Source organism: Tenrec ecaudatus, chromosome 6 (genome assembly GCF_050624435.1).
Source record: "Tenrec ecaudatus isolate mTenEca1 chromosome 6, mTenEca1.hap1, whole genome shotgun sequence".
Taxonomy (NCBI): Eukaryota; Metazoa; Chordata; class Mammalia; order Afrosoricida; family Tenrecidae; genus Tenrec; species Tenrec ecaudatus.
This window is the reverse complement of record NC_134535.1, coordinates 85,020,649-85,092,737: the sequence shown is the minus strand read 5'-3', so window position 1 is coordinate 85,092,737 and position 72,089 is coordinate 85,020,649. Positions and strand designations below refer to the sequence as shown.

Here is a 72,089-nt window from a genome sequence, read left to right as displayed (position 1 = left end):
ACCCGTGATTAGTTGTGTGTGGGGGGTGGCTAACCCCACAACTGAATCCTTCTTCTGCACCGGAGGGAGCCGTATGGGGAATTTAAAAGGATGGGCCCTGTTAGGCAGTTTGCACTGAAGAATAAATGCAATATTAGAGGCCTAGACTTCCTCCACTCACTATGTGAGGAGGCATAACCAAGGCAAACTCACTGCCACTGAATTGATCAACTCATCAACCCTACAGGACAGGGTAGAACTGCCCCTGTGGGTTCCCAAGACTGGAACTCTTTACAAGATTAGAAAGTCCCCTTGTTCTCCCAGGGAGCTGGCAAGTGGTTTTGAACTGTGACCTTGTAGTTAGCAGCCCAATGCATAACCACTGTGCCCACAGGGCTCCTTGTGAAGAAGTAGGTGTGTGTGTGTGTGTGTGTGTGTGTGTGTGTGTGTGCAGAATGACACCAAAATAATGAACTGGTTAATTTTATACCCTTTGTAACTTCTTAGGGCAAGTTATTTTTATTGTTTCCCTAGTAATTTGCAGTAGCAACAAAGTAGGTATTTACACAAGTTGGTCTTCAGTGATAGTAAGTTGTGAGAAGACCTGAAGATCTGATTTCCTTCTTAGCAGTCAAGTGAGAGGTGAAGGGATTACAACAGGGAAAATGGGTACAGATAGTCTCTAAGTGGAAAGGGAGCCCTGGTGGTGTCCTGAATTGTGTGTAGGGCTGCTAGCCTCAAAGTCAAAGTCAACAGTTTGAAACTCCCAGCCCCTATGAGGCAGAGATGAGGCCTTCTCCAGTAAGCACAGTTACAGCTACACTCAACTCCATGGCCTAGAGGAAGGAAAACCTGGGAAGTAGCTTGGGTCTATTTAGTGTCTTAGAGGTGTCAGCCATCATTCCAAGAACAAATAAGGTTTTCCCTTAAAGATCTTACCACTTATTTAGGGGAGAGTGCTCCAGCTTTAAATCTTCTTAGATCTCCAGCTCAATAAAGTGCAAGACAGTTTGCTCTCATGATCTTAGTAAAAGACCAAACAAATATTGTCCTTCCTTAAAACTCCTCAAAAGCAACACATTTATATTTAACACTGTTGATCACAAAGTAGCCTTTATGACTGTTGTTGTTGGGTGCTATCTAATCAGCTCCAACCCAAAGAGACCTTATGCACAACAGGACCAAACTCTGCCCAGTCCTGAGCCGTTCTTTCCATTTGTTTCTGTGCTTGAGCCCATTGTTGGAGCCACTGTGTCAATCTTTCTCCTTGAAGGTCTCCTCCTCCTTGGCTGTCCTACTTTACAAAGCATGTTTTTTTCCTAGGACTGGTTTCTCCTGATGACATGTCCAAAACAAGGAAGACAAAGTCTTGCCATCCTTGACTCTAAGGAGCACTTTGGCTGTAATTCTCCCAAGACAGACTTGGTCCTTTTAGCAGTCTATGCTACTTTCAATATTACTCTCCAGTACCACAGTTAAACACATTAATTATTCATTATTCTTCCTGATTCAGTGCCCAACTTTCACATACATATGAGACATTTGAAAACACTGTGGCTTGGGTCAGGTGCACCTTAGTCTTCAAAGTAACTTCTTGCTTTTCAACACTAAATAGGTCTTGTGCCTCAGATGTACCCCATGCAACTTGTCTATGTTAGTCCAGGTTGACTAGAGAAACAAATTCATAGACACTCTTATGTGTGTAATAGAGAACTTTATATCAGAGAGTAATCAATCATATATTGAGAAAACAGCCCATCCCAAATCAAGTCCATATGTCCAATACCAGCCTGTAAATTCCTCTTCAGACTCACACAACACATGTAATGATGCCAAGTGCAGGGAGATCACAGGCCAGTGGGTGAAAAGTCTTGTGGATCCAATGGCGGTGGAAGCATCTCAGTGCTGGTGTGGGTCTTCATGTAGCTCCTTGAGCTCCAAGGCTCTGACTGCCATCAGGGTAGCTCCATGTGTTTTGTCATCGAGAATGAAGCAGAGAGTGTGTATCCCACCTCCAGGGAAGAAGATAGGGGTTCCCAGAATCCTCAGGAGAAGGCCATACCCACACAGAGGCCTCATTGGCTATGGCCTGATTGACAGGCTAGACTCCACCCCTTTGCCAGTTGACAGGAGATTATGTAACTGCCACATTGTCTTTTGATCTCTTGACTGTTACTTCCACAAGCATTGATTGTGGATCCAAACAATACAAAATCCTTGACACCTTCAACCTTTTCTCCTTTATTATGATGTGACTGATTGGTCCAGTTGTGAGGATTTTGGTCTTGTTGACACTGAGTTGTAATCTATACTGAGTGCTTCAATCCTTGGTCTTTGTCAGTAGGTGCTTCAAGTCCTCATTTTCAGCAAGCAAGGTTTTGTCATCTTCACATCACCGGTTGTTAATAAACCTTCCTCCAACCCTGATGCCACATTCTTCTTCTTATAAAACAGCTTCTCTAATTATATGCTCAACATGCAACTTGAATAAGTAGAGCAAGAGGACACAACCCTGAAATACACACATTTTAAACCATGAAATATTCCCTTATTCTGTTTATACAACTGCCTCTTGATCCATGTACAAGTTGCACATGAACACAATGAAGTGTTCTGGAATTCCCATTCTTCTCAAAGGAATCCATGCTTTTTATGATCCACAAAGTCAAATCTCTTGGCAGAGTCAAAAAACACACATAAAAAATCTGATGTTCTCTGCTTTCAGCCAAGAGGCATCTGACATCAGCAATGATATCCCATGTTCATGACCTTTTCTGAATCCAGCCTGAACCTCTGGGCTCCCTGTCTATGTACTGCTGCAACCATTGTTAGATGATCTTCATTCAGCAAGCGTTCACTTGCATGTGATATCAATGATACTGTTCTATAGTAGTAACAATGAGCATTCTGTTGGGTCACCTTTCTTTGGAATGGGTATAAATAAAGTCTCTTCTATTCAGTTGGCCAAGTAGCTGTCTTCCAAATTTCCTGCCTTAGATGAGTGCCTGCTTTCAGTGCTTCATTAACTTGGGGAAACATTTCACTTGGTATCCATCAATTCCTGGACCCTTGTTTTTGGTGAATGCTTTCAGTGCAACTTGAACCTCTTCCTTCTATCATGTCATCTCCAGCTTGGTTTCTATCACCAAGTCCATATTTTCCAGCTATTATTCCTTCCTCTTTGTTTCCAACGTTTGCATTCCAATTGTCAATAATTAATCATGTATCTTGATGGCATATTTGACCAATTGCTGAATGAAATCGTTGATAGAATTCGTTAGTCTACAATTGTTAATTTTTGTTTTCTTTCAGGTTTGAACCTAAGTGTTACTGGAGCAGAGGAGTCTTCCCTCCCTGCCTTACCTAAGGTGGCAAAGCATGGCTCTTGGGCTGCATTAGGCAGTGTTTTGTTTGGCTCACTGCTATTTGGACACATGTGAGCCAACATTCCAGAATCAGCACACTTTAAACATTCCGATGAAAAATTTCCATGTCTGTAAGTTAAATAATCAGAAGATTTGGTGGGGCTAGGCTCCATGGCTGGTAGACCCATAAGATACTGTGACCTCTAGTCTTTTGTCTACAGCTCCTGTTACTCAGGTAAGTAAGCACTTTAACACCCACTACTTATTCCATTTAAATCATCAGCCTAATTGGGCTTTTTGATGTATGGCCGCAGACCCAGCTCCTTTCTACTATTCCAATATGGCACTATCCTCATCCTTGCCTTCAGTGAGTTCCAAACCAAACCGAAAACCACACCCACTGCCATCAACCCTAAAAACAGAGACTATAAGTCTTTCTGGGAGCAGATTGCCTCACCTTCCTCTTTAAAAGTGACGTTGAATTTGAATTCCTGACCTTGGGATTAGCAGCCTCCAGCTTCTAGAGTCTTCCTGGTTCTTCCTGCCACAGGGCTCCAAATTTGCTTTTTCTTCCTTCCTAGTTTATTCCAACTAGTAGTGCTGTGGATTCGGTATTGGGCTGCAAGGTTGGTGGTTCTAAACCCACCTGCCACTTCTAGGAGTAAGATGAAGCTGTCTGCTCCCAGAAAGATTGACAATCTTGAAAAACCTACACAGAATCACTAGCAGTTGGGATTAACTCTCTAGCAATGAGTTTTTGTTTCTTTTCAGGTATGTACCTAAATGTTACCACTTTAGAGGAGTCTTTCCTCACTGCCTTACCTAAGGAAGCCTACTTTTTTATTTTATAGTTTTATTGGGGGCTTGTTCAGCTCTTACCACAATCCATATATCCATTCATTGTGTCAAGCACATTTGTGCATTTATTGCCATCATTTTTAAAACATTTTCTTTCTACTTGAGCCCTTGGCATCAGCTCCTCGTTTTTCCCCTCCCTTTCCCACTCTCCCTCCCTTATGAACCCTTGATAATTTATAAATTATTATTTTTCCATGTCTTACACTGACCAATGTCTCCCTTCACCCACTTTTCTGTTGTCTGTCTCCTTGGGAGGGGGTTATATGTAGACCACTGTAATCGGTTCTCCCTCTCTACCCTCCTTCCCCTTCCCCTCTTGGTATCGCTACTCTCATTATTGGTCCTGAGTGGTTTATCTGTCCTGGATTCCCTGTGTTTCTAGCTCTTATCTGTACTTGTGTAAATACTCTGGTCTAGCCAGATTGGTAAGGTAGAATTGGGGTCATAGTAGTAGGGGGAGGAAGCACTAAAGAACTAAAGGGAAATTGTATGTTTCATCGATGTTATACTGCACCCTGATTGTCTTATCTCCTCCTTGAGACCCTTCTGTAAGGGGATGTGCAATTGTGTACAGATGGATTTTGGGTCTCCACTCTGCACCCTCCCCTCATTCACATTGATAAGATTTTTTGTTCTGGGTCTTTGATGCCTGCTACCTGATCCCATGGACGCCTCATGATCACACAGGCTGGTGTGAGGAAGCCTACTTCTGTCATATTCTTTTTCTTTTCATATTATTTATCCTAAGCTATGGATTTGAGCTTACATTTTGAGCACCTGGTGTGTGAAACACTATGGTTTAGAATATTTGGAAATGTTTCAATTGTATGCAAAAAGTTTTCAGCGGCTACTTCCTCTGAAGTGGGCAGCTGAGTCCTTCATAGTCTGTTCTTAGTCTCAAAGTCCTGCTGAAGCCTGTTCACTTTGGGTGACCCCACTGGGGTTTGAAATGCTGATTCCTCACAACAGGACCATGATAAACAGAGAAAAGATTGACGTTGCAAGGATTTCATTTTGCTTGGATCCATAATCAAAACTCATGGAAGCAGCAGTCCAGAGATGAATGGCGTTTGGTAAATCTGCTGCACAAAGCCTCTTTAGATTGTTGAGAAGTAGGGACGTTAGTTTGAAGGCTAAGGTGCACCTAACACACGCCATGGTGTTTTCAAATACCTCATATGCATGTGAACATTGCACACTGAGTAAGGAAGACTGAGAAGAATCAATATATTTGAGTTGTGGTGCTGGAGAAGAATATTGAAAGTACATGGACTGCTCCAAGGACAAACAAGCATGGTTGGGGAGAAGGATGGACAGAGTGCTCATTAGAGGCGACCATGGAGAGCCTTTGACTTGCATGCAGTAGAACCCAGACCTTGATGCTAATCCATTCTAGAAGGAGCAGCGAACTGTGATGCAGGCGAGCTCTGAATCCATTTTTCTCGTAAGAAATAACCAAAAATGGATTAATCCATTCTTGACCACCAAGTTTTTACCTTAACCTTGCCTTTTAATATAAAACATTACGCAGAAATTTCGAAGTAAATAAGTTCAGAGTTAAATAATATAATTTAAATAATAAACACAACATTAAAAAAGTTTTTAACAACTACAGTATGGCCCATACCAGGGGTCCTCAAACTTTTTAAATGGGGCCAGTTCATTGTCCCCGAGAACCATTGGAGGGCTGGACGATAGTTTAAAAAAACTATGAACAAATTCCTATGCACGCTGCACATATCTTATTTTGAAATAAAAAAACAAACAGGGCAAAAACACCCAGCGGGCTGGATAAATGTCCTTGTCAGTCCACATGTGGCCCGCGGGCCATTGGTTGAAGACCCCTGCTTTAGAATGATGAGGATCTGGTTCTGGGGACACAGATGTGGAGAGGAGGTATGGAGAGAATCATCGTTTGGAAGGGGAATCCCCTTCCATAAAATCAACTGCTAGCTGCTGCTCAGGAGTTTTTTTCCCCTTTGTCTTTTTCCACTAGGACTTAGCTATCTACTCTGGTCTGCTGTTGGCGGTTCCTTAACTGTTTTCTAAAAGGGTTTACCAAACTATCATCAAGAATATCGATAACATGGTCAACCAGTTCTTTATCATGATGATTCTTTTCAAAAATCTCTTTCTTAGGACCCATGTGTTTTATCTAAAAACAGTCCAAAAAGCCACACACACAAAAAAAATTATAGCAAAACTCTTGGAACACAGCCCCCAAAGGTTTAAACAATGAGTACTAACAACACGAACTAATGCCGAGCGACTGAAACACGAAGAACTGCTTTGTTTACAAACATTACATGTGTCGGGTTGGATTCTGATGGTTGCTTGAGCTCTGATGCAAAAGTTTCTCGACATTTCGTGTGGGAATCCGATGATGTCGAGCACTGATGCGGTTGAGCGCCGGGTTCTACTGTCCTTTGGACATGTTGTCAATATTCTTGGGAAAATCGAGGGGCAGCGAGAGCACAGACTGCCCTCTACCTGATGGGGTGACCCAGGAGCTGCCACAGGGCTCAAGCACAGGAACCCCTTTGAGGGTGGAGCAGTTGGGTTTTGTTCTGTGGTACATAGGTTGGAACCAACTCAATGACACCTAACAATAACAACCAAAAAGAAAAATAATAATCGTTTATAATGGAACCCCTAAATCGACTTCTGAGTCTCTACGTACATTCATCCTCTTTTGAGCTCTTTCTGACCATGGCCTAGCAATGTGAAAAGATTTGCCCTCAGAGCAGCAGATGGGAGACTCAGGACATCTGCTCCCCGAAGCTACTCGGGTTGTAGGTTCCTGGGGAGAAGGTGGGTTAGGAAGAGTCCCTCTCTTTAAGCAATGATTTCAGATGATGCATTATTTTCATTTTCTATTTCTTAACACACACGAGCTTATTTTCCCATGAAGAAAATAGTTGAAGTGCGGGAAAATTCCTGCTTACTATACAATACCTTTAGCATGGTTTGGTTCCAGAATATTAGATCGTGGGCTTCAGTGTTCTGCCCCACCTTTTCTGGGCCCTCTGGAGTTTTGAAGAAAGACGCTGCAGGTCATTTCTAGTTTACCGCTTCTACATTCTAGTTATGAAGCCCAAGCTTAGAAAAAGTAGAAAATCACTCCACCTCCACCTTGGAGGAAACTCTCTTGTTTGTCCCTGACCTTCGTGAAACGAGGGGCCCAGAACCGCTGGGAACACTCGCTTACCTAGCCAGGAGCACCGGGGTGCAGAAGGAATGGGTCCTGTGACATCAGCTTGTTCCGGCGGATGAGTCACACGTGTGGCATGTTCCTTGCATCTATTCGGTCAGTATGAGCCAGCAGAAATACCTGCATGTCAGTATCAGGAGGGACTAGAAAAGAATCTTCAGAAACCTTCCCTTCAACTTCTATCTGGTGTTGTTCATTACAACCTATTCTTTTGCTGGGGCACCTTCTTGGAGCCTTGGCCTGAGCTACTCTGAAAGGGGAAAAGCAGGAGAGGGGTAATCATTTCTAACTTTTAAAGTCAAGTACTTGAGTGTTCGCCCTTGTCCATCGTTAATTCTTTGGATGTTTTCCTGAGTGCCATTCATGCACCAAGCAAGATAAAATGACACAGTGGTAAGTAAGCAAAGTATGCATGGAGCTTAGAATGTCTGGTAGGGGAGAAATACATCAATTAAATAATCACACAAACGTATAACTATAAGATAAACGCTATGGGGGAAAAAAGAGAAATCTGACCTATTCTGACTAAGTCTCCAAGTCCCTGAAAAGGTGACATTTGAGTTACTGTCATTGAAGGAAGAGTGTGAGTTAAGTGGACAGGGTAGTGATGGCAATTTTAGCTGGAGAAGATATTACAATTGGAGGGAAGAATGTGATTGGAAGACCACAGTCTTGTGAAAACAATAATAATTTATAACTTAAGGGGTCACGAGGGGAGGGGGTGAGGGAAGGAAGGAAAAAAAAAGGAGCTGATACCAAGGGCTCAAGTAGAAAAAAATGTTTTGAAAATGACGATGGCAACATATGTATAAATGTGCTTGACACAGTGGATGTATGGATTGTTATAAGAGCTGTAAGAGCCCCCCCAAATGATATATATGAAGAAAAAAAACTGTCAGGAATAAATTGATGAGCTTGGTTCCAACATATTTAGGTACAGTAACATACACAAGCTGTCATTTGAGAAGTAGCTGGATCATTTGGGAGATAAATGGGGTAGGACACTTATTTGCATTTATGGAAATGATGGTCAGATTATTTGGGTGGCAGGAGGAAGCTGTCCTTAGACCACAATGACACCAGTATCTTCATGATGACAGTCACATCAGCAGCTGGTTATTGACATTGTATTAATATTGAATTAATATTGAACCGGCACCGTGCTGCTTCTTACTACCTGGTAGGCCCCTCCCTGGACACTGCCATCTTACTCTGCCAGGAAGTAACTCTTGGGAGGCACAAGCTGAGGCTGAGGAGCTCTCTGGGTATCCTGTGGCTGCTTGATTCACAGTGGCCTCACACGACGCCCAGCTGTCTCCAGGAATGGACAGGACAAAAAGGGACAAATAAACACATGACAGGGTGTCAGGTCAGTCACTTCCTGTTTGTTGCACATCTTGGGCTCCTAGCCAAAGTGACAGATAGCTAGGGCAGAGTCCACCAATCTGAGCTGAGCTCTCCTGGGCAGAGAATTCCTTGTCAGTGGTGCCACCTGCAGGGCATTAAGGAATTTGCCAGGAGTCTGGTGTGTGCAGGAGAGGAAATATGGCATCTCCAGGTAAGATGCTCTGAGCTTGCTTAAGCCTTTTAGTCGGAGCATGTCTGATGCTCTGTAGGACTGAAAGACCCGAGTTCCCTCAGCTCTGTGGCAGACACTATGTACAGCAGCTGATCCGACCAAGCAGGGCACAGGGTGGGGCATCATTTTCCTTCTTCGCTGCCAATGAATCCTCCCATCTGTAGGAGGAGGCACTGGCTTCTCCCATTGTAACACGACCTCAAAGAGGTTAAGAATGTTGGGCTGTGAAGTGTTTGAGGGTTCTTTTCAATTTTCTTGAAGATGGCTGGCAGCCCTGGTGGTGCTGTGGGTGAGGCATTGGCTGCTAACCAAAGCTCAAAGCCACCTACTGCTTTGCAGGTGAAAGAAGAGGTTGCCCTTTCCCCAAATATAGTCTTGAACACTTTACACAGGATCTCTGTAAGTTGGACTCAACCCAATAGCAGTGGATTTTTAATTTAGGTGTTGAATGAAGGTGTCAAAGTTGATAAAGTTAATTGTCATTCTTCTCTTCATCATCATTCTAAGTAAACTATAGGTTTTTCTTTATTTTCTGAAGAAATTACTCACTTCCTTGGCAGTGGCTGGGGGCTCCAGCTAAGCCAAGCTGTTAACTCCTCGGGTGCCTTGCCAACCTTACACACACATTTCTAAGCTCACCGATCCCTTTGGACTGGACTTCTCTCCTTCCCACCCATCTCTGGAAAAAGGTAGGGAAGGGAAAATAGAAGGTCAGGGGCCTAACAAGTGACAGAACCAGAGGGAGTCCTGTTCTCTGCTCCCTGGGTCTCTCCAGCCTGAGTTCAGGAGGAGCCAAAAGGTTTGGGGCCTGCATGCTTTACAAAGCTCTACAGCTTAATGTTTATGTAGGAGAAAACAACATGCAATCTGGATGACGAGGCAAGTGCTATTTATTTTTAGGTCCTTTGGGAGTATTCTGCTATATATATATGCATTGCCAGGCACAGTTTTTGCAGATGAGGCTGAGAAATAGATAACGAAACCCTGATGCTCCCCTACAACAATGCTCACAGGTTTTTCCTGGCTGCCTGTGTGAGTCTGGGTTCTTTAGAGAAACAAATCCACAGAAACTTATGTATAAGAGAGTTTTATATAAAGGTAAGTGCACATCAAGAAAACATCCCAACCCAGTGCTGACCAAACCCACAAGTCCAACATTAACCCATATGTCTGACACCAATCCACAAAGTCCTCCTCCATCTCACAAAACACATGCAATGATGCTGACTGCAGGAGGAAAGCTGAGTCAGTGAATGTGTAAGCATCTCAGCAGGGGTCTCCACACGAGTGCGCCAGCACCCAGGGATGCATCCGGGTAGGTTCATGTGGCTTCTCCTCAGGGACATCTTGCAGGAAGTGAGCTGGAGCAGGGAACTGGCTAAGGCAGTTGCACCCTGCTCTGACCATCAGAAAGCAAGAGACCCGAAAACTCAAAAGGCAAGGCTTACTGAGCCATTTATCCCTCCACCCTTCAATTAACCCCACATGTGTCTATCAGCCTGGTTGGCACAACAAACTTTAACTATATCACTGCCAGAGCATCTCATTATAGTGAAATGTTGTCTTCCCCTTTCCTCTACCCCGTGCCTCCTAGGTGGCATATCACGTCCTTAAAGATTTTGATTTGTGGCCATTAGTTGTCATTTTGACATACAACCAATCAGAGCGGAACCATACAACCAAGAGCAAAATCTTGGCTATGGACACATCAAGTTGGGTTAGAAACCAAGTGAAAAGGATCAGAGTTCAGAAGAAGTGTGTATGGGAGGTGATTGTCCTTCAGAAAGGAAGTTTAAAAGGCAGATATTATCAGGATCCCTGTTAGACTTGTGACTGTATATATATTTTTGTTGTTGCTGTTTATCTATACAATACAGGCAGGATAGGCAATCTTACAGAGACAGCAACTGGACTGACGGTTCCTGGGGGGCATGGGTGGGGAGTTCAGTGGGGAGCCAACAACAGTGGGTACAAGGGAATAGTAAGTGTTCTAAAGTTGATGGCTAGGACAGTGTAGCTTTTCTGGTCATGTTTGATCAATTGACGTGTACCTGAGAGGTGAACAATGGATAAACATAATAGTGGGGTAGGAGGTGGAAAGGGGGAAAGAAGGAATAAAATGTAAGTGTATTTTCTTATATACATGTACATATATATACACAAAGGCAACAATGAAGCAGATGGACTCTACTTAAATTGTCCCTCAGTACAAGAATGGTTTGTTCACAAAAAATCATATCATTGTGAATGAAGGGGAGTGTGGCAACTCCCCCCTCTGTAGGCAACTGGAGATCCCCTTACAAAAGGGTCCTGGGGAGGAGACAAGCCAGTCATGGTGCAGTGTAACACTGATGAAACACACAGCTTTCCTCTGGTTCTTTAATGCTTCCTTTCCTTCCCCACCCCCCATCACGATCCCAATTCTATCTTACAAATCCAGCTAGACCAGAGCATGTACACTTGTACAGATAAGAGCTGGAAACACAGGGAATCCAGGACCAGATACCCCCCTCAGGTGAGAGTAGCCATACAGGAGGGGAAGGGGAAAGTAGGGGGAGAAAGGGGGAACCGATCACAATGATCTATCTATAACCCTCTCTTAGGGGGATGGACAACAGAAAAGTGCGTGAAAGGAGACATCGGTCAATGTAAGACTTGAAAAAAATTATAAATTATCAAGGGTTCATGAGGGAGGGAATGTGGAAGAGGGAAGGGAGAAAATGAGGAGCTGATTCCTAGGGCCCAACTAGAAAGAAAATTTTTTGAGAATGATGATGGCAACAAATGTACAAATGTGCTCGAGACAATGGATGTATGGATGGATTGCGATAAGAGTTGTAAGAACACCAATAAAATGACTTAAGAAAAAAAAAGAATGGTTTCTTCTAATAATGTGGCATTGTATATACTCACCTTCCTGACATAAACACTGAAGACAAAACAGGTGCATAAGCAAAGGTGGTGAAGAAAGCCAATGATGCCTGGCTATTAAAAGATATAGCATCTGGGGTCTCAAAGGCTTGTAGTTAGACAGGGGGCCATCTATCAGGGAAGCAACAAAGCCCACATGGAAGAAGCACACCAGACTGTGTGATCATAAGGTGTTGACGAGAAGAGGTACCAGAAGCTCAAAAACAAGCAACCAAATCAATGTGATGTCATGGAGACCCCAAACCCACCTGTAAGAGAATTGGACATGACCTCTCAGAAGGGCCACACAGAAGAAATGATAAATCCAGGGTGCAATATCGATCGCACTGATGGATTACATAACTATCTTCTAGTTCTTTAATATTTCCTCTCCTTACTGCTATGGTTTTTATTTGTTTTACCTCATTAATCATGTGAGATTTGTGTATGTTCATTTGTAAATTTAAGATAGTTTGGTACATGAAAGTCAATATAGATTACCCATCAGAAACAGTAACAGGAGTAATGGGTCCCTGAGGGAATGAGAAGAGAGGGAGTATGAAGGGGGTAATGAGCTGTTAGCATTGACGACGGTATAACCCCACTCAGAATCGAACAACAGAATTGTATGTGAATGCACATACTGGATTGTGTAAGATAGCAAAAAAAGAAGAAGAAGAAGCGTTTCTGGGTATGGTGGGGAGTGAGGGGATAAAGGGGCGTTCAAGAAGAAAGAAAATGTTTAAAAAAATGTTTTGAACCTGATTGTAGTCGCAATTATACAACATTGCTTGATGTGATTGAACTATGGAATGTTATGATACCTGCTAGAGCTCTCAATAAAATGATAAAAAGGAAGATATTAAAAATTAAAAGACAATAATCAAAATAAAAATTAACAAATTAAAGGCTTGAAGTGTAGAAAATGGAAAACCTCTTCTAATTCTACAGGTTTCCTTTTGATTTCTAAATGAAACATTTCACGCATATGGAAAAAAGAATGCGTAGAGCTCTAGCAAGGGGCTCAGGCATAGGAACAATTGTGGGGATGGCACACGACTGGACACCTTTTCATTCTGTTGTGCATAAGGTCACTGTGGGTCAGAACCAATTCAACAGCACCTAACAACGTCGCTGGGGCAACCGGCTAAATATGAACATGAACACTGTGTTTTATACATAACTCCCCATGATTCTCATCTCATGCCATTGTGTAGTTTCCTTGCACACTGACTACAATGGATGCTTGTAACAACTAGGATAGTGTGGTCTTTGAAGTTGTCATAAAACACAGACTTTCCACCTGTTCTCTTTTACTCATCCTGGGAGAAGCAAGCTACCGTCATGAGGACACCCAAGTAGCCCCGGGGGAGACCTACATGGCAAAGAACTCTGGCCATGCCAATAACCAGCAGGAACTGGTCATGCATGTGAGCCTGTGTGGAGCCCATTCTCCAGTCACGAGCTGACATGACTGCAGCCTCCAGCACCTGATGCGGAACTCCAAGACAACATCATCTAAGCTCATGGGAATTTGGACCCACCGAAAAGGAGGACATGCTCACGACCCTAAGTCACCAAGTCCTGCAGTGATTCGTCATGCAGCAATAAATGATGCCATAGCGAACACCAGGCAGCTACGAGTCCAAGGGTGCCATCTGGGGATTTTGCCTTGTTGACTCCAGACCAATGGTTCTCAACCTTCCTCATGCCGCGACCCTTTCATACAGCTCCTTGTGTGGTGGGGACCCCCAACCAGAACATGATTTTTGCTACTTCATAACTGCCATTTTGCTACTGTTATGAATCGCAATCTAAATATCTGATATGCAGGATGTATTTCATTGTTACAAATTGAACATAATTAAAGCATAATGACTAATCACAAAAACAATGTCATTATATATTGTGAAATATTTATTTCTAATAACAAATAAATGAAATTTTGTCTTGAAGCATGGTGTAGCATGGGTCATGGTCTTCTTTTTGTTTTTTAACATTTTATTAGGGGCTCATACAACTCTTATCACAATCCATACATATATATACATCAATTATGTAAAGCACATCTGTACATTCTTTGCCCTCATCATTTTCAAAGCATTTGCTCTCCACTTAGGCCCTTTGCATCAGGTCCTCTTTTTTTTTTTCGGGTCACAGTCTCAATATAAAACGATATTGCTACATTTAGCAAATCTGCATAAAAAGCCAACATCAGTGAGATTGAGATAGCTTCTTTCTCACCGGATCAACATACCTGCATGTGGGTGAACCTGCCCGGAGAGGGATAGAGGATCAGTGTCTTAGGCGACCTCTGTGAAAGGGTCATTTGACCTCCAAAAGAGTTGAGAACCCATGCTCTAGACCCTTTTTTGAAACCCTGACTTCGTTCTTGCCATGTGCTTCAGCAGAACTCAAGCATCAAGCCACCATGGCATTCTCCAAACCAAATGTACCTTTTTCTGAAATTCGGCTACCCGAGGCACTTTGCTGGAAAGTGAGATCTGTACATTCATTTGCTGCTACCTCCCAGGGTCTGACACGGCTGTCTTTTTGCTTGCTTTCCAGAAAAGAACAGAGGGCATCGTTTCAGAGGACCTTCGGACATCTCTCAGGGTGACTTTGCTTAGAGAACTCAGTATTAACCCCAAGCAGTGAAGGCCCACTTGGTCACTAATTCTGCTTAGGTCCCCTCGGTACAGCTGTAGCATCAGCAGGGAATCCCCTCTGGCCTGTTGTGTGTTACTTGTATTTCTGCGCTAGTATTGCAGTGCCAATCCAAAAGGCTTCTCTCTACGCTATGAGGGCACTTCAGAAACTTTGTGGAGACATGAAATTAAAAGATAAAAATACAAGCTGAAATTTTCCTTTAAAAATTTTTTATTAAAAAATTATTAATCATATTTTGGGAGCTCTTACAAATATAAAAATCTGGAATTTGGTTAGATCAGCAGTTCTCAACCTGTGGGTCACAACCTCTTTGGGGGTAGAATGACCCTTTCACAGGGGTCCCCGATTCATAACAGTGGCAAATTTAGTTAAGAAGTAGCAGTGAAAATCATGTTATGGCTGGGCGTTACCACATGAGGAACTGTATGAAAAAGCAGCAGCATTGGGAAGGTTGATAACCACTGGTTAGATCAATGGCCACCACCATCAGTTTCACAACACTTTCTTTCTTCTTGAACTCTATCATAAGCTGCATGTTTTTCAACATAAACATCAAGTTCTAACACATTTTGTTAATTGATGAAACCAGCCGTTTAGTCTAATGATAATTGTTAGTTGGTGCTCAACAGTCAACCAAGCAAAAAAAAAAAAAAAGCAAAATGCCCTGAGCATCCCAGAAAACCCTTGCTCTTGACTGGTCTGCTCTTGCTTTTCTGGACCTCTTCCACCTCTTCTTTGCCATGGCTGGCAGTCAGGTTTTACTCCTGTTAACAATTCTAACAAGAAATGCTTCAGAATCTTAATCCCACTTGTTTAAAATTTGCCATTGAAAACCGCTGCTTGAAGCTGTCTAGGTGCAGCACTTCAGTCACCCAGTGACTTGAAAATTTGCTCAACTTCATCAGTCAAAATTGTGTAAATGGTGTCAATTGAGATGCTGATGGAGTTTCTGCTAATCATTGGTTCTTTGCAATTCCTTAACAAGCAAGCCTTATTTTTCCTTGCAAATTTATGTGGATGGTTTGCTGCTGTGGACTTGTCTTTAATGTCTCAAGCTGCTTAAAACAAGTTAGCCATTTGTAAATGGAGTGTGTGTGGCATTGCCTCAGGCATTTTTGGTAAAGCACCAGTAACTTCACCATTCTACTACCCAAACTTCACTATGCAGTTACTGTTGTTCTTGCTTCAGTTTAGAATTCATGTTGCTTTGAGAGGGGCTATTTTCAAACCATTCCCATCCCTAGTGCCTCAAGTTAGAGTCTGCCCAGACAGAATTCCCATGCAAACCAAACTATGAATCCCTGCTGGCTCACTTTGCCCTTCCAGAACAGGGCAGAACTCTTTATGGGGGGTAAAAAGCAACCAAGGCTGGTGTTCAACTACTGACATTGAGGTTAGCAGTTCAACGTGTAACTACCATGCCACCAGGAACCTTTTGGATATAATCGGTTTGAATTTTGTTGTAACATTTAAAATCATGCAAAATATATTCCTAATGTGCATTTTGCATGAACATTTTGAATAGTCCTCAAATTAACACCAAGCCAGATTCTTTCAGTTGTGGAAAGCTGGTTTGCATATTCCTAAGATTTATGGGCAGGGCAAAAAACTGAGGAGTGTGTATGTAGTCTTCTCTACCTTAAGCAGACATCCCATCTACCAGATGACTGAAAATCATTCCTGTACTTTTTGAATTTGAAGTCACTTCCTCCTAGGTAGAACGATGTTTGTGTTCTACCTATATGCTGTATCTAATGTATACACTGAAAAGAACCCAGAGTGCCAGAAATGTATCAAATTTTAAAATATTGCCACATCCTTCTAACACAAAGCCTATCTTGTGGTTTCCTCCTACAGCAGGGTCTTGCTGAGAATATACACAACAAATTCAAGATATTCATGTCCAATTATGTTCAAATTGTACACTATCTCAACTTGGAGTTGCTCCCATTAAAATTCTTTCAAAGGCCCCTGTTAATTCCATACATTAATTCTTAAAAAAAAAAACAAACCCATAATGCTAAATTAGTTTAAGATACTGGGGGGACACTTTTGGTTGAAACTTTAGATTATTTCAGGGGAATAGAATCAGGGGCTCAATTTACTGATGTGACTCAAGTCCAGAATCCTTGATATTATCATCTAGCTGGCTTTAGGCAGAGGGCTAAGTTAGAGAAAAAGCACAAGAGTCAAAATCTTTCAGAATACTTTTACTTTTGAGACATGATGGAAAAATAATAGATAACACATGGAAAATTAAGACATGATCAGAGATGATAGTGAAGACAATCTAGCCAGAAAGCTTTGTCAGTTAACAGAAGTTAGAGTATTGACATACTGCAGGTTCAAAAGGAATCAGTACTCCTCTCCTTCCTCCTCACCCTCTCCTTCAACAGAATCCACCCCCACCTCCTCATAGTCCTTCTCCAGGGCAGCCATGTCCTCCCGGGCCTCAGAGAACTCTCCTTCCTCCATCCCCTCACCCACGTACCAGTGGACAAAGGCACGCTTGGCGTACATCAGGTCAAACTTGTGGTCCAGGCGAGCCCAGGCCTCAGCGATGGCTGTGGTGTTGCTCAGCATGCACACAGCTCGCTGCACCTTGGCCAGGTCTCCACCAGGGACCACAGTGGGAGGCTGGTAGTTAATGCCAACCTTGAAGCCAGTGGGACACCAATCTACAAACTGGATGCTGCGCTTGGTTTTGATGGTGGCAATGGCAGCATTGACATCTTTGGGAACCACGTCACCACGGTACAACAGGCAGCAGGCCATGTATTTCCCATGGCGGGGGTCACATTTCACCATCTGGTTAGCTGGCTCAAAGCAAGCATTGGTGATCTCTGCTACAGAAAGCTGTTCATGGTAAGCTTTCTCAGCAGAGATGACAGGGGCATATGTGGCCAGAGGGAAGTGGATGCGGGGGTAGGGCACCAGGTTGGTCTGGAATTCTGTCAGATCTACATTCAGGGCACCATCAAATCTGAGGGAAGCAGTGATGGAGGACACGATCTGGCTAATCAGGCGGTTAAGGTTGGTGTAGGTTGGGCGCTCGATATCGAGGTTCCTGCGACAGATGTCGTAGATGGCCTCATTGTCTACCATGAAGGCACAATCTGAGTGCTCCAGGGTGGTGTGGGTGGTGAGGATGGAGTTGTAGGGCTCAACTACAGCTGTGGACACCTGGGGGGCGGGGTAGATGGAGAACTCCAGCTTGGATTTCTTGCCATAATCAACTGAGAGGCGCTCCATCAGCAGGGATGTGAACCCGGAACCGGTGCCCCCACCGAAGCTGTGGAAAACCAGGAAGCCCTGGAGACCTGTGCACTGGTCAGCCTGCAAAGGGGGATAAAAAAATGGAAACATACTCCATTCAGTGACAGTTCTATTTTCTTTTTGTTCATGAGCCATATTCAATGCCTTACAATGTAAAATTATACAATCACCTGCTTGATGCTTTTTATATTGATGCAAGCATAAAGAATCAACAAAAGTCATCTGTACTCCAACTGTCCCAGACCTCAGTGCTGTGTGCTTTCAAATCCAGTCAATTCAATGAGTATTCTAAGCCTCATGTTCCTATGGAAGATTCCTGAAACAACACCCTGCACTCACCAGCTTGCGGATTCTGTCCAGTACCAGGTCGATGATCTCCTTGCCGATGGTGTAGTGCCCACGGGCATAGTTGTTGGCAGCATCCTCCTTGCCTGTGATGAGCTGCTCAGGGTGGAAGAGCTGGCGGTAGGTGCCAGTGCGAACTTCATCTACAAAAGGAAGACAGAGTGGCCGCCCATCACCAACCACCCACACAACCCTCTAGGTGGAGCCCCCAGGAACCACGCCCCTGGGACTCGACTCCACCAGGGCTGCAGAGTGCAACTCACCAATGACTGTAGGCTCCAGGTCTACAAACACTGCCCTGGGCACATGCTTGCCCGCGCCAGTCTCACTGAAGAAGGTGTTGAAGGAGTCATCTCCTCCCCCAATGGTCTTGTCACTGGGCATCTGGCCATCGGGTTGGATGCCGTGTTCCAGACAGTAGAGCTCCCAGCAGGCATTGCCGATCTGGACACCGGCCTGGCCGACGTGGATGGAGATGCACTCACGCTGTGGGGGAAAGGAGAGGAAAAAAAAACCCAAAAGGTCATCAGAATTAAACTAGGGACTGTAAAATGTGAAAAAACAGGTTTATTTTTCAACCTACAGTATTATTTTAAGTGCCATTTTCCTTAAGCTATGATAAATTATCTACACGGGCTCATCCTTCAAGCATTTCTGGTTCTTTCCCTTCCAGTTCCAACTGGGTGGTCAGGCCAGACATCCGGGCAGTTCTGGCTTGGAAAGCACGTGGCCAGAGCTGAGGAACTGGGCGGGGCTCTGCGGCACAAGATGAATGAGCATTTTGCTGTGTCAGTGCCCACTCCTCCCCTGCAGTCCTGCGCAGAGCAGCACAGCTGCAGAGGGACTTGGGGGCCATATCTGTGGAGGTGAAACCGCCGCCCATCCTCCTTCCTCAGGGTTGGGCCTAGCCCATCTCTGAGGGTGCATATCCGGAATTATCAGCAGCCCAGATCTGGACCAGATCAAATTGCAGTTCCCTTAAAATCCCTCACTGCCACCAGCTGCTCCCACAAGCATTCCTAACACAGCAGGGAGGCCAGGGAGCGGCAGATGGCCTGGACAAGCTGTTGGGGGAGTTAATTGTCCTAATTAAATCAGTAACCAGTTGCCCCGGCGTATCACTACCCCACGTGTCAGCGAAGACTTGTGCTCCAAACTTTTTTATGATTTCAAGAAGTAAATCGGCAGACTTTTTTTTTTTAAGGTTCCTGTGCGCTACCGGCGCTCATTTGCACCTAGGGCATCACACAGTAGCGGGTCCTGGAGCTTCTGCTAGCTATCAAATAGCTTAATTTGGAAAAATGCCCCCTTCCCCCTCTGGAAAACCAGGCGACACGCCCTGCAGCTAGAAACCCGCAGCGTCGCAGTGCGCACGCGCGCAGGCTGCAGTGGCGGGAAGGTAACGGTCGCGCCTGCGCTCTGGCCTCCCTGCGTCCGCTTTTCCCGCCCGCCCCCGCTTTTGGCGCCGAGGAGGAAGTGCGCGCCGCGCCCGCGTGTTAACGGGGGAGGGGTGGGCGCGCGCGGGAAAAGGCTGCCAGGCGTCTAGGCGCCGCGGGCCACCCTTACTAACTGCCCCCCCCCGGCGCCCCAGAATCCGAGCAGAAACGGGAGGCCCGCTCTCGCGGCCCCACCAACCGGGGTCCCACCTCCTCCGCCCTCTCTCCCTCCGGACTCGGGCGGCATCGGCCCCCAGCTCTCGAGGCCGGAGTCCCGGCTGGCTCTCCGTTCTTCCCCGAGCGAGCCCGGCGCGCGCTGCCCACTCACCATGCTGGCGACGCGTCGGGAGGCGAAGGGGAATGCGGCGGGAGCGGGCTGCGGGCTCCGGTTACCGTCCCCGACAAGCTAAGAGTCGAGGTAAGTAACGCACTGAGGCGGGGGCGGCGCGGCCGCCGCTTAAGTAGCGGCCCGGCCCGGAGGGCGGGCACTGGCGGCGCGGCGGCCGGCGCGCCCACTGGGCGCCGAGCCTGCTGCCGCAGAGGCGGGGTCCTCCCCGGAACCCCCTCCCCTCGCGGGCCGCAGTCTGCCGCAAGGCGGGGGGCGGAAGTGAGCCTCCGGGAAGGGGGTGCAGGCCGGCCGTTCTCCCGAGAGCCAGGCCTCCCCGCCGCTTCCCGGACGCAGCATGCGACGCTTGTCTGCCGGCCGGCCAGCTCGGCTGGGGACGTGCCTCTGGCCACAGCTCGTCCGTCGCTGCGCCCGGCCGTTTTCTCTTCTCGTCGCCTTCATTTTAGACAGTGCGGGCTGGAGTCAAAATCCTGATCTTGTGGAGGGCCCGATGCCTATTCAATTGGTGTGGAACTAAAGGTCACCAATGATACTTTAGTCATCCGAAGAGCAGTAAGGGGTTAAACACTGGAGTCGTCAAAGGGGCAGCTTAGGCCTCGTGATTAGAACCTAAGACACCACCACCCCCCGCCCCCCACCCCATCCCCGGGGGCAGGCCAACAAGGCTTGCTTTTATTGAGTGACTGATCCATAGGACTGCTAAGGCCACTATGTACAGAGAAGAGAGGGGGCAGTTTTATTTCTTGGTCTCTTCCTCCTTGCACAGTCTTGATGAGCTCTTCTTTCTTGGCCTGGAGTTGCTCCTCTCGGCGGCGCTTGCGTGCTTGCTTCCTTGGTCTTAGACCTGCGCGCCTCAGCCGGGTCAGCCAGGAGCTTCTTGGGAGCCCTGTCTGCCTTCAGCTTGTGGCTGTGCTCCGCGAGAATCCGCTTGTTCTTAAACACGCTCCCCATCACCTTCAGGTACAGGCTGTGATACATATGGCGGTCAATCTTCTTGGACTCCCAGTAGCTCCTGAGCAGCGGGCACTGAATCCCCATCCTCTCCATCCACGTGACCTTCGCGGGCAGGCGAGCATTGGCAGTACCCTTTCGCTAACCTATGCCCACACGCCTGCCCTTCTGGCGGGCTAGGGTGTTTTTGCGGCATCGGGCCCGAGGATGGACGGTCACAGGCTTGTGGATGATAAGGCCCTCTTTGGTCCGTTTCCGGATGTGCTGACGGGCGTTGGCATTGGCAGTTTCATTGGTCTCCTTGGGGTCCACACAGACTTTCTTGTCGCCACAGCGGAGGACACTGGAGGCGAGCCTCTTCTGAAGCTGAGCATGCACATGGCTGCGGCCGCAGCGCCGAAAGGAAAGCAAGACACCATATTTTATGGGACTGGTTAGTGCGGTGTCAGTGAGCCACCGGTCTCCACCCTTTAGGACAGAGTAGAACCGCCCCATAGGGCTGTCAACAAGCCCACTGCCACTTCTTTCTCCAGCTGAGCGTGTGCACATCTCCGACCTTTCAGTTAGTCTCGTTCCTGTGCCACCAGGGCTCCAGAAACAGCCTAGGGACTTTCAAAAAGGGAAACGGAAAGGCCTTTCACATTTGGAAGCTGAATTGACAAAATTCAGACAGAGTCTTGGGTAGGGAGGAAATAATCTGACAGGAAAGGATAAGGGGAGTAGGAATTCCTAGTGCAACGAAAAACTCACTGCCATTCTGACCCGCAGCGACCCCGGAGGGCCAAGGAGAACTGCTCCTTTGACTTTCTCAGGCCCCAAATCTTTATGGGAGCAGACAACCTCATCTTTCTCCTGAGAAGCAGCTGGTAGTGTTGGAACTGCTGATCTTGTGGTTAGCAACCCAACCCCAACGCACAAACCACAATCCACCAGAACTTCTTTTGTGTTAGAGTTTTGTAAATTAGACTATTTTAATTGGTTACATCAAGCTCTATGTCATTTGGGTGGAGACACCAATAGGATACCTAGGGCAAGTGGTTTTTTCTCCTCCCAAAAAAAGGATCCACCCACGTCCCCACCCCCACCCCCCAAAAAAGCTTTGAAAGGCAATGACAAAGTATTAGTTGGCCTTGGCTGCAAAGTGTGACTGTTAGCTAGCTGGACTCTTATTTTCTGTCTACTCTGGGTGGTAGCCATTGGAAAGCAGGCAAACCCATCCTCCGAGCTCTTTGCAGAAGATTGGAGCTTTCCCTGCTGAGCTTTTCTCCTGTGGGCCTGTAGGTCTCCCCAGATACCTTACTAAAACCATTAGCTTTGCTAGTGTTCTTATCTGTGTATTCCCTTGTTAGGAACGAGGACGTTTTTCACTCCCTGATGAGTAATAGTGTCAAATAGGATCTTTAAATGTAATCTAATCTTTATCTGTTTAAGATCAGAAAACCTATTAAACAATGCTAAATTAATTTTTCTGCTATCTCTATCTGAAAAGAAAGACCAGCAGTTCTTTTTGACTCATGCTAAACCTAATAGGTCTATTAGTTCATATGGTATATTCATGTATACACTTTACCCGTATTTAACAACTACATAGTTATTTGTGGTCAGACCATAAACACTGTATCAACACTTTAATTCTTAATGTAGGCTTTTCATTGGACTCTTTCAGGGTCTGTAACCATTTGCTCTCATTGTTGCAGTAGAAAATACTGTTGCCACTGGAGCTACTCCCATCTTTGCTACATCATATTGTGGCTGCTTGCTCCTATTCTGAGCAATCAGTAACATTTTTGGTAGTTCCAAAATACAGTTCTATAGTGTGGTGGGACACAAGGAGAGTTCAGGAAACAGTTTGTTCATTTAACCAGTCCTACAGAGAAAGACAAAAATAACAAGTAGTGACAACTTACTAAGCAGCCAGCTATTTACAGACATTTGACTTTCATTCTTATTTCCAGCATTACACATTTACAGAGAACCATTTTGTGTCCTGCTTTTCACACACACAGGTGATAGAGAAGAAAGGATATTGGACTATACTTTATTCTCTGTTTTAATAGTGACGTGACTTTGGTCCTTCCCAGTCTCTTGGTTGAGCATTTTTTAAAAACATTTTATTAGGGATTCATACAACTCATCGCAATCCATACATACATCAATTATGCAAAGCACATCTATATATTCTTTGCCGGTTGAGCATTTTTTAATGGAAATCAGTTTTAAGTTGGAATCATGTTTTCTTTTTCTCATACTGCCAAATTCAATTCTAGTAGTAATTAGCTTTATCTTCATATATGCTGATTACAATATCTTATATCACACTATTATTTTATAGTTCTTAATAGAATCTGAATTACTTTATGTGTACATTTATTTACTTGTTTAAAAATACTCTCTTAACCAGGATACAAGCTCCATGTTTATTTTTGGAGTCAATTTCAGTTGTCTTTCCCCAAATCTCCTTTTTACATCCTTTCTTACCAAAATCCACTGTCATTTAATCAATTCTGATACATAGTGAGCCTACATCGGGCTTCTGAGACTATAGGTATTTATAGGAGCAGACAGGTCCGTGTCACTCAGAGCAGCAGTTGGGTTTGAACTGCGGATGGCCCGTGCACCACTCGGGCTCCTTTCCTTTCCAGAGGAACATCTTCCCCATCCTCTGTTCCCTTAAAGGGTATTTTTGCGCTCAGTTCCAGGGGATGAATCAAGACAATTGTGTTTACTTTGTGGGATACTCACTTTCTCTGTCTCCTTTGCAGTTGGACCCAAATTTGGGCAATGGAACATCAAAGAGAGTCTATTGGAGTTTTAATGAATGATTTTCGTTCTCCTTAGAAAGAGACAGCTCATTTAAGGAAAACCCTTCTGTTTTTAAAAAATATCTGTAGCCTAGAGCCAATTTAAGACCTTGAGGAGAATGCAAGGAGAATCATAGATGCCAGCTAGTACTTTGGATTATGGGGTTCGTGCTCCAACCTTAAAGACCACCTAACTCCACATTTCATTTTTAAAAAAACCATAAAAGTTCATAATTTAAGCCGTTGTATGTAGGCTGTATCCCTAGTGCCGAGAACAGTGCCTGGCACTTCCAGGTAACTTCTCCCATCCCCCTTTTCTTCTCTACTAGCAGAACCTTAGTTTGTTGAGAGCAGAGCACTCAGGGATCCCCCAGCCCCCTCAGGATGACCAAGTGACTAAGTGCTGCTAAGTAGGATTCTGGTTAGTAGAGATGTTAATGAGTTGTTTGATGGGACTCCTGGGGAAACTTCTTAAATAGGAGGATTGACAGCCGTGGCACATGTCTTTGACCATTTCCTCATTTGTTTTTGTCCAGAATGGGTGTATGATAGAGTTTTACTCATCTGTGTTATGACAGTAAAGTTATCTTATGCCATAAACTAAGACTGGTGGAAGAAATGGTGTAGGTTCCTGATGACATCCTGGTTTGTCTGCCTCTGGACTTCTCATTATGGGAGGAAAATAAAACTGATCTTTATTTCCTTTTGGGGGGGGTCAAAGGGTCAGTATCATCTTTTTGCAGTTGATCATAATTCATAAATTGATGCAGTTTTGAAATTTCTCATCTGGTTCTGTATTTTTTCCCCCATAGTTAGGTTCAGCTGCTAGGAGCCCTGGTGGTGTAGTGGTTAGGAGTTGGGCTGCAATCCACATGGTCAGCAGTTTGAAACCACCAGCATCACCAAGGGAGAAAGACTGGGTTTTCTACTCCCATAAACAGTCACAGTAGTCTTGGAAACTCGCAGGGGGTCACTATGAGTCAGCACTGACTTGATGGCAGTGAGTTTGTGTTTCGGTTTGCTCAGATGAAAATTTGAAATAACGGCAGAGTAAATGTTTTGACAGAAGTCCAGGTGGCACTGTCAGGTAAGTGTTGTAATGTTAATCACAAGATCAGTGGTTCAGCTCCACCAGCCTCTCATTGGGAAAAAGATGAAGCTGTCTTTTCCTGTAAAGATCGATAGTCTTGGAAACCCTATATAGGGTTGACACTATGAATTGGAATTGACTCCATGGTGATGTGATATATATATATATATATATATATATATATATATATATATATATATATATAATCACTTCTTTTCCCCTTGACTTGCTTTCCATTTCTTCTTAGTACATTTATTATTTGTTTATTATTCTGTCTTCCTAATTTTAGAATGTAACTTCTAAAAGAGAACTAGTTTGTTTGTTTTGCTTTAGTTATATATAGTAGGCTATCAATAAATATGTATTTAATATGAATTAAATGTATAATGTATATTCCCAAATGCCTACCCCGGGGCTATTCATGTATTTGGTACTTGTTTAAGTTGGGTTCTCTTGAGAAGCAACCCAGTGAAGTTTATATGTAGAAAACTAAAACCCATCAAGCCAATTCTGATGCATAGCAACCCTACAGAAGGTTTCTGAGACTGTAGATCTCTGTGGGAGCAGGTAACCTAGTGTTTCTCCTGAGGAGTGAAAGGTGGCTTTGAACTACTGACCTTGTGGTTAGCAGCCCACAGTGTCACCAAGGTGTGTGTGTTATAGAGATGAACAGTTCAGATGAGAGGCTTTGAAGCAGCAGAGGTGGATGAGTCTAAGGTCAGCAGATATGATGGCAGACTTCTGGGGCTATAGATAGAGGCACGTGAATTCAAGGTGACAGGTAAGAAAATAGGACAGGCCCAAAGAATGAGGTCGATGAGCCAGCGTCCACTTATATTAGAAGTAGGCCTCACTCTTGAGGAGATCTCATCACGGGGCATTATTAGTAGGTCTCATCTACACAACCTTTAAGGGGAAAAAAAACTTTAAGATTCTAGTCCAGCCAAGTTGACATAAAACTGTAACTATCCCACTACTTCAAACATAGTAGATAGATGAATAACTGAATCGAGAGATATCACTAGTATGTTGCTTCCTTTTGTATGAGGAGATTACAGTTGTATATGTAAGAGCCAGTTCCACTGAAATTGAGTTTTGAAATAGCAATCCAGGTTCTCAACCTTAATCCTTTGTACCTCAATGATTTGATGGGGTTGTCATTCTTCAACTTTTGACAATAAGGGGAATAATTTCACAGAGAATCTTCTGTAATGAATGGCATTGCTTAAGGTTATTTTTTATCTTCTGAATTTATTCAAATACAATTTGGTCAAATAAACATTTTGACCTCATAGACAATGTTATGAAAGTGATTGCATCTTATGCAACATTTCTTGTTATTTTGGCAAAAGTCAAGTTCAAGAGCTACTTCCCACATGTTTTGCCAAGTAATATCCATTTCTGCATGATAGAATGAATTTATTTTAAAACAACCAAGAAAACTATCGATTTGATTTTATAACACAGTTGCATACAGATGACCCTTATTGTTGTTGGGTACCATTCAGTTCTGACTCCTATCCTTTCACCATACTTATTGAGCAAATTATAGGAGAAGCTGGACTGTCTGAGGAAGAATTTGTCATCAAGATTAGTCATTAAAAAAAAGGATTATTCATTTGTGTTAGGTGGCCTCACAATTGTTATATTGGAGGACATTGCAGCCACTGTGTTGACCCATCTTATTGAGTTATCTTCTTTCACAGATCTTCTCCTTTACCAAGTACAATGCCCTTTTCCAGGGGCTGTTCTCTCCTGATAACATATCCAAACCATCCTGGTTTCCAAGGAGTTTGGTTTCTAAGGAGCTGTACTTCCTCCAAGACAGATTTTGCTTTTTTTGTTCTGGGAGTCAATGGTACTCTCAATATTCCTCTGAATATTCTGTGGTGTTGACCACAGTTCAAAGGCATACATTCTAGAGTTTTCCTTATTCACCGCCCAACTTTCACAAGCCTGTGAGGCAATTGATAATAAGGTGGTTTGGGGCCAGGCAGTCTTTACTCCTCAGTGATAGCTTTGTTATTTAACACTTTATTTAAATAGGTCTTGTACAGCAGATCTGCCCAATGAAAGACATCATTTAATTTCTTGACTACTGCTTGATGAGCATGGTTGTGGATCCACGTACTGTGAAATCTTTTACAACTTCAAACTTTCCAAGATTTATCAGGATGTTTGTTACTTCTTGGTCCAGTTGCAGGAATTTAGGTTTATGTTGAGTGTCAGTCACACTGAAGGCTGCAGTTCTGGATTTTTATCATCAAGTACTTCAAGTGCTCCTTATTTTCAGCAAGCAGGGCTGTGTCATCTGCATATTTAAGGTTGTTAGTGAGTTTTCTTCCCATCCTGATGCCTTCTTTGTCATAGAGTCCACCTCAGATGATTTGCTCAGCACACAGGTTGAATCAGTACAGTGAACGGGTAGAACCCTGGACACACACCTTTTCTGATTTTAAACCTCAAAATATTTCCTTGTTCTTTGTGAACAACTGTCTCTTGGTCCATGTACAGGTTCCCCATGTCTTGGGTTTTTCATTTTTCTCAAAAAATAAAAATTATTTTCAGTAACATTTCACTTGAATGTTATATTAAGGGTATTGTTTAATAAGTTCCACATTCTCTTGGGTAAGTTACCTTTCTTTGGGATGGGCACAAATATGGATCTCTTTCAGTCAGTTGACCAGGGAGCTGTTGCCCAAATTTCTTAGCATAGACTAGTGAGGGCTTCTAATGAAATAAATCTACTTTGGCTATACTATTATTTTTTGTACAGTGGTACCTGACTCAAGAGCCCAAGGTACTTCATAGACAGCTTTTAGGGGTTGGTGAACTTCCTGATATGATGTACAAAAATCTGTATGAACTTTGAAGAGAGGCATTAAGTGGTAGAGCTTGTTCTTCAATCTAAGCTGGCATTGTCACTGCTTTGACTTGCAGAATGTGGCAGAAATGAAACTGTATTTGATCTAAGCCTAGCTCTTATGAAGCCTGCTGGTTTTGTTTTCATTTTTAGAAAAGTCGCCAAGCTAACAAAGGAGCATCTACATAGGAAGAGAGAGGGGCCACCCACCGGCCAACACAAAGGCCCAAAAGGTGAATGAGACTGAGGATCCTTGACATTCTAGTCCCAGCTGAGTTTCCAAGTGACTGCAACTCATTAGTGACTTTGGTAAGACTTGGAACAAGGTTACCTAGCAACCACCCCACCCTGTCTTCCCACTGGAAAAATAGGTCCTTGATCTTCCTCCGCCCAGAATGTGCAAGCTGCATGCCTGCGAATCAACATGCACTGTTGTGCTTCCGAATTTAGACCAGGAAACGGGAAGCACAGGCCACGTTTAAGGCAAATATACAGACAAGTGTCAACACTCTCGGAAATACCCTGCTGAAAGCTTACTCGATTGAAAGCAAAATATTTTGGGACCTGCTGGGACACAGAACCCTCAGAGATGGCAGAAAAGGCGCCATCTTGGAAAGACACTGACCCCTGGTATTCCCATCCGATCTATGAGAGATACTGGCAGCATTATCACCAAGGAATGGCCTGGATGCAAAACCACCGCCTTGCTTACAGGAAGGCTCTAGAATCCTACGCCAGTCTTCTGTGGTACTTCTCTGCTCTGTCTCTAAACCACAGCCATCCTGCTGAGCAGAGTGAAAGTCCTTGGCCCTCCTACAGCCCTCACTCAGGTGCCCAGAGCCCGCAGGGTGCACATCTGCCTCCTTGGGGGTCCCGGCAGCACCCATGTGACTGCGCTCGGTTCCAGGCCTGTACCAGAGAAGTGGCAGCTTGGACGTCAGAGGAGACGATGGTAAGCGAGTCAGACGGGGAGATTGAGTGTGACCTGAGCAACATGCAGATCACCCCGGAGCTTCGAGAGTACTTTGAGCAGACCGAGCGGCACAAAGAGGAGCGACGTCGGCTGCAGCATCTGGAGGATGTGCGCCTCAGCGAGTATGTGAAAGCTGACCAAGGCCTGTACTGCCCCATACACCGGTCGACGGAGCCTCCTTCTGAGAGGCCTGGTGAGAGGCGCCAGGCTGAGATGAAGCGTCTGTACGGGGATAGCACCAACAAGATCATGGCCATGGAGGCAACTGTGCAGCTGAACTTCAACAAGCTCTGTGATCGCAAGCAGCCCAAGTACTGGCCAGTGATTCCCCTGAAGTTCTAAGGCTGCTTTGGGCCCAGCCACCCTGCTGTTGGCACTCAGGGAATAGGCCATGAGGTTGTAGGGCCTGGAGTCAGACTGTGCCCTAACCCCTCCCTGTCTATCCTGGAGTCTTGTTATATTGTCAATGTGGTTTAATTCATTAAAGTTATCCACCTGCAAAAAACACAAAAACATAGAACAACAACTGTCCATGTGCCATGGAATTATGAAAAGGCATGATTTTCCCCTATTTTATTAGGAGTTAATCCAGATACCATAATATTCCATAATTCAATCGTATCGAGCGGTGTTGTATAGTTGCTACAAAAATCAGTTTCAGAACATTTTCATCCTCCTTGAACTCCTTGATATCAGCTCTCCCTATCTCACCTCTTTTGCTGTACATCCCGCTCCCCCAACCCTTATTCTAGTTGTTGTCTTTATAGATTCACCTACCCTGGGTTTCATATACCAGAGAACTTGGAAAAACACATAACAGAGAGTCAAGAAGGCTACCAACAATGATAAAGTACAACAGAGAGAAATCCCAATAAGAAAAAAATATTAAAAACCAGATCACACCCAAAGTGAACCAGAAGGGAGATCAAGTGACCAGGTTTTAGCCGTTCATGTTAGATTTATCATTTTAATCTACTATAGTCATCTTCCCGGTACTCTGATTATTCTCATCCCTCAATTGTGGTTAGAAGGAGGTTTATACCCTGTGTAGATCCTGCAAATGTATTTTGGGCTTCCACTTTGATCGCTATTTTGTACACCAGAACCTCAAAAGTTAAGCTTTGATAATATTTGTTCCTTTGGATTATATAATTTTACAATCCTTGGATCATGGAATGTTGTGCTTCTTCCATGTGGCTTAGTTAATGGCTCACTTAGATGGATGCTTGTTTGGAAACAATCCTGGAAGACCCTAGATGCTATTCTATCTACTAGTTGGGCACCATCTAATTTCTTCACCAGACTTTGCTATAGTACCTGTATCTTCTGGGCTTCCTTCTGAGAGCAAGTACTGACCAGAGCCATGTTATAACAACTGATTGCTCTTAGATTGGAGCTAGGATTAAATGTGAGCCCCCAATCCATCCCTGAATCTATGTTTTTTATCTGTTTCTGGTACACCTTCAAGATATCTTGTTAATTTATGGTAGAAAAATCTTACTGATCATCTTCCTGGAGCATAAGGACCTTCTGTTTATGATGTCATTGATTAGCCCATGGTACTAATTTTAAAATAGTATTGAGAGGGGGCTTAAACGAATGTAGGCTTACTCTCACAAAATTTAAATTATTCACTTGTATAAAATAAATCCTTATGTGTTTAGACACTATTTGCACAAACAAGTTGATGGTCAGGCAAAACTTAGAATAATATTCACTGATAATGTCAGCCACAGTTCTACCAGAGTAGTATATAACTTAATATAGCAAGTTGAGCACTGAAGTAGTAAGTTAATGATAGTCCACCTACCAAGGGTTCAATGCTCTTGGTATATAGCTGCTTTCTGCTGCTTCATACACCATGTAGTTTCAGTCTTAAGTCTTCAGGTCACAGGTGTGTTTAAGGTAAAGTCTATATTATTAATGTATTGTCAGCTTATCAAAGGAATTGTGATTTGTTAATGCTGAAAAGCTGAAATATATATAAAAATATGTTTGGTTTTAGTTTGACTCCATGTTACTTTCTTATTAACAGTGTAAAGGGGTTCCAATTTCTACACATTCTTTTTTGTTTAATCATTTATAACAATCCATACATACATCCATTGTCTCAAGCATATTTGTACATATCATCATTCTCAAAGTATTTTCTTTCTACTTGAGCCCTTGGTATCAGCCCCTCATTTTTTCTCCTCCCTCCCCTCCCTTCCTCCCTGCCTCATGAACCCTTGATAATTTATAAAGTATTTTTTTTCTTGTCTTGAACTGTCCAGTGTCTCCCTTCACCTCCTTGACTGTTGTCCATTCCCCAGGGAGGGGTTATAGGTAGGTCATTGTGATGGGTTCGCCCTTTCTCCCTCCACCTTCCCCTTCCTCTCCTGGTATGGCTACTCTCAGTATTGGTCCCAAAGAGTTTATCTGTCCTATATTCCCTGTGTTTCCAACTTAAAAAAAATCATTTTATTGGGACTCATACAACTAATATCACAATCCATACATCAATTATATAAAGTACATCTGTACATTAATTACCAAAACAATTCTCAAAACATTTACTCTCCATGACAATGCTTCTTTTTGAAAGTATCTATTCTGAAAAAAAAAAAGAAAATATCTATTCTGTCACTCTGTGTTGTTGTTTGTTTGTTTGTTTTACCACATTTGTATATTCATTGCCCTTATCATTCTCAAAACATTTGTTCTCCACTTAAGCATCTGGCATCAGCTCCTAATTTTTCCCCTTCTTCCCCACTCCCCCTCCCTCATGAATCCTTGATAATTTATAAATTATTCTTTTGTCATATCTTGCCTTGTCAGACGTCTCCCTTCACCCACTTTTCTGTTGTCCATCCCCCAGGGAGGAGGTCACATGTAGATCTTTGTAATTGGTTAACCCTTTGCAACCCACCCTCCCAGTATCGCCACTCACACCACTGGTCCTGAAGGGATCATCTGCCCTGGATTCCCTGTGTTGCCAGTTCCTATCTGTACCAGTGTACATCCTCTGGTGTAGCCATATTTGTAAGGTAGAATTGGGATCATGATGGGGATGGGGGAGGGGGCAAGGAAGCATTTAGGAACTAGAGGAAAGTTGTATGTTTCATTGTTGTTACATCGCACCCTGACTGGCTCGTCTCCTCCCCAAGACCCTTCTGTAGGGATGTCCAGTGGCCTGCAAATGGGCTTTGGGTCTCCACTCTGTATTCCTCTTCATTCACAATATGATTTTTTGTTCTGATGATGCCTGATACCTGATATCTTCGGTACCTTGTGATCACATGGGCTGGTATGCTTCTTCCATGTGGACTTGGTTGCTTCTGAGCTAGATGGCCACTTGTTTACCTTCAAGCTTTTACGACCCCAGATGCTGTATCTTTTGTAGCTAGGAACCATCAGCTTTCTTCACCACATTTGCTTATTCACCCACTTTGTCTTCAGCGATTGTGTTGGGAAGGTGAGCATCATCGAATGACAATTTAATAGAAGAAAACATTTTTGCATTGAGGGGGTACTTGAGTGGAGGTCCAATGTCCTTCTGCTACCTTAATATTAAACCTATAAATATATGCACATGAGTCTATTTCCCCATACTCATATATAAGTATATTTACATGCCTTTATTTAGACTTCTATAAATGCTCTTTGCCTCCTAGCTCTTTCCTCTATTTCCTTTTGACTTTCCTCTTGTCCCACTATCATGCTCAGTCTTCATTTGGGTTTCAGTAATTGCTCTCGGTTACATTACCCTTGATTACACCCTACCAGGCCTCCTACACCCTCCCCACCACCAATTTGGATCACTTGCTGTTCCCGTCCCTGGGTTTGTTAACACCACTACCTTTCCCCCCAGTCCCCCTCTCCTATGTCCCCCCAGAACTGTTGGTCCTGTTGTTTTCTCCTCCAGATTGTTGATCCAGCCTATCTTATTTAGACAGACCTGTGGAGATACTAACATGCACAAAATTTAGACAGAGCAAAACCAAGCAACAATATACAATAAAACAACAAACCAATAACAAAACACAACAAGAAAGAAAAGCTTATAGTTAGTTCAAGGACTTTGTTGGCCTTTAGGAGTGTTTTTCATATATTTTAAAAAATCAGTCTTTATGAAAGTATTTAAAATACTACATCTCTGGGGGCAAACCTGAAAGTTACCCAGTATTTTATTTATCTTTTTCATCCCTCCAACCCCGCCCTGAACCCCTTACGCTTATCATCCATCCAGTACTTTCTGAAAAAGTAAATGCAAACACAAAACACTGACAATGTTCTTTAGTAAATGGAAATTCCAGAGCAGTCCAAGTTTAGAATTTTGCTTCCAATATGTGGCGCAAGGAGATCAATATAGGAAAAAATAACCAATGGTACTTGTTGATGCATTCAAAATGCTCCTGAGAGTCCATAGCTGTTTTGAGATTTTGGTGATGTAATCCTGAAGAAAGTTTCAACAGATTTTGCAGACAACTCTCAGAGAATAAGTCTGATAATTTTTCTATTTCTGCCAAGGTGACTGAAAACAGGGAAGTCTTTTCATCAGAGGTTAGTACAGATGTCAATTTTTTTCCTTTTTATCTTCCTCATTTTTTTTTTTTTGCAGATATGGTTTTAGATCTTCCTCTTCCTTGTCTGATGTGATCTGAATGGCTGTGACTTCATGACCTATTTCTGTTTCTAAATCCGTATTTACTGTAGAATTTATCTTCTCTCCCATAACACTCTGTTCGCCTCCTCTTGGCGTCATGCTTGTTTTCTGTAGAAGGTGTTGATTTCTCTGAGAGAAAAAGTAGCTACAGGGATATGATTTACATGCAACAGGTACCTGGCCCCCCAGTGGCCACTTGGTTGAATTTAGGGCAAGATTTGGTGGCCATCTTCACTTTCTTGGCTCGAGGGCAGACCTGCTCCTCTCCCCTTGGCGGCAACAGCGGCAGCTCAGGCCTTGGTGGGTTACTTTTAAAGTAAATTTTGGAGTTGTTTGATACACAGTAATAGATAATTGAAACAATGCTTATATATACATCTCAGGAGAGAATATATCAATTATTGTCAGTCTCCATTACAATTAAATCTGCTAATGTAGCAGAATGGAAATACTGAAAATTCTTTAGAGAATCCCTCATAAATATTTCTTTTTCTAATGTGTTCCTGATGAATATTAGCAGCAATGTTCTTGGGATTACTGTATATCCGTTCACTCTTTGAAAGTACAGTGCAGCTATTGAACTTGGCAATTAAATGCAAGGTCATATGGTTTAACAATCTAGAGGGGGTAGGAGTTAGGTAAGCTTAGGTAAAAAAAACTTTGGGAAACTAAGGAGAAAACTTCGTATACCATCCTTCTAGTTTAAGTAGAATTTGAGCACTAGATCAGAATTCTTCCCACCCTCTGAATAATACACAAGAACATGTACAGATATACATAGAGGAATGAACAAAAGCAGCACTAAAGTTCTAACCTATAAAATATGGTCAAAATATATTTACATATATGAGTCTACTGGATGTATTCAACTACTATCATAAATAGGGCAGACATAGTAGGGAGGGAGTGTCTTAGACTTGAGGTAGAACTTTTCTGGACAAAATAAATGTTGGGAGTAGAATCTGAATAGAATTGAATGCAACATTTAGGGCCATAGTATCATAGAACAACTCAGTTGGTATAGTGCAGTTCATAAAGTTTATATTCTGCATCCTAATTTGGTGGGTAATATCTAGGGTCTTAAAATCTTGTGAGCAGCCATTTAAAATATAACTATTGGTCTCCATTCATCTGGAGCAAAACAAAAAATAAATATCCCAAGGAGAAATTAGCTAACCTGAATCACCATCTACCTATATCAGTTTCCCAAAGCCTTGATAGGTGCTGGATTGATCCAGAGGGTCTGCAGAAGCAAATACCTATATTTTATCCTGTAAACAAACAAAGTAAATGTCTGTGAGTTGTGTGTGGCTTTTGCAACTGATATCAAACCCATCCAAGAAGTAGAGTGCTATTGTAGGACTGGATGGGATCAGAATTGGGTAAAAGAATGGAAGGTACTGATCTCTTCCTCATAGAAACCATCCTCAGGCCAAGGTGGAGCTGGGATTCATTCCCCTTCTCGTCTGTGTAGTCAGAGGAGGTCAGAGGTAGTCCCATGCCATTTCCTCACCTTGTGATAAAAGGGAGGAAGTAGCCCAATATTGTAGGCAGGTACAGTTTAATGAGGTGATTTAGACACATCTTGTCTGGAGTTAGTAAACTGAATTAGAAGATTCAGAATTAGCAAGGAAAGTTGAGAAATGTAGAAGAGTTTTAAAACTCAGTTAACAGACCTGGTTTAATTAACATAATTGGAACACAGCTCACAATAATGACTGAATACAAATAATTGTAAGTACACGGACCATTTATTAAAAACCATGTGTTAAACCATAAAAGTCTTACCTAGATTCTTTTTAACCTGGTTTCAAGGGACTGAAATCATACAATATTCTCGAACTACAGAGAAGGTAGAAAACAGTTTTTAGTAAACATTTTTAAAATTAGTATTTCACCAAATATAAGGATAAAAAAAACACAATGTGTTTCTAGGGTTCCAGCTCATATATGCATGTGTTTCCATCCATTTAAATGTCTCTGTAATCAGTAGGTGACCAGACAAGTTCTCTCTCAGCAATACACTGTCTAGTCTCATTAGGTTACCTTCAAAAAAAGTAGCTTTCTGCCATCACCCACCTCCGCCCCTCCCAAAAAATCCAATCAAAACTGGCTTCCAAGGGGCTCTCTGCTGGGCCAGTTCAATTCAAGGTAGTGAGAGGTCAGCTCAGAATGTGATGGTGACTATTGAAGTTTCCCAGGGGATAATTTTGATAGATTTTCTGGAAGGACACAGAACTATCACTGGGGCTTATTATGAAGAAGTGTTAAGAAAGTTGAACACACACAAAAAAAGAAAAGTGAACATTGCCTTGGTGAGAAAAAGGCTATGAAACTTGGGCTGAGGAATTTCCCCCCCTCATGACAGACAATGCCCCTATTCATTCATTGAGGAGGGTAGCAAGGGTTGTCCTTTGGAAAGTTTGTTGAGAAACTTAACCCTTCCACCCTACAGCCCTGACCTTGGCTCATCAGACTTCTTTTTCCCAAAACACAAAGAACATTTAAAAAGTACACAATTTGAGTCCCTTGAGGTTGCTAAAACTGCCTTTTTGACATGTAACTGAAGAGTGCAGAATTCTTAGGGAAGGTTAGAGAAGTTGGAAACACCATCTTCAAAAGGGTGTGGTCACTGCTGTTGAGTTGATGCAGACTCAGCAACCCTGTAGGACAGGGTAACACTGATTCTGTTTGGACTGCATAATCCTTACTGCTGGTGGTTTCAAACTGCTGACCTTGTGGTTAGCAGTGCAATTCATAATCCTTAGTGTTCACTCAATCTGGCTAGTAGCAACCTACCTCACTTAGGGGCTTGCCAGGGTGTGTCCTTGAGGATTACCTTACTGGTGACAGTACAGGGGGTTGACTAGTCAATGAGTCATGTCCTTTCAGTCTCCTGAATGCCTTGATTGGAAGGCTCTGAAGAAATCTTGTAAACTCTTCTGACAATGTACATGTCCCACCCAGTGTTATTCCTGCTTCTGTAGTCCCACCAATAACTGTGATCTGTGGATTTGCCACCAATCATGAATTTATGACTTACTTTTTTGTTCACAATTGCCCCAATTGTGAATATCATTTTGACCTGATAGCTTCCCTCAACCAGATGACGTGTCTGTGTGTTTGTCCCTTTTAAGACTTGGTAAAAGTTCTCCTTAAATTGTCTTTGAGTCTGGGGGTCTCTTTTTTATCCTAAAAACAAGGTTTTTAGTCTCAGTAATGAGTAAATAAAAAGAGAAGGTGGTTGGGAAATAGATATGGAATTATCCAGCCAATAACACCTGTAATATTTATTAAATATCAACATTTAATATTTGAATATCACTAGAAATTGAATTTTTAAAACTTCAAATTAAATTATTTTTATGTTATCCACCTGTAGTGTTTTCATTTTGTCATTAAACATGCAGTATTTTATGAGAGATATTTTATACAAATGACTTTTGAAATAGTAACAACAACCAGTCATTCCCTAGTTTAAATAAATTATATTTTTTCCAAAATAAATTCTTATGGATTATTAACAATAAAAAAGTCACTGCTTTGATTTGAGCTACCCTACTCATTTGTTAATCAAATAGTGCCAGTAAAGACCAGAAAGGCATGCTTCGCAAAAGACAAAATGGATAAATATGACCTCAAAAACAGTAAAATCACTTTTTTGTAAATGAAAAGAGACCCTACAGATAGGGAGAAAATTAGGAAAATCGTATATCTGATAAGTGGCTTATATCCAAAAAATGTAAAATATGCCTACAATTCAACAATGAAAAGACAATCAACCAGTCGAAAATGGGCAAAGGACTTGAACAGACATTTCACCAGAGGATACTCAAATGTTCTATAAGCACTTGGCAAAGATACACTGCATCATTTGCTATTTCATTGCCATCAAGTAACTTGCAACTCCCAGTGGCCCTAGTGGACAGCACAGAACTCCACCACAGAGCTTCCAAGGTTGTAATCTGTATGAAACAGTCGGCCACGGTTTTCCCCTGTGCAGAGTCTGGCAGGTGGGAACCACCAACCTTTTCCTTAACACCTGGCACCAAGGGCTCAAGTAGAAGGTAAACGTTTTGAGAATGATGATGGCAACAAATGTACAAATGTACTTGACACAATGAATGTATGTAGGGATTATGACAAGAGTTGTACGAGCTCCCAATAAAATGATTTTTAAAAATTGGTTTATGTCTTGCTGTGCATATCTTTGCTATAATAATATAATCAAAATATGGGGGACATTTTTATAAATAGTAATTTAACTTCAATAAATACTTAAAAATTAAAAACTTATTATCCTTTTTGAATAGTCCTACTTCAAAAGCACCAGGGGTGAAATCAGCCTTCTTTACTACTGATCCCACCTAATTACTATTCTTTCTGAGTGTGTTACACTGCGTTGACTGGAGAGACAAATCCAGAGATAAGAAAGAGTTTTATATCAAAGAGCAATTGTACATTAAGAAAACATCCCAGCCCAGTCCAGATCAAGTCCATAAGTCTGATATTAGCCCATATGTCTGATACTAGTGTATAAATTCCTCTTCAGACTCACACAGCCATGCAATGATGCCAATGCAGGAAGATCACAGACTGGTGGGTGAAAAGCCTTCTGGATCCAGTGGTGGTGGGAGGATCTCAGTGCTGGTTCAGGTCTCCGTTTGGCTCCTCCAGCTCTCCCAGTGTCTCAACATCAGGAGAGTGAAGCAGAGAGAAAGGGTTTGTCCCACCTCCAGGAAGAAAGACAGGATCCCAGAATCCTTATGGGAAGGCCACGCCCACAAGGAGGCAGCATCAGGCTATGACCTGATTGACAGGTTGAACTCCAACCCTATACTTACTTATCAAGTTGACATGGAATTATGTAAGTACCACACTGAGTTACTAAAGCAAAGTAGGTTGTCATTAATGAAGTGAATAGAATAAAGCTTCTAAGACCTTCATTTGAGAGGTGGGTGTTAGTCCGGGTAGACTAGAGAAACAAATTCGTAGACACTCATGTGTACAAGAAAGAGCTTTATATAAAAGAGTAACTGTATATTAAGAAAACATCCCAGCCCAGTCCAGATCAACTCCATAAGTCCGATATTAGTTCATATGCCCTATATCGATCTATAAATTCCTCTTCAGACTCAGGCAACACATGCAATGACACTGAATACAGGAAGATCACAGGCCAGTGGGTGGAAAGTCTTGTGGATCCACTGGTGATGGAAACATCTCAGTGCTGGTGTGGGTCTCTAGGTGGCTCCTCCAGCTCCAGGGCTCTGACTCTATCAGTGTGGCTCCATGTGTCCTATCAGCAGGAAAATCAAACAGAAAGAGTAGTAGAGAGTGTGTCTGGCCTCCAGTGAGCAATTTATCTTCTTTGTGCCTCCAAATGAGGTCATCAAGCTCTGACCTGATTGATAGGCTAGACTCCACACCTTTACAAGTTGACAGATTTTGTAACTCTCACAGGGAGTATGATTAAAAATGAGAAGAAACAGCTGAAAATATTAATAATCAGAACACAGAATGTATTAAGTATGAATCTAGGAAAATTAGAAGTTGTCAAAATTGGAATGCAGCATATAAAGATGAATATCGTAGTCATTAGCTGAAATGGATGGTAATGGCCATTTTAAGTTGGGCAGTCACATGGTTTATTTTGCCAGGAAATGAGCAGTTCAGGAGGAGTAGCACAGAATTTACCATCAAAAAGAAATAACATAAAAAATTTTTAAATTAAATTTTAAAAAGGTGGGGGGGGGGGAGGAGGAAGTGGTGTTAACAAACCCAGGGAAAAGGGAACAATAAGTGATCCAAATCTGTGGTGAGGAGGGTGTAGGAGGCCTGATAGGGCATGATCAAGGGTAATATAACCAAGAGGAATTACTGAAACCCAAATGAAGAGTGAGCATGATAGTGGGACAAGAGGAAAGTCAAAGGAAATAGAGGAAAGAACTAGGAGGCAAAGGGCATTTATAGAGGCCTAAATAAAGGCATGTACATATGTAAATATACTTATATATGAGGATGGGGAAATAGACCTATGTGCATATATTTACAGGTTCAGTATTAAGGTAGCAGAAGGACATTGGGCCTCCACTTTAGTACTCCCTCAATGCAAGAATACTTTCTTCTATTAAATTGCCATTCGATGATGCTCACCTTCCCAACACAATCGCTGAAGGCAAAAGCGAGTGAAAAAGCAAATGTGAAGAAAGCTTATGGTGCCCAACTATCAAAAGATATAGCGTCTGGTATCTTAAAGGCTTGAAGGTAAACAAGTGGGCTATCTAGCTTAGAAGCAACGAAGCCCACATGGAAGAAGCATACCAGCCCATGTGATCACAAGGTACCGGAGATATCAGGTATCAGGCATCATCAAAACAAAAAATCATATTGTGAATGAGGGGGAATACAGAGTGGAGACCCAAAGCCCATTTGCAGGCCACTGGACATCCCCTTACAGAAGGATCTCAGGGAGGAGACAAGCCAGTCAGGGTGCGATGTAGCAACGACGAAACATACAACTTTCCTCTAGTTCCTAAATGCTCCCCTCGCCCCACATCATGATCCCAATTTTACCTTACAAATCTGGCTAGACCAGAGGATGTACACTGGTACAGATAAGAACTGGCAACACAGGGAATCCAGGGCGGATGATCCCTTCAGGACCAGTGGTGTGAGTGGCGATACTGGGAGGGTAGAGGGAAGGTGGGTTGGAAAAGGGAAACTGATTACGAGGATCTACATGTGACCTCCTCCCTGGGGGACGGACAATAGAAAAGTGGGTGAAGGGACACGTCGACAGGGAAAGATATGACAAAATAATAATTTATAATTATCAAGGGTTCATTAGATAAGGGGGAGGGAAAGCAGGGAGGGAGGGGAAAAATTAGGAGCTGATGCCAGGGGCTTAGGTGGAGAACAAATGTTTTGAGAACAATGAGGGCAATGAATGTACAAATGTGGTTTACACAATTGATGTATGTATGGATTGTGATGAGTTGTATGAGCCCCTAATAAAACGATTTTTAAAAAAGATCTTATCTTGAAGTACAATGTTGTGTATGATTGGTTACTATCGGAAGTCCAGTTTACGGACTGTCCAGTTAATATATGAAAGTCCAGTTAATATTGCCACTACTCAAATTTATGCATTAACCACTGAAGCTAATGATGAAGAAATTGGAGATTTACCAACATCTTCAGTTTGAGATTTATCAAACAGACTAGTATGCAAAAAATGGAGGCAGAGGAAAGATCAGTAGTTGGAAATATGGCTTGGTGATGGAAATGAAGCTGCAGTACACATGATAGAATTTTGAAAGACCAATGACTTCATCACTTTTAAACAGCCTAAACAGTGACTATACCTGTGGACCTTGCAGATGGAGTGCACAGGAATCAAATGGACTACATCTATGGCAGATGACCTCCACAACTGGACCAATAGGCAACATAGTGATAAAGGAGAAAATACTGAAGTAGTCACAGATTTCGTCTTGCTTGGATCCACAATCAATGCTCATGGAAGCAGCAGTCAAGAGCTCAAAAGAAGCATTTCCCAACTAAGTCCACATGGAAGAAGCACACCAGCTTGTATGATCTAAAGACAACAGCAAAATTCGCACACAACAAAGGGAAAAATATCAGAGCCTAATTTGAGAACACCCAATTTGTACAAGGCTATGGAGGACAGTGGGAGCCCAAAACCCATCTGCAGACTATCTAGCCTGGTTTAGCCACTGGCAGATCCCCACAAAATTCTAAGTGTGAGTATTTCTTCCTTATTCCATGACAAAAATTTCTTCCCTGGCCTTGTAAGTATTCACAGTGGTCCTTTCTTTTTAGCCCACTATTTGTGTTTTTATCTGTATTATTATTTTATCCTTACCCCTTTTTCTGATTTTTGCTCTTTCTGTTGGGTTTCCCAGTTTGTGAAGCATAGAAGTAGTAGATACATAATGATAAGAACTGATTATAGCAGAAGTAGGGGTGGGAGGGCAAAAAAATGTATATAGGAGGTGTGTGGGAGCAATCTCTAGAACTAATGGTGATAATACAACTCATTTTAAAGTGATTTAACCATAGGGGAGGATAAAAAAATGTCTTAAAATTGTGGTAATGACTGTACAACTCTTCTTGTTATGATTTTACTATTAAATTTTGTGATATGTGGATTAATGCCAATAAAACTGTTGTTGTTTGTGTTTTTTAAGAAGCATTGCATTGAGTAAATCTGCTGAACAAGACTAGTTTAAAGTGTTGAAAAGCAAGGATGTTTCTGTGAGGACTAAGGTGTGCCTGACTAAAGCCATGGTATTTTCAGTTGCCTCATAGGCTTCTGAATATTGGACATAGAATAAGGAAAACTGAAGATGAACTGATGTATTTGATTTGTGGTGCTGGTGAAGAATATTAAAACTACATGGACTGTCAAACAAGTCTGTCTTGGAAGAAATATGGCCAGAGTGCTCCTTAGAGACATGGATGATGAGACTTCTTCTTATGTATTTTTGACATATTGTCAGGAGAGACCAGTCCCTGAACAAGGACACCATGCTTGGTAAAGTGGAGGGGCAGTGAAAAAGAAGAAGGCCATCAATGAGATGGATTGACACCTTGGCTGCAATAACGGGCTCAAACATAGGCACAACTGTGAGGATGGCGCAGACCTGGGCAGTGTGTCATTGTGTTGTGCTTAGGATCACTGTGGGTCAGAACTAACTCGATGGCATCTACCACCACCTACAAGAACATAGCCAAGGGTGGTGGCGGTGGGGGTAGTCCCTCTTTGGTGAAAGTCACAGAGTTGGATAGAAGAGCCATATTAAGAAATTTCACTCCACCACAGCTATATAGATGGATACAGATTTATCTCAAGGAAATGGCTTATATGTTTGATAAGTCTGGCATGTCTCCAGTTTATGAGTCAGGCATCAGGCTAGAGGTTTCTTCGGACTCACAAAGCTTCAGGGACTCATGAATACAAGAACAGCAGTGAACATGGCAGGCTGCTTGCTCACAGGGTAAGGAGGCTGATGATGACAATCCAGATGCAGGATCCAGAGCAAGCCAGTAAGCTTTGCCAGAAGGCCCATATATACAATGGCTGCAGGCCAAACCGCTAAAGAAATTTCCCTTACAACTAATTGACGGATTACATCAGTTCACACCATGGAAGATGATCACATCATTATATAACTGCTAAACTACACTATGTACCTGTCATACCACTGACAAGTATGGCTTTCTTTCTTTTTTTTTTTTCCCCAATCATGGCTTTCTAAGTTGACATACAGCATTAGTCATCACAATATCATATTCAAAAGTCAATTTAATTCACGATACTAATAGAATGACAAAATCTACATGAACATCTTCATAGGTTCATGCACAAAAATAATATGACAAAATTCAGCATCGATTTATTAAAAAACACAAACTCAACACACTAGGAATAGAAGGGAACTTCTTCAATCTGGTAAAGAGTATCTATGGAAAAGTGACAGCTAACATCATACTTAATAGTGAAATATTGCATACTCACTAAGCTTGGGAAGGCAAGTATACCTGCTCTAATCACCTACAGTCACTAAGAATGCACCACTGCTTGCGATGCTCTAAATTCTAACTCTGAATTAAGCCAGAATATATAAATTCTACTCATCTGAACTGACAATGTTATGTTTTTAATAGCTCTTTTATATAGGTTTCTGGTAGAATCACCTTTCCCCCCTAAAATAGACTTTTGTGTGGTACCACAGTCTGTATTGAAGAAAATAAAAGACTCACTCATATTCACCCATATAGTACTGGTACAAATCACAAGTAGGATCTATAGAACAGTAAAAGAATAGTCAACAAGACCAAATTTTGTTTGTACTGAAAAAGCAATGGTAATTAAATATTAGGAAATATTTAAAAAAATAATTCCTCACAATCCTATATCAAAGAATAATAATCATGTCACTTTCCAAAGATTGTTGGACAGGTATTTGAAAAGATTCAACTCTGATAAAATTTTAGATAACAATATAAAGATTACTATATTGAGATATGCTTTCCTTATATTGATAAATTTATAAATCTTAGGTCTCAAAGCTAAAAGTTATATTCCTGTTTAGGCCAGGAAAAAGTCTAGGTTAACCTATAACAATATTATATTTACTTTTTAATAGAAAGAACCATATAGAAGAATTATAAAATTATAAAAACTTACATGATGGGCTCAGGATAAAACATTCTTTTTGAAAATACTCGATTAAAAAAATTAAAATTGTTTCATATTCTTTTTCTATTTATCTGGACTTTATTTAACATTAAAGATAAATAATTTTCAAGGGAAAAAATGTTTAAACCTCATGTAAAAGCTTATGCTTAAAATATATGTGGGTGGATTTATAACACTTATTTTAGTTTCTTTCCTAACATTATTTTGTGTTGAAAGCAATTTGCTACTGATAAAATATGCCAAAAAAAATCTTATTCTTGAAATTTTACATATTGTTTAAAGATGTGAAGCAGCAGAACATTAAGAGATCTAAAATCAATTTGGTGAGGAGGGCATAGAATTCCTGGTGGGGTTTGATCAAGTGCAATGTAGCCGAGAGGAGTTACTGAGAGCCGAATGAAGGTCAAACATGATACTGGGTCAGGAGGAAAGTAAAAGGAAATAGAGGAAAGAAGTAGGAGGCAAAAGACATTTATAAAGGTGTAAATATATTAATATATAATGATAGGGATATGGGTCTATGTAAATATAATTTATTAAGGTAATATCAAGATAGCAGATGGACATTGGGCCTTTACTCAAGTCCTCCCTCAATGCAAGAACACTTTGTTCTAATGACCTGGCATTCTGTGATACTCAGCTTCCCGACAGGATTGCTGTTGTAAAAATGTGTGCATAAGCAAATGTGCTAAAGAAAGCTGATGGTGCCAGGCTATAATAAGATATAGCATCTGGAGTCTTAAAGGCTTGAAGTTAAATAAAGCAGCCATTTAGCAGGGAAGCAACAAAGCCCACAAGGAGAAGCACAACAGCCTGTGTGATCACAAGGTGTCGACAGGATCAGGTAGCAGGCATCAGAAGTCCCAAAACAAACATTGATGTGAATGAAGGGTGGGGGGTAGGGGTAGAGGGACATAGTGGAGACCCAAAGCCCATCTGTAGACAACTGGACATCCCCTCACAGAAGGGTCACAAGGAAGGGATGAGCTAGCCAGAGTGCAGTGTAGTACCAACAAAACACACAACGTTCCTCTAGCTCTTTAATGCTTCCTCCCTTCCACTATCATGACCCCAGTACTATGTTAAAAATCCGGCTAGATTAGACAATATACACTGGTACAGATAAGAGCTTTCGACATACAGAATCCAGGACAGATAAACCCCTCAGGAACAATAATGGGAGTAGGGATACCATGAGGGTAGGGGGAAGGTAGGGGGAGAAAAGGGGAACCAATCGCAATAATTGATGTATAACCCTTCCACTCCAGGGGGATGAACAACAGGGGATGAAACGTGTGTGAAGGGAGGGAGACAGCAGACAGTGTAAGATATGAAAATAATTTATCAAGGGATAATGAGGGTGGGAGGACTGGGGAGGGAGGGGGGAAAAGCTGATACCAAGTACTCAAGTAGAAAGAATATGTTTTGAAAATGATGATGGCAACATATGTACAAATGTGCTTGACACAAAATTGATGTATAGATTGTTATAAGAGCTGTAAAAGGGGGTGGGGCGGGGCAGGCTGGGGAAAAAAAGAGCTGTAAAAGCCCACAATAAAATGATCAATATATATATATATTAAAAAAGATGTGAGGTATCTTCAATCTGCTTGTTTATATTCCATTTAGTATCTGCATATTGACTCTTCTCACCCTCTCCAGTTTTCTTGTGCATTTTGTGTCTCAGTTTCTTTTGTTATATCTTCAATTCATTTTGTTTCCTGCAGTGTCTAATGTGTTAATCCCATCTTGTGTATTTTCTGTCTTGGAAGTATTCTTTATCAGCATTTTTAACAGTTTTATTGGCATATAGTTCACATGTCACAAAAGTCAATAGTTCAGTCATATTAAGGAGAGTTGTACAATCATCACCACAATCAATTTTAGAACATTTTCTTCTTATACTCATTGTTATTAGCTCCCTGTTTCCTCCCAACCTCCCCTGCCATGTCCCCAAGAAACTGTTAATCCAGTCACTGTCTCTATAGATTTACCTATCCTAGATTTCATATACAGGAAAACATACCAGAAAAACCCCAACAATAATGACAAAGTCCACTGAAAAGAATGCAGAAAATTTTAAAAACTAGAACAAAGTTAAAATGAGTCACATCTCTAGAATTAGAATTTGGTTATTTTCCCCTCATATCACTACTTGAAATTCCCCCAGTTTCCTGAACTTATGTAATAAGTTAAAGCTCCTTGTATAATAGCATTACCAATTTGTTAATTTTGTTATAACATATATAATAGTATCAAAATATGTTAACATTATCACTAACAATAAGGTAGCTGAAAATTTTGTACATTTAAAAAATTCCTTTTTTAGGATGTATCTCACTACAGATGTATATTCAAACTATTGTACTTTAAAATCCCTTGATAAAATTCTCTGTAGTAAGCCACCAGGTTCTTTTATTTTGCTTTTGAATTCGAAGGATTTTCCCCTTCCCTGATTTATGTAATTATACAATACAGTTTTATATATTTACAATAAAATCTATAAAAATACATTAAGCGATGTCTAGGTAGGCTATGTTCCTCTCTCCATGATGTTGGATGTTGTTGAGTTGTTTCCAATGCATAGTCGCCCCGCGCACAATCGAATGAAACACTGCCTGGTCTTGCCACGTCTTCACAGTCGTTGCTCTGTTTGAACCCATGGTTGTAGCCACTGTGTCTATCCGCCTTGTCTTTCTCTTCTCCGACCTTGTATTTGACTATGCATGACATCTTTCTTCAGGGACTGGTCCTTCCTGATACATGTCCAAATTCTGTGAGATAAAGTCTCTTTATCCTTTATTCTAAGGAATATTCCGTCTGTACTTCTCCAAGACAGATTTCTTTATTCTGGTAGTCTGTGGTATATTATATCCAATATTCTCTGCCAACACCACATTCAAAGGTATCAATTTTCTTTGCTCTTTCTTATTCACTGTCCTGCTTTTACATGCATATGAGGTTGTTGAAAATACCATGTCTTGGGGCAGGCACACCCTGGTCAGACACAACCTAATCCTTAAAATGATACATTTGGTTTTTAACACTTTAAAAGAAATCTTTTGCAGCAGATGTGCCCAGTGCAATATATATATTTCTTAATTGCTGCTTCCATGAGAATTGATTATGGGGGCCAATGAAATCCTTGAGAATGTCAGTCTTTTCTCCATTATCATAATGCTGCTTATTGGTCTGGTTGTAAGGATTTGTGTTTTATATTAAGGTGTGAACCATACTGTAGTCTTTTTGTTTTGTAATTGGCTTTTTATTGGTTGTTTTGAGGTTCATACACAGACATTATGAACAATTTATATGCAATTCTTTATACACATACCCAAATCCTAAAATAGCATGCACATACAATTCTTTTCTAAATTCCAGTGACCTTCCAGCTTTATATTGGAAGGCAATTTTTTAGAGAGGTTCCATACCGTAGTCGTTTATCTTCATCAACTAAGTGCTTTCAATCCTTTCAGCAAGCAAGGTCATGTCATTTGTATAACACAGTTGGAGTCTTCCAATTTTCCTCATTTCGTCTAGTTTCCTGAATTCCCCAGAATTCAGACTTAACATGGGTGGTGAGAGGATGCAACCCTGACACATCCTTTCCTGACCTAAAACCCTTGTTCTATTTGAACAGCTGTTTTTAGTCTATGCACAGGTTCTGCATGGGCACAGTAAGTGTTCTGGAGTTGTGTGCTTTGCAATGTGATCGGGTTGTTGTGATCCACACAGTCATACACCTTTGCATACTCATCGAAACACAGGTAAATGGCTTTCTGATAGTCTCTCCTTTTAGCCTAAATTCATCTGATATCACCAATGATAGCCCTATTCTAAATCCAGTCTATCTTAGGAAGATCTGCTGAAACCTATCTAGCACAGCAAAATGTAAACTACCAAAGTATGACCAACTACCAGATGAGTGGTGTTTCTCCCCCTCTAAAGGTGGCCACTTTTATTAGTTTGGGGCTTATGCTTTCATTATTTTTGCTTTTAGACTTTATCTTTTAGAGTAATCTTAAATTTATAGAAAATTCCTACAGAAAGCAGAGTGTTCCCATTTACTCTCTCTCCTTGCACATTACTTTTCCTATTAACATCTTGTATTTTGTGGTACAGTTATTACAACTGATGAACCAATATTGATATGCTGCTATCTACTAAATTCCATAGTTCATATTAGGCTCACTTTTTGAGTTGCTTACATTCCTATGGGATTTGAAAAATGTTTCATGTTGAGTCCACCATTATTGTATTATGTGAAAAAATGGTTTCACTGCCCTAGACATTCTGTGTGCTCCACCTGTTCATCCTCACTCGTCTTCCACAATCACTGGTATTGCCTTGTAGTTTATAGTTACATTTTTTCCAGAATAGCATATTTTTTGAATTATATATGGCTTTTTTCAGACTGACTTCTTCCACTTAACAATATGTATTTAAAGCTCCTCCGTGCCTTTTTAAAAATCATTTTGGGGGGGATCATGCAGCTCTTATTACAATCCATACATTTATTCATTGTCAAGCATATTTGCATATTTGTTGCCATCATCATTTTCAGAACATTTTCTTTCTACTTCAGCCCTTGGTATCAGCTCATTTTCCCCTTCTCCCTCCCTCCCTCCCTCATGAACTCTTGATAATTTAATAATTTCCCCCCATATCTTGCACTATCCTCCATGTTTTTTTGTGGCTTGATAGCTCATATATTTATTTTTATGGTGATGAAAATATACATAATAAAACATCTACCACTTAGCTCGTGTCTTTTTATCACTTAATACTGCATTATATGGATGACCATCGTTTGTATATCCATTCACCTATTGAAAGATAGAAAGGTTGCTTCCAATTTTTGGCAATTATTAACAAACCTGCTGCCATTATTCATGTGGAGGATTCTATGTGGACAACCATTTTCCTTTTACTTGGCTGAGTACCTAAGAGTGTGGTTGCTGGATTGAATGGCGAACCTGTGACAAACTTTGTAAGAAACTCTAGTTTTCCTGTTGCTCCATGTCCTCACTAGCAGTTGCTGCCATCGGTGTTCAGGGTCCTTGGGTGATGCAAAGGATTGACATACTCAGCTGCTAGCTGAGAGACTGACAGGTCAACTCTTAGAGGTTCCTCAGAAGAAAGACCTGGTTATCGACTTCTGAAGAATAAGTTATTGAAAAATCTATGGAATGATTGCTATATACTATACTAGCTCATGTACTAAAATAGGGACGATACAGAGAAGATGAAGACGGCTCCTGTGCAAGGATGACATGCAAATCCATGAAGCGTTCCGTCTTAAAAAAACACAAAGCTCGTAGGACACTAATCAAAAAGTTGGAAATGCAGGTCCACCAGAGGCACCGCAGAAGAAAGGCCAGGAGATCTACTTCTGAGAAATCAACCCCTGAAACCCTATGGAACACAGTTGTACTCTGGCACATGCAGGGTTGCAATGAACTGGAATAGTTCAACATCAGCTGGTCTATAGAGACATTAAAGTAATTCTAGAGCTAAAAAACAAACAAACAAACAAAAAAACACAAAGCTCTAGGAGTGGAGCTCAATTCTACTCTGACTTACATGGGGTCATCATGGGTTGGAATCAACTGGATCACTACTGGTTTCTAACATGTATATAGGGTTTTATTTTTATTTGAAATCCCTTGATCACACATGAGTCCATGGAATTATCAGCCAAGAAATCAAACAATATATTGTTTGGGCAAATCTGCAAAGCATGTCTATAAAGTTTTTTAAAAAGCAAAAATAATTGCTTTGATGATTAAGTGTATCTGACTCAAATCATGCCTCATATATTTGAGAGTTGGATGGTGACAATGGAAGGCAGAAGAATTGATGTGTTGGAACTGTGTTTATCAAGAATCCCATGGACTAAAGAACCCTGGTGGTGTAATGAGTTAGGTGTTGGGCTGGTAACTGTCAAGTTGGCTGTTCAAACCAACTAGCTGCTCCATGGGACAAATGTCAGGCTGTTTGTTTTCTCAAAGATCTACAGTCTTTGAAACTCTACATAGGGCCACGATGAGTCAGAATCAACTGGATGGAAGTGAATTTGTTTGGGTTTTTCTGTTGTCGTATGAACTGCCAAAAGAATAAACAAATAAGCCTTAAAAGAAATATAATCTGCTGGACGTGATTGAACTATGGGATGATTTGATTTATATATTAATCTCAATTAATAATGGAATACATTAAAAAAGAAAAGAAGTATAATCAGAATATTCCTTAGAAGCAAATTTGGCAAGGCTTTGACTCTCTAACTTTGGATCTGTCAATAGGAAAGATCATTCACTAGAAAGTGAGGGAAACTGGAGGGTGGAGGAAGGGTGGGGTAGTGAGGGGAACTGATTACAAGAATCTACATATAACCTCCTCCCTGGGGGACGGACAACAGAATAGTGGGTGAAGGGAGACGCCGAACACTGTAAGATATGACAGAATAATTATAAATTATCAAGAGTTCATGAGAGAGGGGGAGCAGGAAGAGAGGGAGAAAAATGAGGAGCTGATGCCAGGGGCTTACGTGGAGAGCAAATGTTTTGGGAATGATAAGGGTAACGAATGTCCAAATGTGCTTTATACAATTGATGTATGTATGGATTGTGGTGAGTTGTATGAGCCCCCAATGAAATGATTTAAAAAAATAAAGTGAAGGAAACTGTCAAGGAGATGGATTGACACATAGCTGCAGCGATGAACTCGAACGTACAGTGATCATGAAGATTCTGTTCCACATAAAGGTACAAGAGTCAGAGCTGACTTGGAGGCAGCTAACAACGACAAGTGACATACGATGCTGAACACTCAGTCATGTGTTTATTTGCCTTTTATCCATCTTTGATGAGGCTCTGTCCAGATCATTTGTTCATTTTGTAAGTGGGATTGTTTGTTTTCTATTGTTGAATTGCTGGTTTGTTTGTGTTTTTAAACTTTTCATTGTGAATTAGGTGAAAGTTTACAAAGCAGATCATGCTTTTACATTCTTATTACTGAGTTTAAAGAGTTCTTTGTATTTCCCAGGTACAAATCCTTTACCAGATGTGTTTTGCAAATATTCCAGCCCCCACCCCATCTATGACTTGTCTTTTCATTCTCTTATCAGTGTATTTCCCAGAGAAGATTTTTTCATTTTAATGAAGTCAAAGTTTACAATTTTTTCTCTTATAAAAAGATCCTTGCCACAGCCAAGGTCACATAGGTTTTATGTCATCCTTTAGAAGCTGTAGTTTGTTTCCTACATTTAGGTCTATGATTCACTTTTTAAAACAATTTATTAGGGGCTCATACAACTCTTATCACCATCCATACATATACATACATCAATTGTATAAAGCACATCCGTACATTCCCTGCCCCAATCATTCTCAAAGCATTTGCTCTCCACTTAAGCCCTTTGCATCAGGTCCTCTTTTTTTCCCCCCTCCCTCCCCTCTCCCCGCTCCCTCTCTATGATCCATTTTGAAGTTGATTCTTGTGAAAGATGTAAGTTCTGGATCTAGAATGACTTAACTTTTTAAATTGTGATTTGGGTGAACTTTTATAGAGCAAATTTATTTTCCATCCAGTCGCTCCAACCCATTTCGCTTTGGCGTGTTGATCGCAGTCCTCTCAAGGTAGCAGCACTGTTCCCACTTGTGTGTGCTAATGGGAATGGTGGTGTGATTTTAGTTTCAATTGTTCACTGGAAATTGATACAGTGGAAAGCAATAGACTTTGGTGTGTTTTTAATTTTTCTAATTTAAGCAAAATTATGAGCTCATGGATTTTTAATATAGTCCATGTTTCAACTCATTGCAGTTGCTATTTTCAGTGCTAATTACTGTCCCATCAATGGGGGCCCTTCAGTTTGGCTCTCAACTTTTTTTGGTAAGTTTTTAAAATGATGTTTTAGATGAACAATTTTGTACCAAATTAGCTTCCTATTAAACAATTCATACACAAACTGTTCTGTGACTTTTGTTACAAGCCCTGCAATACATCAGCACTCTCTTCATTTCTACTTCATCTGCCCTGTTTCCATTCATCTACTTTGGCTGCTCCTCCTTGCTGTCTCATCTTTGTGTTGGGGTAGATGGTGCCCACTGGTCTTAGGTAGCTGATTACTTGAGGAGGTATATTCCTCATGAGTGTTACTGTTTGTTTTATAAGCCAATCTTTCATTTGACTGAAAGGTGGCTCTTCCTGAGACTGGCTTCGGTTCCAGGTTAAAAGGGTGTCTTAGCGATAGTTTCAGTGATTCCTTTAACCCCTATTAGTCCAGTAAGTCTGGCCCCTTCTATGTATTTGAGTTTTGTTCTACATTTTCTCCCATTATAACCAGGGTCTTTTATTGTGTTCCTGATCGCATATCTTTTTTTATATGACTTTAGTCACCTTTGATATCTTTCTTGCTTTCTGTAATGATCTACTTTTTCTATAATAAAGTATTCTAGCCTTAACAAGAACATTTCCTGTTCCAAGCTTGGCCCTAAATTTTTAAAAATCATTTTATTGGGGGCTCATACAATTCTTATCACAATCCATACATACATCCATTGTGTCAAGAACATATGTACATTTGTTGCCATCATCATTCTCAAAACATTTGCCTTCTGCTTGAGCCCTTAATATTGGCTCCTCCTTTTTCCCCCTCCCTCTCCACTCCCCCCAGCCCTAAATTTTCTCTTAAAATTTCCTGGCTTCTTTTGGTGGAAATGGTGTTTAGGTGATAGACAATAAGATGCCTGGGATGCTGCTACTGGAGAGGTCTTCACTCCTAGGCCTTTTCAGTGGAGAAAGCTAGAAACTATTTTCCTTTTTTCATTTTCTTTTTTAACAGAGAATATATCATAATTCATATTGATATTTCTCATTTAAATTTAAGATTATAGGGATTTTATTTCATTTTAATTTTATTCTTGTATCTCTTTTAAGTGACATTTGAATTATTTAACCTATGACCAGTGTACCCCTAACTATGTCCCTTATACTGTGCTAGGTGATAGTAATAGAATTTAAAACTTATTATTTGATCTAGTTTCTGCATTGTATTTTAGCTGCATGAACAATACCTTTCGCTTTCTGTGCATCAGATCCATTTGCACTGACTTCTAGTTGAAACTGCAGATCTAAAGCTCTGTGCGCATTCACATGGCGCTCTCCCACGTGTCCTGTGAAATTCCTTTTTTCTCCTTTTCTTTTTTCAGTCTCTTAATGCTCTTAGACTCTTCCATGCAAATCCCCCACCACTTTACTTTTGACTTCTTTTCATCTCCTTTAAAAACAGTTGATATTATCATTCATACATCATAAAATTCATCCTTTTAAAGTGGTACTGTTTAATATTTTTTAGTACATTCACAAAGCCATCACCCCGTTTAGTTTCAGGATAGCTGCATCATCACGGTCCACACTCAAAGAGAAACACTATCCCTTAGCAGACCTTTTCCACTCCCCTTGCCCCAGTTCCTGACAACGACTCATCCACTCGGCGACTTTGCCTGCTCTGACTTTTCAGGTAAGAGGAGCCATGCACTGTGCGCGTTCTTGTACGGTTTCTTTCACTTAGTATAATGCTTGCAAAGTTCGTCTGTGTGATCACGTGTATCAGCAGGTTGATCCTTTTTATTGCTGAATACCATTCCATTATGTGGGTAAGCACTTAATTTACTCATCCACTGGTTGATGGCATTTGAGAATTGTTTCCAGTTTTAGGGTATTTTGGATAATGCTGCTGTGACCACTCATGGACCAGCTTTCGGGTGGCCATGTGTTTTCATTACTCTCGTTATGTCTAGTAATAGAATTGTTGGGTCATGTTTAACCTCTGGAGGAACTGCCAAGCTGCTTCCCAAATTGCCTGCCCCTCCTTATATTCCACCAGCAATGCACCAGAGTTTCGGTATTTCTATATTCTCATCAACACTTTACTTTTCTGTCTTCTATGATAGCTATCAGAGCAAACGTGAAATGGTGTCTCACTGTGCATTTCCTTGGTGACTAAAGGAGCTGCCTGATATATTTTTAAAGTCCTTTCAGCATCATTCCCACAGTTCCCCAGCTTCAGCAAAATCAACCATTAGGGTTCAATTTTTCTTATCTCCTGCACCTAAAATTTTATGTTCTCTTTTCATATTCCTATTGGGAAAGAGATATGAATACCGTCTATTACTTTTTTTGCAAAAATTCTCTTTACAAATTTGGGTCTTACATTTGCATTTTTTATTTATGATTGTTAAAACTTCCTAATTCAATTCCTAATATTAACTTGGAGAGGGGTCTTGTACATGTTATATTATTCACATTCATTAAGATTTCTATTCAAAAAAAACCCTGAGACCACAGCCCTTAGCAGGCCTCCAGGTCTGGCACAGAACTCATCACCTGTGGCTCAGTTTTTCCCCATAACAATAGAACAGCCCATGAAGGGAGCAATAACATCAGTGAAGTACTCACACTTTTTTGGTAATCAACCTTTTAAGGTAAAAAGCGCTGGTAGTGTGGTGGGTTCTGGGTGCGGCTGTTAACACAAGATCAGCAGTTTGAACCCACAGGTAGAACCAAGATGCGCTCTTCACCCCAGGGAAGGTGTGGACCCTCAGAGCCCTCGGGATGCTGCTGTGAGTTGGAATGGACTGGGTGACAGTGGGTTCCTTTTCTGTTTTAAGATAACAGCCCTGGCCACGGAAGAAGTTAGCAGGGCTAGGAAAGAAGAAGGAATGGTAGCAGGAAACAGTGGGCGGAAGTGAGATAAATGATGATATATTAAGGAGATTGCCGCGAATGACATAAAACCAAGTGCATATTATTCCATGTAAACCTGATGACCTGCTCTGTAAAACTTTGCCCAATTCACAATAAAAAGTAAAAAATTAAAAAAGCAAAACAACTATATCAGAGAGAGATCCTATAGATTCCCTCACAAAGGGCCTTGCTTAGCAAAACTTCCTTCTCCATTTATATTCTTAGCTTTAAACAGCTCATTTTTACTTAGAAGTTTCCGCATTCCCCCCTCTAGGTATTTATTGAGATGGCCCTATGTGTCTTAAAGACACTCTGGTGGTGCAGGGCTTATGCATCTGGCTACTAAATGAAAGGTCGATGGTTGGAACCAGCAACCACTCCGGGAAAGATGTCGCAACCTGCTTCCGTAACAATGCCAGTCTTAGGGCTCAAGCAGAAAGCAAGTGTTCTGAGCAGGATGAGGGCAACAAATGTACAAATGTGCTTGACCCAGTGGAGGGATGGATGGATTGTGATCAGAGTTGTACGAGCCCCCAATAAAATGATTAAATGAATGAAAAGAAAATAATAATTTATGAATTATGAAGGGTTCATTATGGAGGGGGTGTGAAGTTGGAGGGGGAAATGAGGCTGATATCTAGGGCCCAAGTAGAAAACAAATGTTTTGAGAATGATGATGCAACAAATGTACAAATGTGCTTGACACAATGGACGGATGGATGGATTGTGATAAGAATTGTATGAGCCCCCGATAAAACTATTTTTTAATGATTAATTTATTTAGTGGCGGTCTATTCAACCCTATGGGCGTTTCATTCTGTCTCCTAACATCTCAGTGAGTTGCATTCACCTGGGCGCCAGTGGGTTTTAGTTTGGTCGCATGTCCTCAAGTTTACTTGCACATCATATAAAATACTGTTTTTTCAAATCTTTAAAGGACCCTAACTCCGTCGGACAGTGTAAGATATGACAAAATAATAATTTATAAATTAACAAGGGTTCATGAGGGAGGGGAAAATGAGGAGGGAGGGGGAAAATGAGGAGCTGATGCCAAGGGCTTAAGAGAAGAGCATATGTTTTGAGAATGCTGATGCAACAAATGTACAAATGTGATTGACACAATGGATGGATGTATGGATTGTGATAAGAGTTGTACGAGCCCTAAATAAAATGATTTAAAAAAACCTGAAATAAACAAAACCTGTTCAAAAATATCCCTAATCACTTAGAAATAATCTCAAGAGATATTATCACCTACAACACCTAGACACTATCTTCCTCTGTCACGACCACGTCCTCTACCTCCACCTCTTCCTCTTCCTCTTCCTGCAACAGCTTCCCTTTCCTTAGCTTTCACTTTTGATTCCGCATCCACAAGGATAGTATGCAGAGGCAGGCTGCCTGGCAGGATGAAATAGTGAATGCTGTTTGCATGAAAGCTCAGGGTTTAAACCAGCTGCCCGGGCTCTCTGTTCTCCAGGGCCGTTTTCACAGCTTTAAGAGGCACATCCATGCCATCCACCCGCACTCCTGTGAGTGTTCCGGGCACCTGTGTGCTGTTCTTCAATTCAGTGGTTACAGTTTCACGGCTGTTTCATCAAAAACCATTTTTGACCCTCTATATTGCCCTCACACTTTCTTTTTCATTTTCCACTCTTCTTAAGCTTTGTACAGCTGTGCAGTATCCCACTTGTAGTCTTTGTATGGACTCCACAGCCTCCCGCTTAGGGGCCATGCAGATCTTTTCTGTTCTGCTCCAATTTTAGTATTGTGCTGCCGAAGCAAGCGCTGACATGTCTTTTCTTTTTCTGACTTATTTCTTATACTTCACTGTTTGCATTACCCTCCACTAAAATCAGATCAGGCACTACAGTGCTATTATAACCTTTTATTCACCATCAAAGGAAAAAATAGACGAAGCAGGCACTTACACTGAACAATTATTGTCACCTTTTGAGTATTACCCCAGAACAAGGTAATATGATGATAGGAAGATGCCGTGCAGGCCTTAGAATGACCTAGCTGTTTGGCTGATTGGATTAGCATCTGAGCTCAATTGTTTAAGAAGCAGCTGGCATAAAACAAAACTGTTTCTCCTGGTGCTTTTGAGCTTTGTTCTTTAAAGTTATTGGTCCATATTAAACTAAAGTAAGAATATCCCTGCAGGGTTAATAGTCGGATATGTAATTAATTATCAATTAGAGTGAATCACTTCGTCAGGCTTTTTCTAATTTGACATTCAATTGAAAATAAGTCTGGAAGAAGAGGGGAAAAGCCTAGTTTTAGCAAAAGGGACACTTGCTTAGAGCAGACTCCTTTTAGAAATCTGGGAAAAGGAAGCATGCTGGCACTAGGAAGGGACCGTGGATGGGAGCCTGGGCCACCCGATGGGCCATTCGCAGTAGTCACCATCTATGTGCCAGGGATGTGAGGCTCAGCAGCCAGCAGAAAACCTTTCAGCTCTAAAATGTATGCGTGGTCCAAAGACCTTTCCTGCAATGAGGTCAAAGCTTAAGGATGGTATAAGATGCTGCCTCATGGTAATTTAAGATTTAGTTTATACTTTAGAATATGCCTTATAAAATATACTAAGATAATTTCAATAGAAATAGGTGTGCCTATATATATGCACATATAGACTTATAAGTATATATGATCCACAGGCAGTTAATGTACTGAATATGTGACATTTTCTAGATACAATAGAGAAAACACAAGACTGGATTCATTTAAGACAGGGAATACTTTATTCAAAACCCATCAGAGAAATGAACAGCTTGGGTCTATGACAAAGCGTTCATGTTTTAAAGCACAGGTCAGTAATTGTTCATGGAAGTTTACACTGGTACACACACATTAACCGACCAGCCCATAACTTTCCAATGTTTAGAAGAGTACGTTTCCCTGTCAGAGCAGCACCTTTGTGACAACTTTAGTACTCCTCTCCTTCCTCTTCACCCTCTCCTTCAACAGAATCCACCCCCACCTCCTCATAGTCCTTCTCCAGGGCAGCCATGTCCTCCCGGGCCTCAGAGAACTCTCCTTCCTCCATCCCCTCACCCACGTACCAGTGGACAAAGGCACGCTTGGCGTACATCAGGTCAAACTTGTGGTCCAGGCGAGCCCAGGCCTCAGCGATGGCTGTGGTGTTGCTCAGCATGCACACAGCTCGCTGCACCTTGGCCAGGTCTCCACCAGGGACCACAGTGGGAGGCTGGTAGTTAATGCCAACCTTGAAACCAGTGGGACACCAATCCACAAACTGGATGGTACGCTTGGTCTTGATGGTGGCAATGGCAGCATTGACATCTTTGGGAACCACGTCACCACGGTACAACAGGCAGCAGGCCATGTATTTCCCATGGCGGGGGTCACATTTCACCATCTGATTAGCTGGCTCAAAGCAAGCATTGGTGATCTCTGCTACAGAAAGCTGTTCATGGTAAGCTTTTTCAGCAGAGATGACAGGGGCGTATGTGGCTAGAGGGAAGTGGATGCGGGGGTAGGGCACCAGGTTGGTCTGGAATTCTGTCAGATCTACATTCAGGGCACCATCAAATCTGAGGGAAGCAGTGATGGAAGACACAATTTGACCTATCAATCTATTCAGGTTGGTGTAGGTTGGGCGCTCGATATCGAGGTTCCTGCGACAGATGTCATAGATGGCCTCATTGTCTACCATGAAGGCACAATCTGAGTGCTCCAGGGTGGTGTGGGTGGTGAGGATGGAGTTGTAGGGCTCAACTACAGCTGTGGACACCTGGGGGGCGGGGTAGATGGAGAACTCCAGCTTGGATTTCTTGCCATAATCAACTGAGAGGCGCTCCATCAGCAGGGATGTGAACCCGGAACCGGTGCCCCCACCGAAGCTGTGGAAAACCAAGAAGCCCTGGAGACCTGTGCACTGGTCAGCCTGTAAGAAAAGAATAGAATAAAGATAGTAAGTATGTATTTTCCTCTTTTATCCATCCCTAAGGATTTAAATTTTATTCTGACAACAAATAATTTTTTGAAAACATAGACCTGTCTGGAATTACTCAGTATCACTTTTTTTTCCAGTATCATTAAAAAAAAAACATACTTATTAATATTTATAAAATGACACCAAATAGTTTGTGTCATTTAAAAGAAAAAAAACCACAAAGTATTCTAAAGGGATCATCTTACTCTTTATTTGTATTTTATTTCTGTTAGGAAAAAAAGCACATATTTCAGATATCTTTGTAATTCTGATGAATTTACTTTATTTTTGCGTCCCTGGGTGGGGAATTTACTGTATTCTTAAGAGTAACCATACCAGTTTTCTAATCCGATCCAGGACCAGGTCGATGATCTCCTTGCCGATGGTGTAGTGCCCACGGGCATAGTTGTTGGCAGCATCCTCCTTGCCTGTGATGAGCTGCTCAGGGTGGAAGAGCTGGCGGTAGGTGCCAGTGCGAACTTCATCTACAAAAGGAAGACAGAGTGGCCGCCCATCACCAACCACCCACACAACCCTCTCGGTGGAGCCCCCAGGAACCACGCCCCTGGGACTCGACTCCACCAGGGCTGCAGAGTGCAACTCACCAATGACTGTAGGCTCCAGGTCTACAAACACTGCCCTGGGCACATGCTTGCCCGCGCCAGTCTCACTGAAGAAGGTGTTGAAGGAGTCATCCCCTCCCCCAATGGTCTTGTCACTGGGCATCTGGCCATCGGGTTGGATGCCGTGTTCCAGACAGTAGAGCTCCCAGCAGGCATTGCCGATCTGGACACCGGCCTGGCCAACGTGGATGGAGATGCACTCACGCTGTGGGGGAAAGAAAAGAGGAAAAATGGGCTGTATTAGCATATTGAATTTTCAGTGTCTCTCAAAACCTTTCCAGTGATACAGTCTTCAAATGTATTTGAAGTTCCCTCGCTAGCATAATACAAGTCATTAAAAGCAGCACTAGCAATAATGCTGCAGACGGATGCGGTCTGCATACTAATGACTGGGTGGCTCACAGGGTGCTTCACCATTGTTCCTACAGCCACCGCGGTGCCTGAAAAGGTTTTTCATATTAAGGAAATACTCAAAGAACCGATTTTGCAAAAGGAAGTAAGTGAAATTTAATTGGAATTAAGTTAATGTCTTCCTTGAAAAAAGAGGAAAGGTTGTTCTGAAGAGGGCCCACGATTTCCACAGGGACATGTGGAACTGCAGCTGAGGCTTGGAGCCACACCCTTCTGCAGTTGGCCTGCAGAATCCATCAGTACCACGAGACAAGCCAGCAGACCAAGTCTGCCTCCTGCATTGGCATCTCTGCTGTGCCCGGCACTAACCTGCACTGTCTGCTACATTATTTAACAAGGAAGCTCTATTTGCAACAACTGCCTACATGATCTCACTGTGTTCTTTTGCCAGTTTTCCTCCCCTGACCTAGCCTTGCACCAAGTGCCTGAATAGAAACGAATTAATGAAGAGGCACTAGAACAAAAGACAGCTGGTTGCAGAGTATAACTCTTCTTTGTCTGCTGTAATTTCGCTACTGAAATGACTTTTTTACCCTCCAGAATCTTCTCCACTGCAAAAAAAACCCTGCAAAATGATGAGCACTTCTGTAGATAGAAACAATATTACAGGAGAAGCTACTAAACAAAGAATAAACACCCCGTGAGAGAATAATGAAATATTTAATGGAAAAATTATTCTGGGGCTCACTACCCACTACAGATTTTTCACTCTCAGTACATTCAATAGCTATTGTCTTCCTTTGCTTCCCCCTTCCCCATCATTCTTTAGGACTTCCATTGTCTAATATATTGGGGGGGGGGGCGTGACAGGAAAGGGCGTTTCCCTGGGTCCTGAGCATAAAGGTAACCCACTTCACAAAGGGTTTGCACAAACTGGGGGCAACACACACACACACACAGAGGGCGGGGCAGGCCAGACATTAAAGAGCTTGTCAAGTTAATTGTGATTTTGCTCCTGGCGGGGGAAAATCATTTCATTTAAGTTTAACAGTGAATAAAAGCCCTTCCGCCTCCGACATTGGCGCAAGGATTAAACGTGTACATTAAAAGTCTTCTGGTGCCATAGGCTTAGTGCGGCCGAACCCCGCCCAGGGGTTCCTACGCCAGAGAAGCAAGACAAACAACTCCTCCCCTGCGCCGCCCTGGCGCTGGCTGCCGGAGCGCCAGCAGCCGATGGTTTCCCCGTTAGGACGCGGGCATCTCTCGACCGTGCCGACGGACCGCCCGGCATCTTTTCCTAGGAACCTAAGCTCTGCTTTGTGGCCCTCCTTTCCCTCGCACCTCGTTCTTCCTCTCCCTGCGCCTGGGGACCAGGTGAGAGAGAAGGGAGCCCCTCCGAGCAGTATGTACGTACACACACACACACACACACACACACACACACACACACACACACACACACACGGCCCAGCAGGCGCCGCCACGATCCCCTCTCCCAGCCCTCATCACCCCCAAAGCGGCCTCGGCGGCGGGAACAGAACGTCCCTTTGTTCCCGTCCCTGGTGGCTCGCTGGGAGCGCGGTGTCTGTCGCTCTGCTCCCGCGCCCTGCGCTCTGAACTGCGGAACAAAGCCCGAGGCGCCCACCCTGGCCCAGAGATTGCAAAGGAAAAGCAGCTCCGGTTGTCCCCGTAGCTTCTGGGGACCTGGGCCCGCGGCTGCTTACCATGGCTGCTGCTTGGCGGCTCCGGGCGGATGGCAGAGGAGAGGAGAGGAGAGGAGAGGGAGGTCGTTGCTTCTTACAGCGCGACTCTTAGGCGGTCGATGTAAGAGAACCTGCGGCGCAGGGGCGGATGCAGCTCCCTATATACAACTCAGTCACCATGGGGATGGGCCGGGACCTTTTCCGGTTGGTCCAGACCCCTCAATCTGCCCAGAGAAGCCACGACAGGCGAGTGGTGATTGGTGCAAGCGACATGGGATGAGGTAATCGCTCCCCCACCCCTTTTTCTCGAGCATCTACAGACTGCATCCTTTAGACAAAGAGACCGGGTAAAAGCAGCTAATCGAGCATCCATTAAGGGGTGCGGTCTTGGGGGGTGGGGGGGACCGGTAAGGAAGAAAGACGGCTGGGGATTTAATAGTGCTTAAAGTGAAAAACAACAGTTAAAAATCACCCATGTAAGGTTTTTTTTCCAGCCTACACTTCATCGTAGATTTTTGCTTTGAGATAAAATATTGCACGGAAAATTCCTCTCATCCCCTTCCTCCTGGTACACGAAACTCACCGGCATTTCGATGAGAACGCAACATCCCTGATAACTTTAAAACTCAAGAAGGAGAGAAGGGAGGGATGCTTAAAATGACTTGTGGAAATGTGCTCTGTTCATTTATTTTCTTTTTGGTTTTTAAAGTTTCTGTAACGGAGCCAACCAAAAATGGTTTCTCAGGTGAAATAAATCTATTTTCTAACCTTCTATGACACCACCCTCTCAAAGTGCTAGACCCAAGTGGAACTGGAAAGAATAGCATTCCTAAACAAAGAGCCACACAAGGCACTGCCCCACCGCAGTCCTTAAGACCTAATGGAGCTGCAGTAAGTGGTTACCCAGTCTACTAGGGAGCAGGCTTACTGGAAGCCTGTCCGTGTGTTCTCCCCAAGAATGCATTGCCTTTCCTGACAAAGCACTGGGGCAGCCAAGGAAAGGGGGCGGGTTTCATAAGCACATGCTGCTGTGTGCGCAGCTAGATTCTGCATTGTTCTCTTTTCTGGAAAGTAACCATCAAAGCAACAGAGCTCCTAGATTAGCAAGCGGAGACGAGATGCGCAATGTGAAAAAGAAGACAATTTTGTCATGCTGTTGCTTTCAGCTGCAGGCATTTGAGCGCTGTCAGAGCAATCCCATTCAACCGGAGACTCTAGTGGTTGCTCACTTGCCCCTTGGGGACAAAAAGGCTTTGCTTCATGCCCAGGAAGTGGGTTGCAGTTACCTTCTTTTGCTCTCTAGAAAGGCTCCATTATTAACAAAGATGAGCTATGCAGAGAAGCCTCTGGACCGAGTCCTCCTACCTGGTGGTGCAGTAGCAGAGGAAGAGGTTTGCAGCTGAAAATTATATTTCAGCAGACCGTTTTTCCTCGTTAGCCGGCAGTGACAGGCTTTCAGGGTCTGCAGCACCAGCAGGGTTGACAGTGCTCTGCAGAGCCCATTCATTCCCGCTGCGCTGGCAGGCCGAGCAGGGCGTGGGAGGGCGGCACTTGAGACAGCTGCTGCAGCTTGTGATGTGACAGCGGCAGCCATGGATTTTTCCAGGCTGCCATCCACAGCTCTGCTTTTCTTGTTTAAATTTGCTGCCGTAGTCTTTAAGAGGAAAATATAAACTCCAATACACATTGTACCCATTCCTTGCGTATTTTGTAGGAAAATAATCCTAAATACCATCTCCTTCCCTTTGGCAAGTAAAAATATATTCCAGTAAAGAGATAGGATTAACCCCAATAAAAAGATTTATTAAATTAAAAAAGAAAAGCTCTGCTCCACCCCCCAAAAAAGAGAGATAGGATTGAGGATGAAAGTACACTTAGCCACCAAAACGAAAAGAACGAGCTATTATAGGGAAGTGTAAGAATAATGAACAGTTCATTCAAAATCCTTCTTTCAATATGTTAATAATGAAACACACCAGACATTGTTGGAAAAGGTACACATGCCCTTTTTGGAGGGTGACATGTGAGATGCAGTCTTAAATTTTATTTTCTTTCCAATTAAAAAAAAGAAATATGACATCTCTCCAATAGTCTCAGTTCTTTATAAAAGTGACAGAGGGCAAAATAAAAGAGAAAAGGGTTTATGCAGTTGAGTATAATTCTCAGACCCATCTGTTCCTTATGCAAATGACGTTTTCTTTTTCCTCCCCGAGCATAAATAACAATGAAATCTAGGTTAAAAAAAACCTATTGAACACCAATAGTCTATTAAATATGTAAATAGGAAGGCAAGGAATATAGCTAACCTATTCCTTTTCTTTCTCATTATAACAGTATGCAACAATATATTTTTAATAGCTCATGCTTTTTATTGGCAATTTTAAAAACTTACATAAACATACATGTAGAATTATTCTGGTAATAAATTTTGTTGTTGTTGTTGAAATCATTTTATTGGGGGCTCATATAACTCTTATTACAATCCATATATACATCCATTGTGTCTAGCACATTTTGTACATTTATTGCCCTCTTCATTCTCAAAACATTTTATTTCTGCTTGAGCCCTTAGTATTAGCTCCTCATTTTTTTTTAGTGTCTTTCCTGAGGGTTGGCTAATATTGGAAAGGACATCCAAGGATTTTAATTTAGCTAAGTAATCAAGAGGGATTTCTATTCTATTATTGGAAGGTATTTTGGTTTTTGTTTGTTTTTAAGTGACTATGCTATGACCAAAGAAAAGACTCTTACCTAAGTTTTGCTGTGATATTTTTAAATCATTTTATTGGCGGCTCGTACAATTCTTATCGCAATCCACACATCCATCCATTGTGTCAAGAACATATGTACATTTGTTGCCATCATCATTCTCAAAACTTTTGCCTTCTACTTGAGCCCTGTTGCTCATTTTCCCCCTCCCTCCCCACTCTCCACAATAAATTTATTCTCATACACATTAAGCCAAAAATCAAACCAAGATCACTGCTGTCAAGTGAATTCCAACTACTAGATTTGAAAAAATTACACTGAACACCTCTGTACCCACTACTGGAGTCATTGGTGGTGCAAACAAGTCAAGCATTGACTGTTTGATGGAAGGATGATGGTTCAAATTCATGCAGAAGGCTCGGAAGACAGCCCTGGAAATCTGCTTCTCAAAGGTCACATTCTTGAAAATCCTGTGGTGTCACCGTGAGGCAGAATTGACTTGATGGCAACTCACAACAGCTCGACAGCCTACCTGCTACCTAGAGGCTCTTGTTGTCGACAGTTGGATAGATTTGTCTGTATCGAAAACCTATCCAGGCCAATTCATCCATTTCTCTCATTTTGACATGTCTCAAAGAAAGATATAGACCTCAGTATATGTCACCCCTGAATACTTTAGCATAACATTATTAACTACAGCTCAGTATTTCCATTTTTAAAAATATAACATTTTCGTACATTAAAAAGCAAAACTTTCCAGTGTACCAGTACATGAATTTTGACAAATACATTAGTTAAATTTTATTCATCCTTCACATCTCAGCAAAACCACTGCATCCTCAGGGGCACCCTCTTTGACCCTCAAAATTATATGATAACCTTTATTCAAATGGCAGAGTTCTAGGGTGGGGGTGGGGGTGGTGTAAGCAGCAGCTAATGCAATCTACTGCTAACCAAGAGATTGGAGATTCAAGTCCACCTAGAGGTGCCTCAGAATCACCTTATAAAACAAATAATTTGTCCTTTGGCCTTGGTTCCTAAGAGATGAATGGAGGTACTTTATTATCTAAAATCCCTAGACCAGTGGTTCTCAACCTTCCTAATACCTCAACCCTTTCATACAGTTCCTCATGGTGTGGTGACCCCCAACCATAAAATTATTTTCATTGCTACTTCATCACTGTAATTTTGCTAGTTATGAATAAGGCGACCCCTGTGAAAGGGTCATTTGACACCCCCAAAGGTATCATGACCCACAGGTTGAGAACCACTGCCGTAGACCCTGTATCGACTAAGTTTAATAGGCATTATTGACCCTATCATACATATGTAATGAGGCCTCCGTCATGACTGTGAACGTAAGCCCACAAAGGCTCTGAGTACAGAGGCTACAAGAACTTTCTGGGCGGTGGAAGGAGAATGATGGGTTCTCTGAGGGATGTGGAAATACTACATTAGTTACTCATCCAGACCTCGCCACCCACGCTTCTTTTCCTTAAGAGCATCCTGGTTTGTATCCTTTTGCTTCTACTAAATATAGAATTATACTACAGAACTTCTGTGTGATCTGTGAGTCCTCCTAGTCATTATTAGGCCAGCGGAGTAGAGGGGCTGAGCAGATGCAAGTGAGGACAGGAGTGGCCCCACGGCTGTGGCTGGCATCTGAAGGGGTCACAGTGGGAAATGTCACATTTGTAGCCAGCAGGGCAGAAGTAAGGGTATTGTGTGAACTGACTCTCAAGTTTGCACTTGGCTGCCTATTTGGTAGTCTGGAGGACATTGAACTTGTGAGTTCTGACTTAACTCCAGGTGGCTGGGGCAGAGAGAGTGTTTGGGCAGCTGGTATCAGAGATGATTGAGAAGTGGCAAAATGGGGATTTGATTAGTCTTCACATACTGGAGATTGGATTTATGTGGATTCTTAAGCCTGGTGATCTATTTCCAAACAATCATTTATGAGAAACTCTATGGGACATAGTTCTTCTCTGACCCCCCTTGGGTCATCATGAATGGGAAGTGTTGTTGGTGGGGGGCTCTCACTCACAGACACTCTATCCTGAGCCATCCTCACGATTGTGGTTACATTTGAGCCCAGTGTTGCAGCCACCGAGCCAGTCCATCGTGTCAAAGGCTTTCTTCTTTTTCGCTGCCCTTCCACGTTACCAACCATGGTGGCGTCCTTCTCCAGGAACTGATCTCTCCTGACAACATGGCCAAAGTACATGTGACAGAGTCTCACCAACCTTGCTTCCAAGGAGCATTCTGGCTCTATTTCTTTAAAATATATATATATATATATATAAAACCATGTAATTTGATTTTATTTTAAATCATGTTATTGGGGACTCTTACAGCTCTTATAACATTCCATACATCATTTATATCAAGCATAATTGTACATATGTTGCCATCATCATTTTCTAAACATTTACTTTCTATTGAGCCCTTGGTATCAGCTCCTCTCTTTTCCTTCCCTTCCCCCCCCCCAACCTGGTGACCCTTGATAAATGATTATTGTTTTCATATCTTACACTGACCACTGTCTCACTTTACCTACATTTCTGTTGTTCATCCCCCCTGGAGGCAAGGTGGAGTGGGGATGCATCCATCGTGTGATCTTACCCCTTCCGTCCCTCCTCCGCCTACCATTCCTCTACTCTCCTGGTATTGCTACTCCCATTTCTGTTTCTTAGGGGTTTATCTGACCTGGAGTCCGTGTGTTGTAAGCTCTTATCTGTAGCAGTGTACATGCTCTGGGCTAGCCAGTATTAAAAGGCAGAACTGGGGTTATAATAGTGGGGGTTGAGGAAACCTCAAAGAACCAGAAGAATATTGTGTTTCATCCATGCTAGACAAGCCCTGGTTGACTCATCCCTTTCTTGTGACCCTTTGTGAGAGGATGCCCTATTGTCTACAGATGGGTTTGGGGCCTCAGCTACGAACCTTCTTGTTCTCAACAATATGGTTTTTGTTTGTTTGTTTTGAGTCTTCAGTTGCCTGTTACCTGATTCCTTCAACACCTCATGATCACACAGGCAGGTGTGCTTCTTTCTGGCTATATTTCTATGGCAGATTTTGTTCTCATGGTACTTTCAATATTCTTCACCAACACCATAATTCCAATGCAACGATCCTTCTACAACCATCTTTTTCACTGTCCAGCTTCACATGCATATGAGCCCATTGAAAATATGATGGCTTGGTTCTCTGAGCTCAAACTCACTACCATCAAGTCAGTGCTGGCTCACAGTGACTCCCTGTGGGTTTCCAAGACTCTCCCTGTTCACAGAGTAGAAAGTCCAGTCTTTCTCCCACGGAGCTGCTGATGGTTTCAAACCACTGACCATTCAGATCACAGTCCAACTCCCATGGCTTGGGTCAGCCATACTTTAATCCCCCAGTGACGTTCCTGCTGTTCAGTACTTCACAGAGGGTCGTGTGCACCAGAGTTACCCAGTGCAAATACATCTGCGACTTCTTGATTGCTGCTTCCATGAGCTTCCATGAGATCACACGATGGATCTAAGTGAAATCAAGCCCTGACAACTCAAATCTTTTCTCCACTTATCATGATATGGCTTATTGGTCCAGTTGTGAGGATTTGGGTTTTCTTTACATTGAGTTGTCATCCACACTGAAGGCTGCAGTCCTGGATCTTCCTCATCAAATGCTTCCAATCCTCTGCACTTTCAGCAAGCAACACTTTTTGGATTTTGCAACACTTTTAATACACAAAGCCAAGGTGACAGGCGGACTAGGCAGCCAGCCTTCAGTCCATATACAGCCACGTGGACACAGCCCAGTGGGGACAGAGTCATAGCCCCTGTCACCAGGAGCGTTCTTGGCAGCCTGGGAGTGAAGGTTCCATTTTCTGGGGGCTTGCTTCAGTGCAGGTACACCCTCTGCTGCTCCGTGGCCTGGTGTGCCTGCAGAACGGTCAGGGCCTCTTGGATCTTGGCACTGAGGGACTCTGGAGACTCCGGCATCAGCAGCAGCTCCCAGTTGTCCATCTCCAGCAACATGCCTGTGATCTTGCCAGCCAGCTTGGGGTGGATGCGGGTGATGAGCCGATCAATAGAGCCGCTCACCGATCACCTGCTTTTGCTCGGGTGGCAGCCAGTGTGAACATGGTCAGAGGCGCCTGTCTGGCCACAAGTAGCTCCTGGACTGGGTGGGTGTTGTGCGCTGCTGAGTAGTATTTGTACGACAGGAGGGGCAGGCCTGAACGAGAGCCCTGGGTCCCGCCAGGCCTTGTGATCCGAGTGCCTATGTTGGCCACTCTCTGGGTGTAGGACACGGGGTGTGGCACCTGCTTGGGGACCTGCCTGACAGTGCTGAGGTGAGACAGGGGGCGCCGAGGCGTGGCTGGTAGCTGAACCATGGAGGCAGCCAGAGGGTAGGCAGGAGACCGGCTTGGTGGCTGCGCTGACCACCTGGGCAGAGACTGGATGGGGGCCATGGTACCAGACAAAGTACGCAGACCTGGCAGGAGGCTGGGGCCCCAAGGGCAGGAAGTAGCTGGTGGGCTGCTGGAAAGAGCCCAGGAGGGGCTGCTGAGGGCCCGGATGGTGGAGAGGCCATTGTGTGACCTGCATATTGCAGCTTGTTAATAAGCCTTCCTCCAACCCAAACACCATGCTCTTCCTAGAGTCAGCTCCTGGATTGTTTGCTCTGCTCACAGATCACATACGTATGGTGAGAGAAAACAACACTGGTGCATCTTTTATGTCTCCAATGTCTGTCTCGTGAGAGAAAGAATTGCATTTGTCTTATTCACTACTATATTCCTAGTGCCTAGCAATTACCGTAGGCTCAGCCGAACACAGTTTGCCACAGGCACTTTATCACCAGAGGTACCTGGCACTAAATAGGCCCTCTATTCATGTTTGCTAATTGAATTAATTCATTGAAGCATTGCAGGAAACTGAAGTCATGTTTTGTAATGCTACAAAAGAATTATCTCTCCTTTTACAACTGTATTTCATACTTCCAAAATTCATTTAGAAGAGAACAAAGGCTTCAATTCTATAATAGAAAGAAACCTTGCACTTAATGATCTCTGAAAGGACACATTATTTTAAGTTATAGTAATAAAGTTCATGTAATTTTTTAAGAGTTGCTTTTGAGAGAATGGAGGAAAACTGATATAAAAGTGGGTATTTACCAGTCCACAGAGAGAACAACATGGCTGGTCCCACTATGAGACATGATGCCGCTCAGTGACCAAGGGTGATACAGGGGACAGCACTGGAGACACAGTGTGGGAATTGCACCTGACCTGATCCCACCACACCGAGGCAAAGCACTGGGGGAGTGCAGCGGAACAGCAAGGGAATGGAGTGGCAAGGTTCCCAGGGAATGCTGAAAGTGGACTTTGGGGCCAGGACGTGGTGCCCCAATAGACTGGACTGGAAAACACTCCTAAGGGCCAACAAACGATCCTTGAACTAACTACAAGCTCTTCTTTCTTGATGTGTTTTGTTTTGTTCGTTGTCAGTGGTTTGTTGTTGTTGTTTTGTTGTCTGGTTGTATACTGTTGCTTTGTTTTCCTCTCTCTTGTTTTCATGCATGTTATTGTCTCCACAGGTCTGTCTAAATAAGACAGGCTGGATGAACTATCTGGAGGAAAAACAATGGGACCGACAGTTCCGGGGGGACTTGGGGTGGGGGGATGTGGGGGGGTAAGGAAGTGGTGTTAACAAACACAGGGACAAGGGAACAACATGGGACCCAAAATGGTAGTGAGGGGGGAGTGGCAGGCCTGGTAGGGAATGATCAAGGGTAAGGTTACGTAAAGAAGAGGTATAGCTGTAACCCAGGTGGGGACGGAGCATGGTGGTAGGGCAGGAGGAAAGTCAAGGGAGATGGAGGAAAGAGCTAGGAGTCAAAGGGCATTTATGGAGGTCTAGACAAAGACATGTACAGGCAAATATATATATGAGGATAGGGAAATAGATCTATGTGTCTATATTTATAGGTTTAGTATTAAAGTGGCGGAAGGACCATGGGCCTCTACTCAAGCACTCCCTCAATGCATGAATACTTTCTTTTATTAAATTGGCACTCTACGATGCTCACCCTTCTGACACAACTGCTGAAGCCAAAGCGGGTGAACAAGTAAATGTGGTGAAGAAAGCTGATGGTGCCCGGCTATCAAAAGAGATAGTGACTGGGGGGGTCTTAAAGGCTTGAAGATAAACAAGCGGCCATCTAGCTCAGAAGCAACAAAGCCCACATGGAAGAACACACCAGCCTGTGTGATCACATGGTCCTGAAGGGATCAGTTATCAGGCATCAAAGAACAAAAAATCATATCATTGGCTGCACACCTCCATGATATGATCGCCGAAGACAAACGGGTGCATAATCAAATGTGGCGAAGAAAGCTGATGGTGCCCGGCTATCAAAAGAGATAGTGTCTGGGGTCTTAAAGGCTTGAAGGTAAACAAGCGGCCATCTAGCTCAGAAGCAACAAAGCCCACATGGAAGAAGCACACCAGCCTGTGCGATCACGAGGTGCCAAAGGAACCAGGTATAAGGCATCATGCAAATATATATACCATAGTGAATGAAGGGGGAAGTGCAGAGTGGAGACCCAAAGCCCATTTGTCGGCCACTGGAGATCCCCTCACAGAGGGGTTTAGGAGAGGAGATGGGTCAGTCAGGGTGCGATATAGTACCGATGAAGAACACAGCTTTCCCCTAGATCCTGGATGCTTCCTCCCCGCAACTACCATGATCCGAATTCTACCTTGCAGGACTGGATAGGGCAGAGGTGGTAGGTACACTGGTGCATATGGGAGCTGGAGGTACAGGGAATCCAGGGTGGATGATACCTTCAGGGCCAGGGATGTGAGGGGCGATACTGGGAGAGTAGAGGGTGAGTGGGTTGGAAAGGGGGAACCGATTACAAGGATCCTCATGTGACCTTCTCCCTGGGAGATGGACGGCAGAGAAGGGGGAGAAGGGAGACTCCAGATGGGGCAAGATATGACAAAATAACAATCTATAAATTATCAAGGGCTCATGAGGGAGGGGGGAGCGGGGAGGGAGGGGAAAAAAGAGGATCTGATGCAAAGGGTTTAAGTGGAGAGCAAATGCTTTGAAAATGATTGGGGCAGGGATGTGCTTTATACAATTGATGTATGTATATGTATGGATTGTGATAAGAGTTGTATGAGCCCCTAATAAAATGTAAAAAAAACGTGGGTTTTTATTTTATATTCTTGTTATGTTGCAAGTTTATGTTCTGTGTGGGTTTCTTAACCCTCACACCACCAGGGATCCTTACAAACATCCTCTTAGATGCAATGCAGAGATGACCACACAGACTCAAATCAAGAATCGATAGAGAGAGTAGGGAGACAAGTCAGGTGGCATTATGAGGAAACAAGCAGACAAATTTAGAGTACCCCACATTCACCGGAGAGGTGAGCCAGGTCTAAAACAAATCAATAATGGGATGGAGTGGAAAGGTGGGAAAGGCAAACTGTTCGATTTAGAAGAAATTGTTGCCAGATGTAACAATAGATGTTGTTTGGATCCTGATTCACACAAACCAAATATGAGATATTTTACAGATAACCAGGGAAATTTAAATATCGACTGATCCTTCCTTGGAGGCATCAGAGAATTATGGTGAATGTTATTAAAATGTGAACACTGCAGTATGTTCATGTAAGAAACATTTTATAATATGCAGAGATGCATGTAGAACTATGGTATGGTAAAATAGAGGTTGGAGACTTGCTTTAAAACATGTCAATAAAGCAGAAATGATAGGTTAAGTAATTGTGGCAAAAATTCCATTCCTGTCCCCACCCCAGCTAGTCCTGGGGCTTTGGGGCTTGGCTCAAGGGGAGTCCCTCTGGGACATGGGGCTACAGTGAATGGTGTAGGGTATGCTGGGCCCCCCTAGGGTTTCCCGTATGGGCTCCAATAAATTTCTTCCCTTTTGCTTAAAAAAAAAAATTCCATTCCTGGTAATTGTTCAACTTGGGTAACATATATGGAGCTGGTTGTGCTGTTTTTCTCTATTTTTCTTTTAGCAACCTTGAAAATTGCTTAAATTTAAAGGTTTAAAAAAATAAGAAATCATGAATGCTGAAGGCAGATTGTACTTGCTTCACATTTTTTTATGTACTACCTTGAATGCTACCAGAACACCTCATTGTGCTCATGTGGAATTCATACAGAAATCAAAAGCCGTTTGTGGGAGCAGAACAAAGGCATACTGCATGATTTAAAATCAGGAAAGGGCATGTCAAGGCTCTATACTCTCCCCACACTTAGTCTATATACTGAGCAAATCATCAGAGAAACTGGACTATATGAGGAAGAATATGTCACCAGGATGGGAGGGAGACCTACTAACAACCTGCAATATGCAGATGACACAACCTTGCTGAAAGCGAGGACTAGAAGCACTTACTGCTGAAGCTCGAGGATTGCAGCCTGCAGTAGGATTGCA

General features: G+C 42.6%; 2 protein-coding genes, 1 non-coding gene and 2 pseudogenes across 3 annotated transcripts; 2 read left to right on the top strand and 3 right to left on the bottom strand.

Moving 5' to 3' along the window:
- Positions 1 to 16,767: 16,767 nt before the first annotated feature.
- Positions 16,768 to 20,117, bottom strand: LOC142450154 (tubulin alpha-1B chain). Its single transcript, XM_075551751.1, has 4 exons — positions 19,958 to 20,117; positions 18,457 to 18,679; positions 18,188 to 18,336; positions 16,768 to 17,908 (listed from the first exon to the last, which is right to left on the bottom strand). The coding sequence occupies exons 1-4, from the start codon at positions 19,958 to 19,960 to the stop codon at positions 16,928 to 16,930; spliced, it is 1,356 nt and encodes a 451-aa protein (XP_075407866.1). The 5' UTR covers positions 19,961 to 20,117; the 3' UTR covers positions 16,768 to 16,927.
- A 594-nt stretch (positions 20,118 to 20,711) lies between these two features.
- LOC142450153 (large ribosomal subunit protein eL19-like) lies at positions 20,712 to 29,664 on the bottom strand (annotated as a pseudogene).
- Positions 27,838 to 37,642, top strand: LOC142450152 (gem-associated protein 8 pseudogene; annotated as a pseudogene).
- An 11,084-nt stretch (positions 37,643 to 48,726) lies between these two features.
- LOC142452082 (U6 spliceosomal RNA) lies at positions 48,727 to 48,829 on the top strand. Its single transcript, XR_012785142.1, has one exon. It is a non-coding gene; the product is annotated as a U6 spliceosomal RNA (small nuclear RNA).
- An 8,167-nt stretch (positions 48,830 to 56,996) lies between these two features.
- TUBA1A (tubulin alpha 1a) lies at positions 56,997 to 61,091 on the bottom strand. Its single transcript, XM_075551749.1, has 4 exons — positions 60,932 to 61,091; positions 58,839 to 59,061; positions 58,570 to 58,718; positions 56,997 to 58,185 (listed from the first exon to the last, which is right to left on the bottom strand). Exons 1-4 carry the CDS (start codon positions 60,932 to 60,934, stop codon positions 57,205 to 57,207), a joined length of 1,356 nt encoding a protein of 451 aa, XP_075407864.1. The 5' UTR covers positions 60,935 to 61,091; the 3' UTR covers positions 56,997 to 57,204.
- Between the last annotated feature and the right edge of the window lie 10,998 nt (positions 61,092 to 72,089).

Coding starts and splice junctions, on each gene's coding strand:
- LOC142450154 (XM_075551751.1), bottom strand. Junction 18,337..18,456: donor CCTGGAGCCTACAGTCATTG/GTGAGTTGCACT, acceptor TTCCTTTTGTAG/ATGAAGTTCGCACTGGCACC. Junction 17,909..18,187: donor TGGACAGAATCCGCAAGCTG/GTGAGTGCAGGG, acceptor CCCCCTTTGCAG/GCTGACCAGTGCACAGGTCT.
- TUBA1A (XM_075551749.1), bottom strand. Junction 58,719..58,838: donor CCTGGAGCCTACAGTCATTG/GTGAGTTGCACT, acceptor TTCCTTTTGTAG/ATGAAGTTCGCACTGGCACC. Junction 58,186..58,569: donor TGGATCGGATTAGAAAACTG/GTATGGTTACTC, acceptor CTTTTCTTACAG/GCTGACCAGTGCACAGGTCT.